Below are 72,089 nucleotides of genomic sequence, written 5' to 3' on the forward strand. Positions count from 1 at the left end.
AACTTATTTACATCACACATTTCTTATCCTTTCCTTTACTTTTATACATAATTGTTGTTCTTGTTACTTAACACTGGTCTGTCTGGCTGAGCAGACCCGTCGATCACAGATAAACAACTGCTTCTGTGGGATCGTCTTGTGGGTACTGCACAGTACACACTGGAGGGAACTGGCACTCTGTTGTGGAAGACAGCACATCGACAGAGTCAAACCAAGGCCTTCATAGCACCAGCTACTTTTCTTTCTTGTGTCACTTTGAATTCCACTTTTGCACATTTTCCTCTCTTTTCTATCAGTGTACCCATGTATTTGAACTCTCTCACCAAATCCAGTCTCTCTCCATTCTCTCTTAACATCACACTGGGAGTCAACTTCTCTAAGTAACCATCACTTGACTTTTTTCTAGAATTACCCTCAAAGCACGACTCTCACAGACATCTACAAAACTGCACTAGTCTACCAACCTCTTGTTCAGTATTTGCAAGTAACACTGCATCATCAGCATACAACAAATTTGAGATATTCCATCCATCACCATTCATTACCAACGCCATCCCTCTTTCCATTATTCGTGTTTTTACTTCTCTCATCAGTCATCACCCCATCCGTATTTATATATTGAACAACCATGGGGACATCACACAACCTTGTCGCACGCCCACATTGATTTTGAACCAATCACTTAGATGGCCATTTACCCGTACACAAACCTCACTACCATCATAAAAACTGACGGCACCTAGCAGCTTCCTATCTTCATCGAACATGCGCAAAACCTTCCACAGTCCCTCTCTGTCTACTTTGTCGTATGCTTTTTCCAGATCCATGAGTGCCATAAACACCCTATAGTCCTTCTCACACGCCTTCTCCACTATCTGTCTTACAGCAAAAATTTGATCCACACATCCTCTGCCACTCCTAAAGCCACCCTCCTCGTCATTCACTTGGACTTCTGATCCCTTTCTTACTTTATAATAATTCTTCCAATTACCTTCCCTACCATAGTCAATAGATTTATGCCACGATAATTTTTGCGCTTACTTTGCTATCTTTATTTTTGTGCAGGGGTACAGTCACCGCCTTTTTCTACTCTACTGGCGCAGTTTCACTCAGCCATGCCTTCTTACATGTCTCCAACAAGCACTTCATTCCGCTTTCTCCACTACACTTAATCATCTCTGCGTACACCTCATCAACCCGAGCTGCAGTCCCATTTTTCAACCGCATCTTAGCGTTCTTCACCTCTGCGAGTGTTACGTTTCCTGACACTGCATTTCTTCTCTACATCCCCAGAACCAATCGCATCAGATGCTCAAAATATTGGTCTTTACTGCAGGGGTGTAGACGCCAGCAGGGACCGATTTTCGACTGACAAAGGTATTTTGCGAAAGTTACCCCCAAAAGAGCTCCCTGTATCACTCGTTCTCTGTACAAATTTGGCAGCCGTACGACAATTTCCCCTAAATGATAAATAAATAAATAAATAATGTAATTTCAATTTTGAGGTCACTCCCGTGCAGAAAACTCCGTCTCCTATGCAGTGTATAATATGACCACTTTTTTCCGAATTTTTCCTTTTTTTCTGCAAAAATTGTCAGACGTCTGGCAATGGGAGTGTGTATGGGGGCGGGGGGAAGCGGGGCCTTCGAGCAGTGATGCCAAGTTAGCGGTTTTCCCGATAAATTTGGGGTTTTGTTACCCAGCTGGTAAAATATTGATTTAGCTTCTAGCGGGAAATCTAGCGGGATTGCGGACCCGTCTGACGGTTTGCTAGAGGGATGGAAACGGTATATTTGTCATGCAATTTCGCAAATTCAACCAGTAAAATTAATGAACTTGTAATCAGTCTGCCTCCCACTCGTAAATATGTCCGTATGTTTACTGCCTACGTTCAGTTCATGTTCCTTGGTTCATGTTCACGTATATTTCCTAAATTGAATTGAACTATTTATTGTTGTAAAAGATCGGCGAGTCGGTTACTGCCCTCGGTGTGTGAGTTTACATTTTTTATTGTGACGGATGTATTGTTGCTTTCAATATTCCTAGAACATATTTTCATTTATCAAGGTCTGGAAATCACATGTATTCTATTTTTAAATGCATTGATTAATAAGTACAGCACGAGATAATAAGTTCCCTTTTCCATACAAATGGAATACCGTAGCCAGATCTCGATACTAATGTGTTCATGGATCAATAAAGGCAGTAGTACTTATTTTTTCTAGCTGGTTTTGAAATTTGGAGTTGGCAATACTGCCGCCGAAGCGGGAAACGCCAGAGAGGCGATGACACAGGAAGGGGTGAGATGCGCCAGCTTTTGTTGCAACATGTTTTCGGTCTGTGCTAATCTTAGCAATTTCTCATCGTTTTTGGACAATTTGAAGATGGGGTGACCGTCTAAGAAGCTACTGCAACGTCGGAAAGCGACAGACAAGAATTTGACCCCATTTCGAGGGGAGAAAAACGTGTCGGAAACAGCAATTCTTTCTCCACCACCGCCGCCTCCCTCCTCAAGAAATTGAAAAATCCCAAAGTTGTCCTCCAAAAAATCCCAGGATATAGAAAAAAAAATCCCAAGATTTAATATACAATCATTAACTTACCCAAAAGAAACGGGAATTATTGTAGAAAAACGTGGAGTGGTTTGTCATCACTGGCATTTTCCACATGGCCTGGGTGCACTGTCGTCATGGCTCCCTTTTTCCTGGCAGCTTGTGTCCACGTGGCGTTGATGACACTTCCCACTCCGTGAATCTTTAATAAGTGATGTTGATGGTTCCCACTGATAACAAGTCACCTTTTCAAGAGCTATTGCTTTTGCAAGAAGGCGAGTAGCAATAGTGGATATGAGCAATCTGTTTAATCATGTTGAGCTGGGAAAATACCCGCTCAACACATTCAAAGGAATGGGGCAGAGCTAACACACTACACATAAACCGTGAGAGAAGTTTAAATTTGGGGTCATTGTCACCATCCTTAACCTTCCGTAGCTCTAGCCAGAATGATGTCACTGCGTCACTCATGTTTTTGAGTGATTCCCTTGATAGTCTCGTAGCTCGTCAAGTCGTCTTCCTTAATCACAGTGGGAAAATGGACGGCCACTTTTGTGATAGACTGTAAGGGTCTTTGTGGAGAGAGGGTTTCTTTTGGGTCCAGGATTCACATCATAGCTATGACACTGTCCTGCTCAAAAGTATAAACCTTTTTTTCATTCGTGAACACAGTTCAACCAAGCTTCACAGTCCCTGCGAAATCTCTTATTATCTTCCAGAGGCTCGTTAATTAACATAGCTTCACACATACGACCCAGACTGATCTCACTGATATTCTTGTAAACAGAAAATTATGAGGTTCAACTGCACCTAGTTCCTGAGACTGATTTGTTTTGCCATACACAAACATGCTCAAGATACTTCTACATTCATCCGAAATGGAAGAGTAAAGGGTTGAAAGCTTAAAATATTGGCACTGAAATTCGAGATTCATTTTGTCTACTTTTTCCAGGATGTTGTTAAGAAACAGTTGCATGTGCTTGGTTCCAGGCGTATTTGTTACTTTCAAAATCTGGGCAGCTCCATCAGCTTTATCTGTTTTGGCTTCACTTTGAAAAAATAGCCTCACTGCCTTCCACTGCACTATCATTCTGAATATTGCTGACCCACGAGACAGCCAGCGAGTATATGACAACTTCAGCATTTTGTGCTTGGGAGAATGAACAATATCTTGTATCATGTGGAATTGCTATTGTCGTTTACTACTGCGTGCAAAGTGGCAGCAAATAACCTTCAAGCATGATTCAAGCCAAGAAAGCAAGTGGTTGCTTGCTTGACTCGAGCACAGGGCAAAAGAATGGCACACACAGCCTAAAACAAATACAGTTGGAACATCCTTCTTCAAAAGTGCTTGAAGCCCATTACTTGACCCCAGCATTGTTGAACAATTGTCTCTGGTAAAACCTTTGATGTTTTCTATGGGAATCTCTTGTTCCAAGCAACCCCGTCAATGACTTACACAGTCCTTCTGCACTTGTTTCATCCACTTCTACCACATCAAAAAAATGCATCAGTAACCTTACACTTTCTTTCATCATAATAGCGTACCATTACTGCAAGTACCTGCGATACTGACACATCAGCGTATTCGTCAATTATCAGCGAAAAATGATTATTTTTTTGCACATTTTTGCTACCAACTGACTCTGTTATCTCACTACCTGCTTCCCTCTCCCACTTCCCTACGTTTTCTCCCAGTCCCCAGCCTCACTCTCCCACATCCCTATTTCCCTCTTCACTTCCCTAATCAATTACATTTCTTTTCCACTTTTGTTTCCTCTCTCACTTCCGTATATTTTTTTTTCTCTCACATGCCTGCTTTTCACTTCCATATCCCTCTCTCAGTCTCCTCTCCCATTTCCCTTCCCACTCTTGTATTCCATGCCACTCTTATATTCAACTTCCACTCTCCACCATCACTTCCCTCATCCATTCCTTTCTCCCATCTTCTTCTCTCACTGACATCTACATCCCCTCCCACTTTTCTATCTCACTTTCCCCTCCTTCTTCCCTCTCCTGCTTTCATTTCCCGCTTGCCTTTTCTGATTTGCTCCACCATTTAAACCCTGAATCACTCTTCTTGCTCAGTTCCTTTTCCTATTTTCCTCCCTCACTTCCCTGGACGACGCAGTCACACGGAACTATCAGAAGTGCTCAAAAACCACAGCGACTCCGCGCCCAACTTTGACCCTGACGTTTGATCGACATACACCAAAACTGAATCACCTCTTTCCAGATCGACACACAATATATTGCCTGTTTGATCTAAATTGGATCAGGTATTCATTAGATTTTGTCTTAACGTACATAAACACATATATACAGTAAAGACATGCACAGACCCGAACTCGATAACAAAATAGCTGCACCTTCACTGTCGCTTATATTCACTTTACTGTATGAAAATGCTAACTTTAACATAACCCACCCATTTTTCTCTCAACATGGTGTAAAATGGCGATGGAACAGATTTGGGCAGGCCAATAAAACTCTCTTGACGACAGAGTATCATATTTGGTACTGTATCGTGTTCATTTAATAAAACATTATAACGGTAGCAACACTAAAATGTAAAAGACGTCCTGATACTGCAAGGTGTTACTGGAGATTGCGTCTAACTCTACTGGAGATCCATTTTAAGATGAGTAAAATTGTTAGGCGGAAGTATGGATGACGTTTAAAAGGCGTTCCATTACTGGCGGGATAATATGATCTGTTCGTAAGGATTTGGGTATCATTAATATAGGGTTGGCTTTGAGAATGAGTGTGTGTGGGGTGGGGGGGAATAATTACTTAAAAAAAAAAAAAAGTGGATCATTAAGATTTTGTTTACCAGTCTTCATATTATTTTACTCAGCTGAGAGAAGCGACTTATCTTTCGAGGGTTCAAGTGCCCCTTTGTCCAACAGTAGCTAACAGCCAGATAACCATCTCATCTGCGCTGATAAACAAGCTCGAATTGCCAGAGGCAGCATTAGATAGTGAAGGTGTGTGGGGGGGGGACAAGATAATGTGTGCGTGGGGGCGTGTGAAGGACAGTCCCAGTGGATAATAATATAATTCTGCCTTTAAGTCGGGGAATTATGAAACTAACAGTATTATCAAAGAAGTGTTTTGAGCTCTGAAGGTCGCATCGCTGAGTTTCATAAGTCAGTGTTCAGTTCACTTATCGTTACTAAGGGATTATTACCCCAAGCTGCCATGCTAGGTGACGGGAGCGAGCTACCTCTCCCAGCAAGGGCAGCTACTTGGGCAGGGCGCGAACTCCCGACCTCGCAGTCTCGAGTGAAGCTCTACCACTGAGCCATCTTGCCCCCTTTCGTTATGAAGTAAATGAATATTTGTGTCCAAATCTGTACACACAAGCGTGGGTGTGGGAATATCTCTAATAATTTATAATCCTGTGTGTGTGTGTGTGTGTGTGTGTGTGTGTGTGTGTGTAATTCACCGGAAATTCACCGGATCGGTCAGGATCATTTGATGGTCGTGATCGTCAGCTTTTACCCTCCCGGAAGGGAGCTGAGAGCTCATATAGTCCGATCTAAGGGCAAGGCTGTGACCTTCACACATGCACACACCCGTCCCCTTGCTCGAGGGGGACAGTAACCACCCACTTCGTCAGTGAAACTTTTCGCAACCTGAGCGAGGCGCGAACTCCCGTCCACCAGTTGGCAAGCGAGAACGTTACCACTGCACCAGCGAGCGGTGTGTGTGTGTGTGTGTGTGTGTGTGTGTGTGTAAAACACAGCCAAAACAAGAAAAAGGATTTTGATGAAACTTGGCCCCTAATAATTGTCCCCACTGATTTTTCATATCGCGCATGTGGAAAAATACTGTGGGGCATTTCTATGGACTTTCATGCATCTCTGCAGAGAGAGAGGAAGGTTGCACATTTCCAGTCTGATGTCTGTAACATCATTATGAAATGACAACGATTTTATTCAGCCAAAAATGGCGGTAGCTGTGGTGGTGGTGGTGGTAACTGTATTGATGATGGTGCTGGTGGTAGAGCAGAGATGGTGGTGGTAGTGGTGGTGGCAGCTGTGATGATGATGTTTGTGGTCATGGTCCTGGCAGTGGTGGTGGTAGCTGTGATGAAGGTGGTGGTGGTGCCTGTGTTAATGATGGTGGTAGCTGTGGTGGGGGTGGTGGTGGTAGTGATTGCTGTGATGATGGTGGTGGTGGCAGCTGTGACGATGATGACGGTGGTGGTGGTGGTGGTGGTGACAGCTGTTCAGAAATGGTTCTCATCTGGACAAATGTTGAGTGCCCTGGTAAGACCACGAGGATCTTGTCATAACTCTAGGGATAGAGTTGTGTCCTAAAGGGAGAAAGGTGAGTTTTTCTTCTTATTAAGGATTGATAAATGACATGGACTAGGAGTGTGAGTCTTTCAGTATCTACGATGTGTGTGTGTGTGTGTGTGTGTGTGTGTTGCGGATTGGAAAAACTTCTATGCTGGGAAGAAATGAAAGGGTTAAGGTGAGACAGAATGAAGATAAGGTCGATATATATATTTGCTGATAGGAAAATGGAAAATTTTTAGTGATGATATTAATGACAGGGATGCTATGGTGCACCTCATATCCTTCACAACCCATGAGCACCGTTATTTCACTCAACTCTTAGGTCTCCATTCATGGCTCCTGAACCAAGCAGTCCAGCTTTTTTTTTTTTTTTTTTACCACCAATAATCTCCTGTACCGAATTAAAGGAAAAAACAGTTTAAACACCTGCCATGAAACTGGATATTCGGCTAACACTACCATTTTTTAAAGCAAAGAACAAGTAAATATTAAACACTGTGGGGGGGGGGGGTGCTATGCCACGGCATCTCTAATGTAACATAATGTTATTTATCATTCTTCCTCAGTTGTACCCGTCAGCTGATTTTATTAAACAAACCTTACTAACAGCAGTTTTGTATCTTGTAACTGTAATTTTTTTCACATGTTCACATTTGTCATTTAGCAGTTCTTTGCCATACGTAATATTACGAACGATTTTCGTATTAAGAAGTTCCATAATTATTATTTTCAAAACAAATAATTACCATCAGAATATGAATAAGGTGCCATTATCGATATCAGGCTATACAGCAGACACCATATATTCATCCATTATCAAGAACTTTATTCTTAAAATCTACATGTGTTCTACTATTCTAAATATTAATCACAATAAACATTTAATGTTTGCATACACTTTATGCAATATACAGTATATTACACCTCACACTTTATCATTATAGTTTGAACATGAATTTGTCTTTAGCAATAAACAGAAATTTATGAAAACTTCCTGAGCATGTACTCATTTTTTTTTTCTAGAAGCAAAACAAATCAGGAAATAAGTCGCCCATGAAGCCACCAGAGAATCATTAAACGGAAGCAGAGATAAAGCAGAGGCGATAAGCAAGGTGTCAGTCCCTAATTCCTCCATATAACAGAAGCTATCGAGTACTTAGACCAGCTGATTTGTAAAAAGTACAAAGGTTCAACAACTGAGTGTGAAATAGGACAAATGAATCTGTTACATCTACATCAGTATTCACAACAAAGCAAAGTAACTGAAGTTATTCAGCCAAAAGAGGATCCAAGTTTATAGTGCATCCACAGACGTATAAACTGAGTTATCTGTATTCCCAATAGCTTATTTTCAACCAACGAGTTGGGTAGGTAATCAGTGATATCTGTTCTTCATCTTCTCAGGAGACCTTTGAACTTCTTGTAGAAATTATGATTATTAGTGCTAACTTTTAAATGTTTACAGCTCCAGATGACTTTTTTTTTTCTTTAAAACTTTTAGGAAGTCAGTGGTATTCTACTACTGATGAGACTTTTAGTGACGAAATTTTCTCTTAAGACTTTTGAGAAATCATTGATAATAACTTTTGACAGCTTTGAGGCAATTCTACTTTTATGGAATGCATGGGCCTTACACCTCCCCACTGAGCAGCTTGAGGTCAAAGAAGTACTCTGCCATGGCCCGTCCTGCTGCATTGATGGGGGTTGCCTTCATCACCTGCAGGGTCCTGAGGGCACCCTGCAGCTTTCGAAGGCCATTGTGCTGCTCATCCAGAATTGGGTTAGTGAAGACATCAGCTGCATGGAAGTCGTTGCCACAGGTCTTTACTACTTCTTTGATCCTGTTGGTCACCTGGAAGTATATGTAAATGTGATGAAGCATTTTCTGCCAGGTGAATATCAATGATTATTCCACACTACAGGTCATGGCTATAGCACTGAATTGGTGATGGCTGTCAGTATATCCAGCTGTTGCCCTGTCATTAATTCCTTCAATCGTATGGCATATTTGGTATTTTATTCTTGCTACCTTCATTCGACTTTAGTCAGCTTGGACAGAGGAATAAGGTTGAGAATGGAGATTGTTTTTCACCCCAACACTACACATGGTCAGTGCAGAGCTTAAGTCGTCTGGAGACGGCAAGAGTGAAATAAAAAAAAATGCTTTGTCGGATTGAAGGGGTTAATACTGGAGGCACTTTGAGGGTTAATTTTGTTCCATAACTAATCCTCAAAGTGTTTACTGCCTGATACCAGAATTAACACTCTCGCGCTCCTGTAGTCACTCAGATAAATATTACTGTCAAGAATTAACTGAAATAGAATACTGCTGGAATAGAATACTACAGTGTTCTTAGAATGAAAGGGTTAACTTACATCAATTTCCATCTCAATGGCCTCTTTCAAAGCATTCTCAATAGTGACACCATCATTAGCTATCCTCCAGACCTGAAAAGTACAAATTTTCTGAGTTTATCAAATTATTCCAAAGAAAAAAACATAATATGTGAGAACCATACTATGCTGGGATAAGATAAGGATATTATGCTATGCAGTGGAGATGGTCTTCATACACATGAGTTATATAGGGTATTGTATTTAGCTTTATCTACACCATTTAGGATAGACTACAGTAGCAAAAGTTCATTCATGTCATATTAGTAAGAGTTTCTTTAATATAAATTGCCTCCATGACTTTATCTTAACCAACAGATATGCAAAATCTGAGCGTAACTCAGTGTCACATTGCAATAAGCTTTGGATTGTGGTTTGAGCACCACTAGCATTTGTAATCTGTACTATCATTAGTCACTTCATTATGGGACCTACCCAAATACAAACTTCATTGATACAGCTAGAAAGACAATAATCAGTATGTAGTTACCATCATGATGAGCTACTGAACTATACCCTATGATTATCATTGTTCTTTCAGATCATCATAGTAAACATCCTAACCAAAATTTCACTAATAAATAGAGCAGGTAGGATTTTGAAACAGCAATAAGAATAAAAGTATATGAACTATGAACAGAGTGCCCGGTGACAAGAAACGTAATTGTTCACTGAAGGATACTAATTTTCACATTAAAAGGAGTCACATTACCGTCATATACCACATAACAAAAGCAAGAACTAACCGAACGCTGGGAGAAGTTGTACGGCTTGGTGTAGGTGATGCCACGAGTATTAAGGTAGTCCAACATCTGTATAGCATGACTTCTCTCCTCAGATGCTGACTCCAGCAGGAACTTGGTGATGCCTGGGCGCGCTGTAGTGTACTGCCCAAACTTGGCACCCTGTGACAAGTAAGTACACCCACTTAGTCATTGCTAGCAAAGTAATAGTCTTTGTAATAACTTTAGTGAAGTATATAGTTGCTAGACATTAATTTTAAGGTGACCTTAATAAGGATTTCAATTAATAGTTTACACTGAATACAATGTTTAATGGGATGTGATACTGGGGAATGTAAAGAGGGTTAAGTGTGCGACCCATCACTGGTGCAAGTCTGTAAAACTAGCAAATCAGCTTAGTTTCATCATCATCATCGCCCTCAACCTGCGTCAGCCCACAGTAGGACAAAGGCCTCTCCCATCTTTCCCCAGCTTCACCTGTTGGCTGTCTGTTCCATTATGCCCCAGCAAATCTCCGAATTTTATCTTTCCATCTTATTTTCATTCTGCCTCGTCCTCTCATTCCATCCCTAGGTTACTACTCAATTACCTTGGCTGTCAGTCTACTACTTCTACCAGGGACATCCCACCGACATCCGTTTTTTGTTCTCCGAATGTTGATATTAAGTCCTTTGCTTTCGTCTGTACCCTTCTACAGGAATCTTCCTCTCTCTCTCTCTCCCTCTCTCTCTCTCTCTCTCTCTCTCTCTCTCTCTCTCTCTCTCTCTCTCTCTCTCTCTTTCACACACACACACACACACACACACACAGGATGGCTGTTTTGGTCAGTCATGCGGTTTCTACACCGTATCTAGCTCCGGACTCTTGTACTATATTTAATACATTTCATAATATCACTATACTGTATTAATTAACAGTTAATCGAATCAATATCAAGGAGACTTAGATCAAAAGTGTTCCTTACAATGCTGGCCCCCACATTTGTCCTGGATTCGTGACCTTGTCCTTCGATCGATCTCGCCAAAGTCGAGTTGCTACTTTCAGTGCTAGGTTGTGTGTTTACCAGGTCTGAGCCTTATCTGATCAGGCGTTCATGAGATAACGCCGCGCCCTCTGAATTTTGATCTTAACCTTTGACCTTCATCTTTGATCGACCTACACCAAAACAGAATCACTTCTTAGACCCACATACAATGCATAATGCTGTGGTCCAAATCGGATGGGCATTCTTGAGACACTGTGAGAACATACACCCACAGAGACACAGTTAAAGAAACGAAATGAATTACAGTAGCAAGGACTTTGGTGTTGCTGACAGTATACTGTACACTTACCATGTACATGTACTTGAAAGCTGCATCAAACTCATGTTGAATATGGCTCACGATGGCAGAAGTGCACACTGGATCATAGCAACTTGGTTTCGGGAAACCTATAAATATAATCTTGAATTAACTGAACTGATATTACAATATATAACTTTCCACTCGTAAGCCATACGGCGTAATAATAATAATTAAAAAAAAAAAAAAAAGCACCTTACAATAGTTATGGTTTATCTCACTGAAGTACTGAAGCTCAGCAACTTTAAAAGTCAAAGAACAACAGATTGTGATACAGTGTGTGTGTGTGTGTGTGTGTGTGTGTGTGTGTGTTTTATAATGTACTGCAATTTGCATGACATGTGGTACACGGTGCTAATAAGAGTGTCACTTGATGGTAAAGAAAGTGAGAAATAAAACTAAGGGACACGAGACAGTACAGACAGGAAGTGAAAAGAAAATGTATGAGTATGTAAGATGCTTGACGATTCAGTGCGGGAGTGATTACGAAGACTGGCATAAGTGGGACAAATAACTGAAGTGATAACATTTGAGTGTGATCTTAAGTGTCCGAGTGTGGGAGAGTGATGACTGATACACTACATTGAAGATGATAAGGCAGGAAAGTAGATGAGTAAGTCCGGCAGTATGATACAGCATATTACGTAGTCTAGCGAGTGATAACAGCGTAAGTGGCTTTGGGTGACGTGAAAATGAAAGAACATGAAAGCGAGTGACAACAAATGATGTGAAAATGAGTGATAGTAAAAGTTATATGACTCCGTTGATAAGGATGGATATGAATGTCGAGTGAATGTGAGAGTGAATGTGAAACAGTTGTGGCATGAGTAAAAATGAAAGATTAGGGATACTCATACTCACTTCCTTCACCTCCGGCGGTGCAGGTGAATGTGTCATCTGCCTGACTGTTCCCACCTGCAACAAAGAATACAATACACCATATTATTAGGATGTATTACATTTTTAAGACCATTACAGCTAATTGCAAAGACATATCACAGTACATTACATCACACACACACACACACACACACACACACACACACACACACACACACACACACACACACACACCATGTAAATCTCGTCAGACAAGAAACTGTGTTCTCTTACTATAGCTATTACCAATACCTTGAACTCGAAGATAAATAAATGTCTAGATGTGCTATATAGGCGCTGTACAGAGCATTCACTGGAAAGGTTCAAAGGTGATCTTAATTCTTAACGTACAGTGCTTTATCTATTCTATTAACGTAACCGCCTAAATATTGTGGTTAGCTTAGGAGAGAGCCCCAGTAATGAAGATAGAACAGGTCGCCTTTAATGTTTTCAATCAAGTTACGTGTTTTATATTTTATTTTACCTGCAGCCGAAGGATTTCATTCAAAATAAAACCTTTTCCATGACGGCTCTTCATTATCCACTTCGAAAAATCGCCTGGAAGTGTCAAGAACGAAACAATAAATTAAGTCACCGCATTACATGAGTTAATACCTTCAACGCAGTATCTTTCTTCTATCTCTCCACTTACGGACTGTTTTATTCAGCTTAGAGGAGAGTGAAAAGAAAAAAATGTAGCAGCTGGTTCGTTGGAAGAGGTAGACCGAAGAGGGTGATGAACTGGGTGGGGTGAGTGCCGTACCAAAAGATGGGTGGTGTGTCGTGCACGGAAGGGTTAGTTCTCATAGGCGGCTTTGGGGATTCCGTAACATCTCTTCCTCAGCGATTTATTCTACAAATTACTCTTCAACACCTCACTGCACTGTCATCCTTAACAAAATATAAATACATACAGGTACACGAGGAATTGAGAGGTGCTCTGCTTCCTACTCCACCTGGAATGGCTTGGACGGATTATTGCCTACATGGGGTTACACTACCCATGATGAGTTTTCTTTTGTAAACAAAGATACTTTATCAGACTTTACTTTGTTTTCTGTCTTAAATCTGTACTAGGACTAACGATTCCACAGACCTCAGATATATTTAAGATATAAATAAGAGGTCTATGAAACTTTGTTATATAGCAAAGTTGGATTTGTTTCTTTCATATATATATATTATAATTACATGAGAGAGAGAGAGAGAGAGAGAGAGAGAGAGAGAGAGAGAGAGAGAGAGAGAGAGAACAGATAAACTGTAAACTATGCAGGAGATATAGAAAAAAAATACTGGTACGGAAGACTGGGGATATACTATTATCTATATTCAGCGTAAAGACACTGCCTGTGTAAAACAGAAGAGTGGGTGTTGTGAAGGCAGGGTTTTAAAGAGGAATTCGTAGTTTAAATGTCAAAATCCAAACCGAGTCTGGGTGAAGTATGTAACTAAAATAATAATCAGCCAATTCAGATACGCCGTGGCGCTTTTGAGACAAATATAAACTCACCAAGTACCTGCAGAAGCATCCCAAATACCAAAAGCCGAATCATCATGGTGGAAGGGTAGGCTGGTTGATGGCGAGCGTGAGAGGGGGCAGCTCAGTCTCTTCTCTGGTGGTTTCACAGTGACAAATTTCTTCTTCTGCTGATTAGCTAATGGCCAGGTATCTCTCTCAGTCGGGTCAACGATTCTGAGTAGACAGGCGATGGGAGAAGATAAGAATGGTAAGATATGGCCGTCGGGATAGCCACGGCACTACACTGAATGCGCGATAGCCAGCCAGCGACGGTGTGCGAGGGAGACTGAGGGTGGGAGAGTCGGCTGGGTAAGGAAGCCTTGGCTTCACACAACCGCGCCCGCTGACAGAGAATTCACACTCTACGAAACATATCCTTCCCCTTTAACTCCTTACGTGTATTTTGTTGCTAGTCCATTCCTATTTGTAACTTCTCGTTTTACATTTTCACTGTGATTTTCGTGGGAAAGTAAATTGACCTTGAATGTGCGTGTGTAGTTGCATCCGTATTATCGAGTGTCACGAGAGCTTCCACTCCTCCCTACCTCCCACCTCTCCTTCCCCTGAGCCCTCTCCCGCCCTCCCTCCCCATTCCGGTGCTGCCCCACACCCCTCCCCTCTCATCCCCTCGCCCAGCAGGCCACCACGGTCGTGCTTCCTCGACCCGTCAGGACTGGGAAAATGATAAGAGCTGGAGGGGACAAGTGGCTGTCAAAAAGCAGTGTGATCACTTTGAGATGTGGTGGTACAACCTACCTTTGTTATCACCACAGTACTCTACTTTAAATAGTCTCCCAGATAAGCAATACCTTACCAATATATATATGATTTAAGTTTGTACCTTACTGCTGATTTTAATATATATATATAAATATATATATATATATATATATATATATATATCCAACCTGTAACAGTCCCCTGCAGGACTTATTCCTCTACCAAACGTTTCCTCATAGTTTTGTTTGGGAGGAAAACTGCCAGTATTACTTATTCTGGCTAGCTTATGACTCAGATGATGAAGTGCTTTTAGTCTTATTGCTGCTAGCAAGCTCCTGCAGCATGGTTACACCCATCTGACCCTACAAGGTCGATACAGTACTCATGCCTGCTCCCCACTGAATGGTAGCACTCCACGAGCAGGTTCGTCTCTACCTCAGTGGGGGGGTGAGGTATGAAATGGCCTGGCTGACCTCCTCATGTATATCTATATATATAAAGTTCATGATGTACCCCTCTACGACAGAAAATTGAAAACCAGTGTATTGTATGTCCCTGAAACTAATATTTACATGCGCATAATTGTTAACTATCAAGTCCATACAGGTCCTGTCGAGTCCACTCTCATGACAGTTCTAACTTGATGTTATTCCTTTAGCAGATACTGCTCAGCAAGTCCCGTGCATCATCATCATCATCATTACCACCACCATCATCATCATCATCATCACAGTGATCCGAGAGCAACTAGAATTACTTGCGCAAATTCGTCCACAAACTTCATCCTTTGTGTGACCCTACCACTAACTTCATATTGTTTCTTGCAGATGAATAATTCAACTGTGTCGTGACCCCTGCCACTTGCGCTGATAACCCTACTTGCTGTTTATGTTTGTGCTCTTCCTTTTTTTTTTTTTTTTTCTTGATGATCTAAAAAGTAACTAGAATTAATAGTTGCTAGTCTTTAACACTATTATAATGACTTGTACTTCGTGTTTGCTACCGTCATATGGTTTCAGTCAGAAGACTCCTAGTTGGACGTAAGTAAATCTCCGTTAATCTCGTCACTGCGAGGATATCTTTGTTTCATTCTATCACGGCGATTATTTTCAGCTTAGGAGAGACTATTCGAACCTGGTGGGCTACCTACAACCGTCTTTAAATCGAAATAGTTGCTTATGCCTCAGACCTTCAACCACTTCGATCACGCACTTTTCATTTCATTCTTGCTGCTTCCAGACGACATTTTTCAGACAGATAAACGTTTCTAACTGGCAGAGGTAGACCACCTTCATTAGCTTCTCCAGTATGAGACGTCATTCCTAAAACGAATAAATCCTTTGGAAGTAGCGAGAATGAAATGGAAAAATGCATCACCGGACTGAAGAGGTTAAGGGATTTTCCTTTCATTGCAAGAGGTCTCTCCTAGCTGAATGAAATCGTCTTGCAGAAGTAATGGCTGAACAAAATAGACGTCATTCATACTGCAAGGGTTAACACTCTCAGGCTCCTATGGTTCATTCTCAGCTGAAGATAATCATCCAGCGTTTGCTGGAAGATTACCAGAGCTGTCCCCATCATGAGAGAGCTAATTAGAAATATATAGCAATGACCTCCTCATGAGAACTGGCACTCTCTAACCACACGTAGCGAGGGAAGGGAAGTGCTTCACTGCGCCTGGTGGTGGAGGAGTGCCAGCCTAGAGTGCCAGTTGTCCAATGCGTAGTTGGCTCTCCCGCTAGCACTCCCTCCCTAACCTCGTCTCCCTCTCTCTCTCTCTCTCTCTCTCTCATAAAACCGAACTCTTTTGTTCACGCCATACGCACACTTTCAGTGAGGTGGTACAATACAACACAAACAACTACAGTGCATTGACAATAATATAATAAACACCTAAACTTGGCCCAAATTTTTTCTCCTTCTGTAACTTATGTCATGATGCACAGTGGCAAAAAAAGACAATGTTATTTTTCCACATCCGGTCCATAGCTAGTGCCCTATTCTGGTGCTATTCTCTTGCTGTAATTCTCCGTTCAAGATGGAAGTATTACAATTTTAGGCCTAGTTAGAGTAATAAGAATATAGTACGTCATCGGACTGAGGTGAGAAGGTTAGAAGAGATACGAGGAAACAAAGGGTGAAACAAAGGATAGTTGGTTTTTCCTGCCGCCCTCATACTGCCACCTGCACGTCATCTCATAAACAAACCGCCTTCGCTGTACTCGATAACATCCGAAACTTAATTCATTCGCGGACACCGACACTTGAGGGTATTTTATTCAAGCTGTGAACGGACAACTTTGGTCAAAATTAAGGGAATACTTGTGATGGCTAGGGTCAAAACTATGTCCACTGACCCTCATCATTGCTGGAGTTTCACCCAGCTGAACAAAATTGGTTTAGCCATAATAATAATAATAATAATATAATAATAATAATAATAATAACCAGGTGTATCCATAAGAAAGGGTTTACAAAGATTAACTGTGTGCGAATGACAGAAAAATTACAAGCAAAATCAGTGTCTTCAGATGCCGTATTCTCTGAAGATTAGCTGGTTTACCCCACGCCTGTCGTTCATACGGGTACGTGCCCTAAGTGATTATCTCTTATTTTACCATGTCCAACTTGAGCGTTGTCATTACATCCTACCTATGCAGTCGATAGGCATATATTATGTGACCCTGTTCCCTCTTGTTGCAGTGCTGGGAAGACTCCGTACCACAGTCCAGCCAAGGTAATGCCCATGGTTAAGGCAAACAAGGAAGTAGGTTAGTAATCTACCCTTAAGTGTACTGGACAACGGTAGCTTAGCATCGGTCCCCTGCATCTCTTAGCAGTTAATATTGGACTTCTCTTTTCAACTCGCCAAGGCAGACCGAAGAGAGGGAGTAAGTGAACCAAGACCACAATCTTTCAAATCAGTGTTCTGAATCCGGTGACTTTTTGTAGCTTGTTCGTTTTGATTCCAAGCGATTTCATCTAGCTTATGCCCGACATTATGTAGTTAAGGGATTAATTATGGTTATATCAAACAACTCCAACTCAATCTTCTCAACGATGAATTGCAAACCATCAGGAGTTAACAAGAATAAAGCTGAAATGACGTCAATGAGCTGGAGGAGTTAACATTCCCCCAAGGTTAGTTTGCTTTTCCTTACTCACACTCTGTCCCCTTTTCCTTCCTTCCTGACACCCTGTCTCCTTTCCCTTCCTTCCTGACACCCTGTCCCCTTTCCCTTCCTCCCTCACACCCTGTCCTCTTTCCCTTCCTCCCTCACACCCTGTTCCCTTTCCCTTCCTTCCTCACACCCTGTCACCTCTTCCTTCCTCCTTACACCCTCTCACCTCTCCCTTCCTGATGCCTTGTCCCCTCGCTACATCTTTTCTTGCTAGATAAATTAACTCCTTCACAGCGATGGCGCATTTTCGTTTTTGAACCTCCGTACGACTTTATTTAGTTTAGGGTAGACATTTTGTAATAATGGAGGCTATTTTTAACCTCTTGTTCAAAAAGTCTTCCCCAAGCTGAAAGCACTTCTCTAGAAACAGTATGGATAAACTAAAATATACATCACACTACTAACCATTTCGCTGCGATGACGACTGTTCACTGTTGTTCATGCTACTTCCACATAATTTTATTTTGGTTATGCGGGGAGTTTTCCAAATGCCGTTACTACAAAGAAAGGGGGTCGTCTGAGAATATTAACACTTCTGGAGGTAAAAAGAAATAGTGATATATAAGCAATAATTTGTCGTCAGAGTGCAGTGTTTAAATAAAGAAACATCATTATTTATTGGCTCCATATTACATTCAGGTTAGTCCTCTCGTCTCATGCAGCCTCTTTTGCCAGACAAAAGCAAGCAGGAGCATATTTCTTCGCCTCCACATTCTCCTTTAATTACATGGCTCTCCTTTCCTCTGTCATCGTACGTTTGGCTATCTCACCATCCCACAGTGTCAATCGTTTTATGGTCGGAACAACGCTAGCATTCCATTCCAGCTAAAACTTAATTCAGCAGACAGTCAGCCATGAGCCTTGGAGTGTTTAAAAGCCTTTATTGTGTTCGTAGGGAAATTCAGAGAAATATGAAATAAGGTAAATGCATAACTCGATCAATTCTTCAGTCTTCAACAGGATTATTTAGCTGGTTTTCCTTGCCTCATTGGTTCCATGCTTGACTCTCTCACCATACCAGCAACTCTGGAAAGACCGTAATATAATCAGACCAAACAGAAATTAATCAGGTAAATGTATATCTCATTCAGTTTCATGTTCTCTTAGCGTTATGTACTTGCCTGTCTTTCCCTCTGCCATACGATGCCTGATCTTCTCACCACTGCCGCATCACTGAAAATGCTTTAATATAACACCAGGAAAGTCAAGCAACAAGATTGAAAGGAAACTGAAGAGACAATGAAAAGACTGTAATGTAACCCAGGACAGATCACACACAGAAAGTGAACCAAGCTGATGCATAAATCATTCAATAACACAATCTTTTACTGAGTTACTTAATCAACGCTCCTCTCCTCTCCTCCCTCATCTGACGCCTCGTTACTTCCAAGGCATTGAAAAGATCGTAACGTAATGCAGAACAAATCTGACATAAAGATTAAGTAAAGAAAGGACATAAATCATTTCCATATTATCCTAGAGTTAATTAGTTGACCGTCCCCTTCTTCATGTGCGTTTGTAACTCATCTCACGCACTATCATCCCTTCAGTTACGATTACGTCCGTCCACCCATTCCATCCATTATCCAATTCTTGATTTACCCAATCAGGAGTGTAGGGGCCCGAGACTAGGCAACTCCAGTCTCGACATTCAGGACAGAGGTGACCGGTCTCACTCATTCCTGAATGGCATTATGTGAACAATAAACCTCAAACCATCTCTCATATGATGTAAACCTTCACCGGGTCTATCCGGTTGGAGCACCTAATCCACTACATCCTAGGTGGCATAGGAGGTTTCGTAGTATCTCTCCATTAGCGATTTAACTTGTTTGTTACACTTCAGTATCCGATTGTACCCTTTTCATAACGTTTTAATAGTTACATAATTTGTATCAGTAATATACAAGAGGATACTGAGGTGTAATATGCAGAATAAATTGCCAAAGAAGAGGTGTTATGTAATCTCCAAAGTGACTTGGAATGCACAGCTTCATAGTGGACATTCGATGCATTGGGAGGTCTCTCTTGCTCGGTCCAGGGTAAGTCAGTTTATTCAAGTTGGAGCAGAATTCAAATCACTACCCCTTTCTCTCCCTAACTCCGAGCTCAGTACCTTCATAGTGCAAGCCTTGAGTCAGGGTAACATCTTTCTATTTATTTTTTACTTCAGCAAAATGATTTTATACAATTTAGGAAAGGCATCTCTTCCTGAAGTGTTTTTTTTTTTAAAGCTGATTCTAACTCCTTCAGTTTGAAACGTCTTTCCTAACCTGAATAAAATCGTCCAGAGATGAAAGTGAACGTGACGTCTCAGGGATGAATGGGTTTCTCTGAGACGGAAAAGAATTCGTCTGACATTATATGGAATACAATACCAATCTCCTTACTCCTTGTCATAAAGTTAATCGCGATCATTTTAACACTGTTGATACCCTAGAATCTCTTAGCATCCTCAGTTCGGTAATACCATTTTATAGTATATTCTTGCTACCTCCCAGTTGAGCTCAGGGGAGGCTTATAGTGGTGAAAGGATTGACGAGTGCCGTATCTAAACGCTTCATTAAGGTCTCTTGTAAGTTGCACAGAATAGTCGGGCAGCACTGAGAATATAAACAATATTGTGACACCGGACTGAAGGCATTGCAAAATCATCACACACTCTCTTGAATTCAATGCAAGGGTTAAAGACCGTTGTAACGTTACCCTAGACATCTCACAATAAAAATAAAATAATAGAAAGAAGAGCTTGCGTAGAACAACACCCGCCTACACCAATGTGGGACGAATAATTGACTTTTGACATTCATTTTCTAAAGATTACTCTCAAAATCGAATTACTTCATTCTTGTCTAACCCTTAATCCTTCCACCAGATCAAAACCGTTTCAGTTGACTGTGCCGAGTGACCTTGACCTTTGACCTTTCTGTGACCTAGAAATTTATTTATTTATTATTTTTTTTTTGTATAATCGAATATCTGTATCTTTGTTGTTGTTGTTGTTGTTATGTAATCCCTGTCCATCTGGCCGAACAGACACATCAACCGCAGGCAAGCAGTCGCCCCTGTGGGTTGTTTACAATCCTATGAAAACTGTTTTGCTTACAGAATTCAAACACACACACACACACACACACACACAACTGATAATGGAAGGGCGGATTATTGTCATGACGATGTGCGTGACCCGAATAACGCAGGGAGAGAGAGAGGAGGGTAAGGCCAGGGTAGCGTTGTGTTTTCTTCCTCCTCTCTCTCTCTCTCTATCTCTCTCTCTCTCTCTCTCTCACCTGACTGACACGTGATCTCTGACGCACCTACGATCATATGGCATTCCTTTGTTTCTTTTTTTACACGCGCTAACTTCACGTCCTCTCTTTGTCTACATTGGTATACTTTGTCCTTCATGTAAGTTATCATCATCATCATCATCATCATCAGGTGTACTTACAGGACCGGACTTTCTTTTCAACAGGGGAGTAATAACAAGAATTACCCATCTCTCATGCACGCCAAGTACGGATAACGTTATTTCCTTAAAAAAAAATAATAATAATAAATAACTGAATAGATAAATAAATAAATAAATAACATCTGCGTAACAAGAAAATATTACTGTATCCACTTTCCTACAGTACTTCCTTATCAGTTGTGTCTCATCCCCTTCAGTACTGTATATGACATCAACATTATATTTTCTTGACACCGCTAGATAACTTTTTTCTGTTTAGGAGAGGCCTCGAAGTGACGATGTTTGGATCATTTCCCATTAAAAACAAACTTCCATGACTATTATGCTCAAGTCTTGCCACCACCAGATGCTATTGAGCTTAGGGGAGCCTTTTCTCACTGACGGTGTAAGCAGCGATATCCTGTAACTGTCTTTACTGCTTCGTTCTTGCCTACTTTTTTCTTCAGTCATTTTCTTGCCTTTGTACTCCACCTCCCTCCGTAGTGAATGAGCTAGAAACAGTTTCCTTTAAATGTCTTCTTTACTATTTTTAAACTAATTCCTATTTACTGTTTCTTCACCATTATGTTCTTGACTGGTTTTAGCCTATATTCTCCGCCTTTCGTAGTGAAGTAGATCGAAAATATCCCATTAATGATTTTCTTAACTATTTTTTTAACCACTCTTCTCTTACCCATAATTTTGTCTCATCTACTCTTTTCTTAGCTACTGTTTTCTCATCCATTATTATCGTACGTTCATTCACCTGCTCAGTGGAAGTCCCCAAAACTCCAAACTTCCTGCTATTGCTGACAACACCGAGTCGTATTCCTGTGAGCTTAGGAGGCTCCGTGGCACCTCATTTTTTTTTTTTTTTTTTTTTTTTTTTTTTTTTTTTTTTTACTACGCCTTCACCCTACCAGGACATGAGTGACTCTTCTTTGCTCTTATTCTCACAGTCACCAGACGATTTTATCCAACCAAGGAGTGGCTCTCCCTCCTCTCAGGATTAACCCTCAGATGCGAGGTTTCTTGGTGGCGAGTAATATCGTCTGGCATTCCAGCAGTAAATTAGATAATTCGTTCCCCGAGGCTTGTGAGTTAACCTTCTCTTGTATGTCATCAAGTTTATCTTCGTATTATGAACACAGTGTGAATACATACCCGTAATTCACAAAATCTTAACTTACAGACGACGAAAGGCCACTCCCATGTAAGTGAGCTCGTCTGGGGATAGCAAAAAAGAATAAACTTTCCTTGACCGGAAACAAGTTACCTTCCCAACTTATCCTTAAGTAACCTTGTCAGGAATAGATGCTAAGCCAGCCTCCCAAGCCCAAGAAAATACGTACCCCTAGGTATGGCCAGCAGGTGAGAAGAAAATAATAAGTAACTCATTTCCAAAGGCGCTTTACTAATATTTGCGACAAACAAGTGTTCATAGCAGTTAATTATCAGGTGACATGGTTGTGTGAAGTGAATGGTAGTCGTTTGAGTGAGGATAAACGTACAGACGAACACGAGTTACCTCCAACACAGTCTGTGAATATGATACCTGTATCAGGTTACTCATTAGCCACACCCACTTTTCCGCCTTGAGCACCTGTTGACCTTGATAGACCTTCATTATTATATCCGGTTTGAATCTCAAAGAGGTGGCTGGTTTTCCTATACGGTAAAGCTGACAAACAAGTTCTTCGATGTTATGAACTACGGTAGCCTGGGCTCGGGTCTTACACCTCCAGGGGTTAATATGGGACCTACATTATTACTATAATGAAGTCAGTCGGAGCACCCAACATCCATTTACTCGATATAGTGCCGTTACGTGTATCTACACTAAGTGACAAGCCAAATGCCTTCCTGTAACCCAGGGACATATGTATTACTCTGGTGGTCTAATGTGTTAAGGCGCTCAAACGGGACGGGCCCCAAAAGGGCTTAGGGTACATCCAGTGGATGATCTGAGTTTATATAGGTCACATAATCGTGAGCGAGCGAGGCTGTTTACCCTCGTTTCTAACGTTGGGATGGTTCAGCCTAGCCCCGAGCCACTACCCTTGCGATGAGGGAAAAATGGATGATAGATGAATATATTATTACCTCCGTCAACGAAGCTGGAGGAGGTTATGTATTTACCTATGTCTGTCTGTGTGTTTGTTGACACGATATCTCCAATAATGCTAAATGAATTGCAATAAAATTTTCTAGAAGTGTGGGCCATGGGCCAAAAAAAGAAATTATTAACAGATGGGGACGGATCCGGAGTATCCCGCACAATATCTCCAAAAGTTCTCAATGAATTTCACGGAAAGTTTTTGCAAGGGGGGGCCATGAGCCAAGAAAGAATTAATTAAATCTGTAGGCGGATTCGAATCTGGATCCTCTGTATCTCGCACAGTATCTCCAAAAGTTCTCAATGAATTTCAATAAAATTTCGTGGAAGAGTGGTCCATGGGTCAAGGAACAATTGATTAAATTTCGGGGCGGATCCGGATGCTATGTATTCCACACAGTATCTCCACGGATCCGGATCAGGATCCATTTTAATTTCATTGGCGAAGATATGCCCTCTGAGTGTTTTCTAGTTATTATTATTATTATTATTATTATTATTGTTGTTGTTGTTGTTGCTGTTGCTGCTGCTGCTGCTGATGATGATGATGATGATTCTTGAAATTTGTCATAGTAAAAAAGAAATCAGAATACGAACAAAACATTCAGAAATGAGTGTGTTTGTTGTGGCTGTGACATTAACCCAAGGCTGTGCAATGCCGCCCCAGTCACGATACCCAGAATCATGTGTTTGCAGCGGCTTCTCGCAACTTAATACCCTCGGTGTGAAGGAGGACGGCTGCTTTTATTATATTCTAGCCATCATCAGATTAATTTATTCAGCCTCGGAGGAACCTTTTGTAACGAGTTCTCTGTGAAAATGTACAGTACGAGGATGTATTATTAAATTATTTACTTACTACTGCCAGGCGACTTTATTCAATTTAAGGGAGGCCTCACGTAATAAGGTCTCAGTTGTACAGCGTCGTTACTGTTTTTTCTTTTTTTTTTTGTACGATCGTCAAGCGGATGTTTTCAGCTTATGGAAGACCTCTGGTGATAGCAGGGTTGGCAGCGTTCTTAGCCATCCTCTACAACAGAGGTTCATAAACAGCAGAGATTTATAAACAGCAGAGGTTCATAAACAGCAGAGGTTCATAAACAGCAGAGGTTCATAAACAGCAGAGGTTCATAAACAGCAGAGATTTATAAACAGCAGAGGTTCATAAACAGCAGAGGTTCATTACCTTCTCCTGGTTGTTAGAAAGTCTTTGATAGTTCCCCCTCCAAAATCTCAAAGGGGGAATCCTCCTCACACCGAGTTATTTTAAATAAATCCAATTATCGGTACTTTTTAACGTGGAGCGACAATAATCTGGCGGTATTATGAAACTTTTTACAAAGTTTGGAGAATTTTTTTATATTTTATAACAGCAAACGTTTCCAGTACCAAAGCACAATATATTTAAATAACTGAATTTATCAACATACAGAACTAATTCTGTAGAAATGCGGTGGACTACAATAGAGTTATAACATTTAAAAGTTTTTTGGATAAGTATCTGCCTGCGAAGCTCTAGTTAAATTTGTTCATGGCCGAATATTACAAAAATGTGACTAACAGAATTTTTCTCTGTTTCGGCTCGTGTAGAATGCAGCAGAAGTTTATTTGGTAATACATTTTCCTTTTAGATGAAGTAAATGTGGACTTTTTTTTTTTTCCTTTTCAGACTTTCCAGTGAAATTTCCATTATATTTTTCTCTAGTGCACGGTGGGTTTTCATACTTTTTCCTACCAGTCTCGGCTGGAGGGTTCGATGGGCATGGGGAGCCTTCTAGTTTCCCTATTCTTATTTTCAGCTCTAACAAAACCATCCCGAAAGGACCATTGGGCCTACTGTTGTTCGCTTCCCTTTGTACTAAAACTTATCCTTATAACTCTCTCTCTCTCTCTCTCTAAGAAAACAGGAGCAAACCAACAAACTCCATACAAGAGTGTAAGGAATGACTAAGAGACCTCTAGTTTACTTGGCTCGGGGACATGGCCTTTGTGTGGGACTCCCAACACCTCCCCCCCACCGCCTAACCACCCTTACGTACACCCGCAGCAGAGGTTAATGTCGCGCACACACACACACACACACACACACACACACACACACACACACACACACAAGTGACAACATCCTCCTGCGCATCGCGACGACCCTCAAGTACTGTAAACAAGTATAGAGGCTGGGTACTGAGGGTGCATTTATGAAGGAATCCTAACCAATCTACCGGATAAAGAAGCCTCTAGAACGGCCACCTGTTATGGCATGTGATTTTGTTTTTCGTATCTTCACGTTACAGCATATACTCTCACTTGACTATGATTTGTTTAGTAGGTGTAGCAATGTAGATAATCGTTTGCACGACCAGTTATAACCACAACATACCACCTAAGTTGATTCGTGTTGATGAATACAGGCCCTCGAGAGTATGCTGTGTGAATATATATATCCCTCAGTTTTCCTTTTACCTGGCCTTAACCTACATATCTAAGGTTTCAAGACCAAAATGACCGATGATTTGAGGGAGGGGGCAGAGTAGTAAAAGTCTGTCTATCTGTGTAGCTATCTGTCTGTCTGTCTCTCTGTCTATCTATATATCCATCCATCCATCTGTCACTGTCAATATCTGTCTGTCTCAATATTCCATCTCTACATCTGTCGATCCATCCATCCATCCATCCATCTGTCTGTCAGTCCACCCATCCATCCATCCATCTATCCATCCATCTATCTATCTATCTACCTATCTGTCTATCTATCTCTATCTATCTATCTATGTCTTTCCCTCTAGGCCTCTACAGTACGCCAAGACAAGATCACTCGAGAGGGAATGGTATTATCGGTATGAAACCTCGACTGTTGCCAAGGAGACTGTGTGTGTGTGTGTGTGTGTGTGTGTGTGTGTGTGTGTGTGTGTGTGTGTGTGTGTGTGTGTGTGTCCTTAGTGAGTCACCCTGGCTGGACTTATACACTTATACACTCTCTCAGACACTCTCTCTCTCTCTCTCTCTCTCTCTCTCTCTCTCTCTCTCTCTCTCTGACTTTCCAGCATATGCAAGTCAGTGTGATCACCTAAACAAACCATTGAAGAAGCAGTGAGAAGTTAGTGCTGTGTGTGTGTGTGTGTGTGTGTGTGTGTGTGATGTGAAAGGTGGGATGAGGAAATGAGAAAGGAATCAGGCGCCCACATGGCCTTAACACTCACATCTCCCCCCCTCCCATGCCACCCATACCATCCCTTCCTCCTCAATCAAGTCTACTCCATTCTTCCTCACTGTACCTACTTCCTCCTCCCTCCACCCCACCCCACCTCTTTCCTCCCCAACCTCTTCACTCTACCCAGCTCACTCTCCTTCCTTGTCACCCCCCATCCAACTCCCCTCCCTTTCCTCTTCACCCCACTCATTCCCACCCAAAACCCACCTTCTTCTTATCCCCTTTCCCACATCTTACCCACCCACCCCTCTGAGCCTACCCACCTCATCCCATGCCTACTCATCCCATCCCCCTTCCCCTTCTCCCTCCCTACCCCTCACGCACTTCGTTTCACTCCAGCCTCCCTGACTTCTTCCACATCCAACCCACCGCTTCTGCTTCGCTCTCATTCTTTTTTTCTTTTCTCCTGTGTACTTCAGAGCCGAAAGCATAGGGTGTACGTAGATGCTTGCTTACCCTCCTACCCTTACAAACATTTGCTCTTCCTTTTTATACAGTAAGATGCGTCCCTTTACAACTATTATACAAACAGTATCTTTTCAGCAGTTTATTCGCACATACGAAGGGTAGTTTTATTTAGCTCACTGAAAATTCAGATGGTGGTAGGTGGGGACGCTCACCATCCACTCACTCGATGTAGTGCTGCACTCGGGTGTCTGCCCTTTCCCCTCTTCCTTCCATCCTCTTCCGTCTTGCCTTCATTCTGTCCTCTTCCTTCTGCTTATGGGTGACTTTACACTCCATCTTCTGTATTTCTTTCATTCTTTCCTCTTCTTTCTGCGTATGGGTGACTCTACTCTGAGTGACAAGCCAAATGGTTTCCTGTACACCATGAAACCATTTACTATGCTGGGTGGTAACCATATAATCAAATTATGGTGCCTGATGGTTTAGTAATTTTAGTGGGTAATTAAGGGGCTCCAATCGGATTGAGCCTGTGTAGGTTAATTTATATCCAGGGGGTGGTTGGGGTTTATTGCTCATGTAATGCCTCTCAGGGATGAGTGAAGCTGGTCACTTTCATCTTAAATGTCAGGATCAATTTGCCTAGCCCCGGGGTCCTACGCTCCTCCTGGGGCAACGTAGGATTGGATGATGGATGGATGGATTAAAATTGAGAGGAATCAGAGTGCTGACTTTTGCATCTGGCATGGTCACTCAAGTTCCAGATATTCCCAGGACACTCTTACGTTTTCAAGCAGACGTACACAAAGCACGACTTAAATGATGCAATACCTAGCTCGTTCCATTCCACGATGTTTATATCCACTTTATTCTGGCTACTTAGAGACTAGTTTATTTAGCTTAGAGGAAACTTCTCGAACTGAAGAAGGTGCACTTAGTCTTCAAACCCAGCACAGCAAGAGGTCCTCCCATAAAAAGAATTTCAACGTTGATAGTAACTTGATTAATACAAAAGTTGCACTTCTGATTAAAGCGACTCGACGGGTGATAAGATGCACCACACGGATCCGGTGTGACGTCACGTAACCATGACAACCGCGTACTGGTTCTAAACAAACACAACAGACGATGCAGTTTCTCCTATAACATCAAGGCAAAAGGGGTTAATACGCAATAAAAATGGTTCACTGCTTGGTTCAACATTGTAATCACTAGCCTGAAGCTAAAGAGTATATATATATATATATATATATATATAATACCAGAGTGACGCAGTGAACATACTGTAATATGGGAAAATATTAATCAGATTAAAAAAGAGGTTGGTAATATAATTGGGACTATAGTTTCTGCTACATTTATAGTTATTGCTAAGATTGTGTTTTTCTTTCAAATTTATTGCGTACTGAATTCTAATGTGCTGTCTGTGTGACACAGAACCAAAGTACACTACTTGTCATCTCATGATACAGTACAGTATATTCACCAAACTTAGTTTCGCAAGTCATGAAAAAAAAAAAAAAAAAGATGGATTTATAAACTTACATCTTCCAGCAATGACATACTGAATATTATCATAAAACAACGAAATGGTATTAAGAAGAAGTTTGCATCCTAAACTGACAAATTCGAGCCTCCCTAATTTTGTTGACTTTGATGCTACCCATAACTTTCCCTAATATTACACACCTAGAGTAAGAGAAGGTTGATATATGAACACATTTGTCGTGGTTTTCGCATTTATATATTGATTTCCTTACTCCGAAAGGAAATAAACAAGAAACGATATTGTAAAAGTGTCTGTCGCATGTTTGTTTATAACCAGATCATTGCCATAGTGTCGTGACGTCATCACTTTGGCTCTATTCTGTGTTGCTTTGGAGATTTAGTAACACCTCTTCTTTAACAGTGTGCTCTCCACATTACACAACAGTATCCTCCTGCATGTATTTGATCCAAAGTACGGTATATCCACATTCAAATGAGAGACGTAACATACAAGAGCGTAATAAAGTGTAATATCCCCGTCCCAACCTTCCTGGCCTTGCTACCTGGTTATACATACAGTACATCCCTCAGCTCCTTCACTATTCACTTCATGGAGGATGGTCGACGACGATTGAATGCAACTTCATCCTGCAGTTCGACGGGTTCACATTTACAGTAGATAGGCCTGGAGTTGCAACAGTAACAACATAATCTACTTTTCCGTCATAGTTTTGAGGTATGCAATGCATGCGCGTGCAGGTGTGTGTGTGTGTGAGAGAGAGAGAGAGAGAGAATGTACAGGGACGAACTTGGTAGAAAAATGAGAAAAGGAAAGCAGAGACCAAGGTGGGAGTATCAAGGGAAGGGACACAGTCGAGAACAAAAGTTTGCCTAATATTAAACCTCTTCTGTTTCTCACATTTTTCTGAAGACAAATATCCTAATCTGAGAGAGGCTTGGGATGTTTCTCTGCTCGTAGATGATTCTCTTTGATTTCGTGTATAAGGGTGGGAAAGAAGGTCTGGATGGTAATGATAATGATGGATAAGTAGGTGAAGTTTTGACCTTCACCGTATGTAAGAGTGAGTGACTTGGAGTATCAGCATGAATGGTGATTAGTTGTGACCGAAAGGTATGGAACTACAATATTTCGCCGTTTCTGCCACTCCGGTTAAACTTAGGGATTGAATGTCTAACAGAAGGTAGACTGATACGATTCTTGCTAATCTTGGAAATCACGTTCTGGTATAAGTAGCTTCTCTCGGTCCGGATATACCACGAAATTCTTTTGGCCATGTCTCACTAGATGCAATATAAGAAAGCAGGTCGATATATAGTCAGATCGATCATTCAGTAGATAGACAGACGGATTGATAGACAGACGAGCAAAGTGATAGGCAGGTAGACTGACAGATTGATAGGCAGGGAGACCGAGAGACAAATAGGCAAGTAAACCGCAAGACAAAGAAATAATATAGTAACAGGAAACTATCTTTAAATGCCACTCCTTCCATACTGAGAATCCACTGATAGCGTCATATCCTTCAGTTGTTGTTCTAAATAATTGCGAAAAACTATGAAACATTATGACAAGAGAACGATACATGCCCAAACGTGTGGTCTATTTCGAGCAGCACTTGTCAACAGATATGACGTGTGTTCGCTTGGTGTCGCCAGATCAACGCTCAGTCACAGGAACAAAGGATAGTTGTGAAAACATTAGTAGCATTAAAAGTAGTAGAAGTAGTAGTATAGTAGTAGTAGTAGGGCAACAGAAATGACGTGTTTCATCATAGACTGAACTAGGATAAAAGTATAAACAAAGGATAGTAATAAAAATGATATAGTGCTGCAGGCTGATGTAACATTTGTACAGTGGGAACTAGGATGAGTAGTAGTAGTAGTAGTAGTAAACAGACGAAAACCTACCAGACAATAACGTTACGAAAGAGAGGACGTTGTGCCAACAGAACTGCGTCGTAGACTGGCAGAAAAGAGAGTTCCACATCAGAACGACAGCAGCTAGTAACAGTCGCAGTGAGAGTAGTGGTTCCATGACTGTAGTAAGCAAGGCGAAATCAAAGGGACATGTTAACTGAGGGAAACACAAAGCTGGAGCAGCAGAAATATGCGTCGCAGGAGTTGACAGGAAGAATAAATACAGCACCAAATACTAGTAGTAGTAGTAGAAGAAGAAATAGTAGCAGTAGAAGTAGTAAACAGACGAAAGCCTACAAGAATTAGTAACGTTATGAAACAGACAATGTTCCCGGGAAGAAACTGCGTCATAACCTTACAGACCACGCCAGCCCTTCGCCCCCACCTCTCTCTCTCTCTCTCTCTCTCTCTCTCCCGAAATCGATCCTGTTGGGTTGTACGTAGTAGGCTGTTACCAGAAGCTCTACTGTAAGGCAAACCACCAGCAGAACTGTATTGTTGGCCAATCCTTTTCAGAATTTTGTCTTTTTTCTATTTCCATCAGGTTACCACCAGACGATTCTTATTCAGCGGGAGGATAAACTTCTTAAGGTCTAACTCAGTATCTAACATTTCGAGTTCCACAATTTTCTTTTAAGCAGAAGAAAATCGCCTGGATATACAGTAGTAAGTATAAAATATGAAGTACTTCTTGGGCTGAGCTACGTAACTCTAGAAAAGTAGTGGATACCTAATGTAGCACTCTGACAACGATACGCCACGCCAGAGTAGAATAAAATGTCTGGCGATGGCAAACCCCGAACAAGTTATGGTAAGGTTTCTATTGTCAGAGAGAGAGAGAGACAGAGAGAGGGGAGATTAACAGGTTGAGATAGTTATTTTTTGGCATGAACTGTTCTACGAAGTGGCAAGATGTCATGTCACGAAGAACTGCTGAAGAAAGTGAAAGGAGAATGTGATAAAAGCGTGAGCAGGCGTAGTAAAAGACTAACAATAGATTAATCGAGAGTGGAAGATAATTCAGATTGTTATTATTATTATTATTATTATTATTTCACACTTAATGACGAGAAATGAGGGAAGGTGTTGGGAATACTGGTGAAGTCATAAGAAGCGAAAGAGTGACAACGAAAGGAGAGGGAGTAAAAGAATAATGAGAGGGTAGGGAAAGGGGAAAAATTTAAGAGAACATTATTATTATTTGGCACGAACTGTTCTCTGAAAGGCAACGTAGAATATTATGAGGAAATTGGTGAAGGGATAAAGAAGTGAAAGAAGAATGCGATCGATGAATGCCAACAGAGACGATGTAAAAAATGCAGCATACTACAGTTATATTTGGTAAGACATGTAAAGTATAATGGAAGATGTTATGGATAACAGTGAAGAAGGAAAGAAGCGAATAAGAATATGATAAATGTAGAGGGAGAGGGAGAGGAAGTATTGAATAACAAAAAGCTGAGGGAAATAACCTCATTTTTCATCAGGTGTTCTGTGTGAAGGAAACAAAGTGCTAGGAATACTGTTGCTGGTGAGGGGAGAAGTGGAAGAAGAATGGGATGAATGTAAGGAGGGGAGGAATAAAGAAAGGGAATATTGTTATCATTTAGCACAATACGTTTTTTGTGAGGAAAATAAAGTGCATTAGGAATACTGGTGAAGAATGAAAGAAATGAAGGGAAAAATGTGATGAAATATAGTGAGGGCGAACTAAATAAGAATGCAGGGGTATAGGGAAAGGTCCAGAAATACTATAATTATTTGGTACGATTTGTTTTCCGAGGAAGCAGGGTGCAAGTCAGGAACACCGACAAAGGAAATGTGACAGAGAACGTGATGAATATTGTATATGTAGAGATGCAGTACAGAATAATATGAGATGAGAGTTAAGAGGTTTGAGGGATTTTCATACTAGCTGATACAATCTTTTCTCTAAGGAAGCAGGACGTAAGTCAGATAGGATACTGAGAGGAGAGATGGCAAAAAATGTGATTCCTATGAGAATGCAGCGAGTGAGGGATGGGAGACAAGAGGTTAGGGGCAAGTTCTGTTACGAGACAAAAGTGAAGGTATAGTTAACAATACTGACATAAGGACAGAGTTGGAAAGAGGGGGATAAAAGAACAGTATGATGAGGGAGAGAGGGAGAACTTTGGAAGGTTGTGTTGTCCTACAAGTTATTTAGAAATATTGATGGAGGGGAACAATGTGTGTGTGTGTGTGTGTGTCTGTGTCTGTGTGTGTGTGTGAGAGAGAGAGAGAGAGAGAGAGAGAGAGAGAGTTTTTTAATACAAATATCGCTGTTTGCCAAAGTGGTGTATGCTTTCCTGGATAACTAAAAGCATCTGACTAAGCATTCCCTGTCTACATCGAAGGAGTTGATAATGGCCGCTCCTACCACAGTAAAAATAATAATAATGATGGTAGTAGTGGTGGTGGTGGTGGTGGTGATGGCAGTAGTAGTAGTAACAATAATAGTAGTCGTAGTAGTAGTAGTAGCAGTGGTATTATTATTAGTAGTAGTAATATTAGTATTATTATTATACTATTATTATTATTGTTATTATCACCATTACTACTACTACTACTACTACTACTACTATAAAAAGGAGGAGTACCCAAAGAAACAAACATGGCTCCCAACAATTGGACTAAGGGTCGAATATTTTTCTTTGTGTCCTAGACCGTCAGTAGATTAATCTCAGTATCGAGTGACTTCATTTTAGCCTGACCCTTAACCCCCCCAACATCTTTGGTATAAATCAGGTCAAAACTGGGAGCTGAACTTGCCTTTTGATCCTTCCCTGTGACCTTGACCTTGGTTTAATTGTTCTCAAAATCGTATCTCTATTCTTGTTTTAACCTTAACACTTCCAGAAAGTTTGGTTTACATAGCGTAAGATATGTTTACGTTGACCTTGCTATGTGGTCTTGATCTTTGACCTATTGTTAAAAAAAAAAAATAGATAAACCTCTTGGGTGATCTTCAACGCTTCCTCTAAGCTTGATCCGAGTCATATCTAAACCGTGTATCTGAGTTATTTATTACACACACAGACACACACGGGGCAAACTTTCACCTTCTCTGTGAAGCTGGCCTTTAAAAGAGCGTTCCAATAAGTCTGATTAAGATCGGATCAAAACAATTTGAGTTGTTCATGCCCTGTGTCCTAAGACTTTGACCTTTCCCTGTGATGTTGACCTCTGAATGTTCTCAAGACCTTTTCCTTTTATTCATGTCTTATACTAGGCCCTTCCACAAATTTTGGTCTAAATCGGATAAAAAGCTGTTTAAGTAACCTTGCCTGCCACCTATTGTTCTCAGAAACATTAGGCATACTCTGCGATAGACCCTTAACTCTCCACCAAATTTAGTTAAAAATGGATCAAAACTGAGTTATTTTATTAACACCACACACGCAGGTGGAACTTTGACATTGCTCTGTGACCTTTGACTATGCTCAAAACTGAATCACTTTATTATTGCCCTGAGTTCAAACCTTCCCCTAAGTATGGTCTAAATTGCTTAAGTTGATTTTGATAGCTCTGATTTTGATCTGACCCTGTGACCTTGACTTTTTGATCTGTTGCTCTAAAATGTGATATGTTTACAAACTGGTTGACCCTCAGTACTTCCATCAATTTTGACCAAAATTACATGAAAGCTGAGTCATACTGTTCACACACACACACACACGCACACACACACACACAAGGAAATTCAGTTTCCCAAATAGAGCTACTAAGCAGTGGTATGCACTGTCTACTGAAAAAGTGTCAAAAACATTCAAAAATTCAAAGATATGAATTGTTACGTCTACATCCCACACTGCCACAGGTTCCAACAGCAGTAGTTCAGTATAGGAAGGACGTCGCCCAATGAATCGTTCTTCGCAGGGTCTGCCTTTCAATGTACAGTACACAAGATCAGCTCAGGAGTCGTAAACACGGGCTTCTCACGTTCCTTGCCTTTATTTACAAAGTAATTACACCCCTTGTCTACAAAAGATATCCTCAGCCAGAGTCATCCAAGCTTTTTTTTTGGGGGGGGGGAGGGAGGAGGGCACAAGATTTCCTTTTCTGTCAGGGAAAGACGAATGACTTCTTGTGAAACTGATGAAATAAAGCGTGCTAGCTGCTGAAGGGTCATCGATTTTCTGGCACTACAAATAGCAACGTTGGGTAGTACACTAGCAGACAAATGATTAGGCCACACTGATCGACTAATAGAGCTTTCTGGTTAGGCGGGCCACATTTGGATCACGGGATAAACGTTACGATGCATATAGGCATTCACAACAAAATCGTCTGGCAATAGCAAGAACGAAAAACGTTAAACATACTGAAAGGTTTGATCGATGTATGTACTGCCGTACCTGACTTTTTCTTTTACAAAGTTCGCTATATAAAATGTAGTGCTAGCAAAGATTATATATGATTAAAAAAGTGCTTGAAGAAAGTAAAGTGGTGCGAGAAAGAGGTAAGTGATGGGCCCGTGAAGAGGAAAACGTGAGGAAGTGATGATATGAAAAACGACGGGGTGTGTGAAATACGATAATGTGGAAATATGAAAGAATTATGTATCGATTTAGGACGTGGTGTTTAAGACAAAAAGCTCCAGAGAGAGAGAGAAGGGGGGGGGGAGGGAGGAAGCTAGGGTATGAAAGTCGGCGGAGTGTGCGAGGTAGGATATTGCGGAAAAATGAGAGAATTTATGTAGCTATCTAGTTAGGACATGGGTTATGTGACATATGAAGCTCCAGAAAGAAAGAGACCACGGTAGGGAGCACAAATAAAATGAAGAGAGAACGGAGAAGGACAGAGGGAGATGGTAGAGGAGGAACGCATGAGAGAGAACGGGGGAACAGTGAGTGAAAGAGGAGGGATGTGGAAGGCCAGGGTGAAGGCAGGGAGGGACGAACGGGGTGTTGAGAGTAGGGGGGGCTTCAGTCTGGGTTGCCAGGGGCCTCGGCCCTCAGTACCACACCAACTCGGCCTGAGAATACTGTCGCGCACTCAGTGTAGTGTCGCAGGACTCTCGGCGATTCCTATCTGCCCCCAGCAACTTTTTATTATCACCCACCAGCTCGTTATCAGCCTGTGAACCTCTCGTGGACTCCAGGGTCGCCGAGTGAGTGGTCTGCGCCTGATAGTAATCATCTTGCGCACTATTACTCTGATACCAGGCCTTCCGTCACCAGCCCCTCCTATCCTCTCTCACGGTGGGTTTGTTTGGATGTATTTCCTTGTCACTCGATAAATTCTAACCTGTGTGTGTGTGGATATTGTGCTGCATTTAGTCAGTATGATTGAGCCTTGATATGACAGTGAACATGATTAGCTACATGATTTTTATCCTTTTTAAATCCCCCTTTTAGCTTGTTTTTCAGTAAGCGGCATTAAGCCTAGTAAAATAATTTACAGTGATTAGTTCAATTCACGAGGGAAAGCAGCAGTTAGGACTGCAAGACTCCAGTAAAGCCTTGGTTTGTAAGTTGTGGGTGATGATCAAGTCCATAATACGAGGGAAGAGAAATTACTTTATTCAAGGTGACAGGAGGCTTCATAACGTCTCTTAGTAAAGTAGTAAACGCATTGTATCTTCATTCTCTTGTGCGGTCTGAAACAAACTAGGCTGGTGCTAAAAATATATGAATGACATGAGAGAGAATGTCAAGGTGTAATAAGCAAATAAACAGCAATGAAGAGGACACGACGAACTCAGTATTGTCACCTTGAATACGGTCATCAGTGACGTGCAGTTGCTGTCTGTGGTTAACCCTCGAAACCTTATCAGAAGCTAATATGAGTTATTGCTGTAATAATCATTAGTAATTATGTGGGAGAATCTGTTGGGAATTAGGATGACGATAATGTTGGAATTTCGTTTAAGTTGGATAAGAAAAATACTGTGTGAAGATGATGATGGAAAATCGCTGTTAGTTTGGAAACAAACAATAAGGGAATTATTGTCTCGGGGGGGGGGGGAAGAGAGAGTGGGGTGGGGGGTCGTTTCATATTTTTTTTTTTTGTCACGGACCATGTGTATGATCAAGGGACAGAGTAGTATCATTGTTCTCACGGGGATTGCCCGATTGGACCCCACTTGACCTCACCCCAGCCACTGATAACAGCGACTATATAGGAATGTTGGGTTGGAGAAAGGGAGGATGTAATAGAAGTGCCTTTTCTTTATTCTTACATAATGGTTAAATACTTGGCTACCCTTCAGAGAAAATAGCTTTAAGACACCACTCATGGGAAGATGTGATTGATGTACGGTACCGCATTTTCATGTCTTACCGGCAGGTAGTTAAGTCATTCCATGCTCTTTAGTCATTAGGATAATGTTATTCTTATTTCCAAGTGGATATCTAAGTTACAGCCAGGAAAATCTGGTTGGGGAAATGAAGGATGTGGAAGAAGTCTCGCAGTTGTACTTCCCAGGTAATGGTTCTGTCTAGCCAGACGCCGTAATCCCGTTCTTGTTTTATGGGGAGGGGCACTAGCCCTCCGCGAACCCACTTGTTGACGCGTAGGGAACATGTATGTGTTGTTATATGGTTACCACCCAGCGTTGTAAGTGGTTTCCTGGTTTACAGGAAACCACCATTTGGCATGTCACAATGTAAAGCCACCTGTAAAGGAAAGTAATAAAAAGTGACAGGAATGATGGAAGAAATAGGAAGTGTAGGGGGCACTGCATCAAATGAGTGGATGATGGTCGCCACCAGCTACCGTGAAAACTTCCAATCATGTATTTATTATCTGTTCTCAAGTATCACTGTGGTAGTAGCGTGGGATAGGGGTAAGTAGGCCTGATCATGGAATTGACCCCATCATTACGATGTAGCAGCGAAACTGTCTTTGCCGACTTATATGATACGGTATCCCAATCAAAATACCCGGTATATACATAAACATATGTATAATATACCTGTATATATTTTAATGTAAACTTATGACTTGTACCGTAATGTGTGTGTGTGTGTGTGTTTACCAAAAGATGTATTTACCAATTTTACCTGGTGATATACAGGAAATGAGCGTCTCCGTGTCTCAACCATTCAGACTTTGCTTTAAACTCATTTAAGTTGCTTTAAATCCATCACAAACGTTGCCATTTAATAATGTTTTGGAAAAGACAAGAGTGCAGTGTAGGTTCTATTGAATATCGGTAACATTGCAGCGGAGGAATACAGTTGAGAGTAAGAGAACATCCACCTTCTTGCTGCCAGGCAATGAAAACTCGCATTAGAATTCTCACTCCCCAGCCATAGCTAATCAGAGTTCTTCTACTTCCAACCACTGCTTCTACCCTCCCTACCCACCACCAAACAACTCATGAGCTGCTAAGCCCACCAACCGTCAATCCGCCCTCCTCCTCTCCATCCCTTCCCCAGCACCACCCTTTTCATATTACAGAACATGGACTGTACAGTATAACCTCAATTTTTTTTTTTCCCCCTTTCTTTTGTGATTGTGGCCGGAGGTTTGATGACAACAACTGTCTCATGCAGGATAATAATATACATTCAGCCAGAAGAAAGGGTTCTTCATGTCAGGTAGTGTCGAAGATTTTATGCTTTCTACTGGATACTGTTTCAATTCAGCCATTAGCTGCACCAAATAATGTTGTAAGCCACATAGTGCAGAGACGGATAATCAGGAGTTTACTGTACAGTATGCATGGGCTTGCAGGTTCCTTATCATCTCTCTCAAAATTACTTTCTTCCGTAAAAATTGAATGGAAATTTTTGTTGAGAACTTCGCAAAATATCTTTTTCTTGGATATAGGTTATCCACCCATCCAACTTTGGTTTTGCTTTGGATGTAGCTGTAAGACAGCTTTGGTTGATCACTACTCATATTTATAATGTTTTCTGCAAACTGTCTTTGAGCTTCTCTCCTTATCTCCTTATCCTTGTTTAATAATTTCTTGCTTCTTTATGGTTGTTATATGCCCTCTCACTGTTGTGTCTTCTGTATCTATTCCACTGCAAGTCTTTTTTCTTTTTTAATTTTTTATATTCTGTGTTAAACCACTTCTTTACCTTTATTTCTGTTTCTTTGTGCTGAGGTATGTACTTTTGGACTCCTGTTTCATAAAATTCACAGAATTTTCAATATACAATATATACCGGTATCTTGTCCTCTAAGCTCCTTTTCCCAATTTATTTTTTATTAAGTATTTCTTAGGTCATGGTAGTTGCCCTTTTTGTAGTTTAGGTTCTTTTTGTAATTTACATTACTGCTAACTATACCATATGCCATCCTGAAGCTGCAATTAAATACTGCATGGTCGATTTTGCCAAATGGAGGGTGATACATTATGTAGTCAATATCGTTAACTTGCCTGGTAAATATAAAATCTAATAATGATGGATCATCTAGTCCTCCTTTTCTGGTATTTTCCATTACATGTTGTGTTAGGAGAAACTCCTGTACAAGATCCAGGAGCTTTTGATCCCAACAGTTTTCATAGCTTCTTACCTCTTGAGTATTCCAATATATATTTGTATTGAAGTCTCCAGTTAATATAATTCTTTCAGATTTCTATTCTGTGTAGTAGGGCTCTTAAACTCTGAATTATACTTTCTTCTAGGTCTTCATATTTGCTTTTCTCCCATGTTTGAGTGGCAAATTTGCCATAATTATTTTCTTTTCAGATGTGTTAATCTCTGATGCAGTTAGTTCTACTTGTGAGGGTATATCTAGTTCTATCTCTTGTAGATTTTTCATTGTTAATACCAGAACTTCACCCTCTTTTTTACAAATTTCTATCTCTTCATATATTGTAATCCTTAAAACTTTGAGTATCATGTGATATCCTTGTGATTAATTTTATTTTAGTTTGGCAAATAATATGAGGTTCCATTTCTTTGATGTAGTCTTTTATTTCTAATAATTTGAATACCATTCCATCTACATTTGAGTGCATAAGCTTAATTATGATGTTTCCATATTTGTTGTAGTTTGAGTCTAACACCTTCCATTGTCTTGGTCCCTCTTGTTTATGTAGCCATCACTTTCTTACTTGTAATCTTAATACTTTGTAAAAAAAATTTGCTCTTCTCTTCCTCAGATCTTTCCTCAATCTTTTGGTTTTACATCCTCCCTCTTCTTATGTAATCCCCATTCCTCCTGAGTTAGGCATCTTTTTATTCTTACTTTTTTAAATTCCTCTTTGCCCATTAGATTGTTAGCATTTTTAATTTTCCTCTACAGTGTTCATGCTTTAGAAGGTTGCTTACATCTGTCATATTTCCCTAGCCTTTTGTGTTACCCTGTGTGTGAGAGAGAGAGAGAGAGAGAGAGAGAGAGAGAGAGAGAGAAGTAATTCAAAGTAAATATATATAGCTGTAGTGGTAGTTATGTGAACAGAGTTGTGTCATATGGGCTGCTACAAGTGCAGTTGTTACTGGTGTGAATGTAGCCTATGCAACATTAAGGTACACTCAGAGAGAGAGAGAGAGAGAGGGAAGGGGGGGGTAGGGAAGGGGGGACTAGTCATGTGATATGACATACTGTGCAGGTAAACTAAATTAAACTACTCCTGGGTTCTGTAGCATTAGTCACAGCTTTATCAGAGAAAGAGAGAGAGACTCTCATCCACACCTATCTCAGTCCCAAAGTTAACGTCGTCTTGGTTGATTGTTGTCTTGTTCTCTGCCCTCTGTCAAGGTAAAAGCTGGCTATGGATTGTAAGATAAATTTCAAGCAGCAGAATTATATTTAAACATGATGAGTCTAGTCTAGGACTGTAATGTCTTTTAGTTATGATTTGCTTAGGATTATCATAATTTGATTTAATGCCGATGGTGACTGATGTGGTAAAATGGATGTGATGGAAAGCTCAGAAAAGAGCTTAGAGTCCTATATTCCTCTAACTTAGTGTTGTAGACCAATATTTATTATTCATTCAGTATTATGATCCAGACCTCTTTTTCCCCATCAGGATTGTTGGGAGTCCAGGGCTAGGCTAATCAGTCCTGACAGATAAAACAAGGGTGATCAGCATCACTAGCCACTGAGTGGCATTATGTGATGTACTGTGCTCCGTATATATATATATATATATATATATATATATATATATATATATATATATATATATATATATATATATATATATACTGTATATATATAGATAGATAGGTAGAGAGATAGGTAAATAGGTTAATACAGTACAGTATATAGGCTATATACCGGTATATATATATATATATATGTGTGTGTGTGTGAGAGTATATATATATATATATATATATAATATATATATATATATATATATATATATAATATATGTGTGTGTGTGTGTGAGTGTATATGTATATATATATATATATATATATATATATATATATATATATAATCATCATCATCATGATTATCATTGTGTACAGTACAAAGAATGTAAATGCATATGTTTGCTATATATTTATGTACATATTCACTGTATATGGTTAATATAAATGTAATTTGAAGGTATTTTCTCTTCAGATGCATAGAATAGCAGCTGGGTCTCTTTTGATGTTACTGGTGGTGATTGGAGTGCAGGATGTTGCAGCTCAAGTGGCCAACAACCTGCGTAAGTACTGTTTGAAGGAGTAGTATGTTTATATATATAACTGAACATAGGCACAACTAAGGGGGAGGGAGACTGAAGGGCCTGCCCCTCCTTTCCTTCAGAATAAGCTGAACAGGAAGCCATTTATTCATTACTTTACATTTCATTTACTCATTCAGGTACTGATTTTTGTTTTCCAGCAGTGCTTTTTATACTGTTTAACACTTCATAGTTTATGTATTAGTCACGATACTGTACTGTTCTCTTATATGGGGATTGTTCAGAAAGTATCTGACCATAAGCTCTAGAAAAATATTTAGCTAACCTGTTGAGCTAGGAAACTAATCCCCCTCAAAGTAGGTCCTTTCTGACTTGACACATAGAGCCCGGCATTCTTTCCACTGCCTGAAACATTTTTCATGGTCTGTTTTTGGTGTCTCCTGCATGTTGTTCTTCACATGCATCATGAGCTCTTCTCTCGTCTCAAATTGGAAACCCTCCAGCAGAGTTTTAAGTTTGGGTAATAACCAGAATTTGCACAGAGCCATGTCTGGTGAATAGGGAGCCTGCTGGACCTGTGGGATGTTGTGCTTGGCCAAAAATTCCTGAATCAGTTGAGAAGAACAGGCAGGGGTATTGTCATGGTGCAGCTTCCAACTTGCTGCATTCCAAATGTCCGGTCACTTCTGATGCACTGCGTCACGAAGATGACGGAACCTCGAGGCAATACTGTTTGTTTACAGTCTGACTTTCTGGTGCGTATTTGTGATGCACAACACCACGATAGTTGAAAAAAACTGTCAATATGCATTTCACCTTGCCATGCACCTGTCTTGCTTTTTTGGCCGAGGCGGCCGTGTATGCTTCCACTGGGCTGACTGTGGTTTGGTTTCTGGGTTATACCCATACATCCAAGTCTTATCTCCAATGATAACAGTCTTCATAAAGTCTGGATGATGATTTGCACACTCCAACATGTCTTGAGCAACGTTCATCCACAGAGCTTGTTGTTCACGTGAAAGGAGCTTTGGAATGAACTTGGCGGCAACGCTTTGCATGCCCAAATCATCCATTAAAATTTTATGTGCTGATCCTTGGCTGATTCCAGTTTCATTAGCAATATCACTGACAGTCAGCTGATGATTTCTCTTCACCAAATTTCAGACTTTCATTACATTTTCAGCACTCCTGCTTGTTGATGGACTCCCAGGACATGGCTCATTCTCAATTGACATTCAGCCATTTTTAAGCAATTGTAGTACTCCATTGTTTGCATTACCCCCATGGCTTCATTCCCCCAGATTTTCTGGATCTTCCTGATAGTTTCAACTTGGGTATCACTTAGTTTTTTGGCAAAATTTGGTGTAGTAACATTGTTCGACTTTTTCGGTCATCATGATGGCCACGGGAACGCGACAAGCACAAGGTGCACGACCATGAACACAGACTGACTGACAGCCACTGAGTTATTTACAGTGGCTGGCATTAACACACATGTGCACAGAAGTCTTGCACTGTGGTACGCAAAACTCCTCCGCTATCCTTCAAGTGGTTGGTGAGAAAAAAAATGAGGGTGGATACTTTCTGAATAGACCTTGTAATACTTTATAAGCAACTTCATCTCAAAATTAAGGTCCTACCATAACAGAAGCCTGTTGCACCGTAGTAAACACAATATATACTGAAAGAATTTTTTTCTCTCTCTCTCTCTGTGTCTCTCTCTCTGATAGTTGTATTGACCCTTTGAATCCATCCAAGTGCCTACTTCTTGCTTTGTTCTTGTTGTCACCAGACAATTTCATTCATCTTAGAAGAGGCTTCTCGTACTGATGGAATTTAATGAGGCCATATCAAAGTGTCAAACCACTTCTGTATGAAAAGTCAATTCTTAGCTGAAGAAACTTGTCAGGAGGTGGCAAAGAATTGCAAAAAAACATTCCCTGGCCAAAAGAGCTGAGAGATTAAAATACTAAAGAGTGCTTCTGATGTGCTACCATTAATTTTTCATAAGGAACAATTGAATGACAGTGCCAACAGTTAATATATGTTGATTTCTACACTGATATATTTGTTGTATTATCCTATGTAAGTAGTACAAATTATTGCATCCATAGTTTGGTTTGTAAATGTGCTTTATGCATTGTAAGTGGTAAATATTAATGAATGCTTCATGTGTGTGTATACTGTGGTATATGCCCAGTTAGCCTAAGTGAGAAATGCATCTGTTAACACAGTTCCATTATTTTTCCATTCTCCTGTCAGTATGTATTGATGTTGAATGACAGATATTAACCAGTTGTAATTTTCCACAGCTGGATTTCCATCAGCATTCCTGCAGCATGACTCTCTCCTGGAACTCATGAAGACACACTTTGATGTCTCCATCAACCAGCTCCTTACCGTAAGGCTTTCTGCGCTATTAAGATCTACTAATAACCTGTTCATTGTAGGTCTTCTATGAGACTGGAGGACATCTTTTGCATACTGCTCAATATTATCTTGTTAGTGAGCAAGTTACATTGATATTAAACAGATACATTGATATACAAGAAACTGTGAGGGTTTATTATGCAAAATATTTGTGGTAGGTGGGGGTGTTCACCATCCACTCACTCGATGTAGAGCTGCTGTCGGGTGTCTGCCCTTTCCACTCCTCCATCCTTCTTTCCTTCCATCCTCTTCTGTCTTCCTTTCCTTCATTCCTTTCTTGTCCTTCTGCCTACAGGTAACTTTACACTCCCACTTCTGTCTTTCTTTCCCTCAATCTTTCTTCTCCCTTCTGCCTGTGGGTGACTCTACACTGAGTGACAAGCCAAATGGTTTCCTGTACACCAGGAAACCATTTACTACGCCGGGTGGTAACCATATAACCAGATTTTGGGACCTGATGGTTTAGTGGGAAATTACTGCACTTCAGTCAGATTGAGCAAGTGAAGATTTATATCCAAGGGGTGGTTGGGGTTGATTGCTCATGTAAAGCCACACAGGGATGTGTGCGGCTAGTCACTCTCATATTAAATGTCGGGATCAGCTGTCTAGCCCCGGGCTCCAATGCTCCTCACGGGGCAATTTAGGAATGGATGATGGATGGATGGATATGGTGCCTAGGAAAAGATGCTAGGAAGTCTTAGCTCACAAGATTACCGCTGTAAGGTACTGTATACGATGGTACTGATCCTTTTATCTTGCCACTGGGTGTTACACAATATGTTTGATATCACCTATGTTCATAGCACCTTTACTATGAAAGCTTTCCCCTATGGTGCATGAAACTATCTGCTGGTAACAACAGTACATTGAAAAAGGACATTAACATATTAAAGTAGTTAATGCTGGCAACCTGGGCTGGGAACCTGCTTAGGATGCTATGGGTGTTGTCTGTTATTAAAGAAAATTTTAACCTCTTTGGTACAATAGATCACCCTTTGTTCAGTGCAATATTGTCTAGCATCATCAGTAAAAGAGAGAGAGAGAGAGACTACTGAAGAAGTGAATATGCAGCTGCTTGTGTTAAACTTTTATGATTCAATGAGAGAGAGAGAGAAACTACTGAAGAAGTCAGTATGCTGCTGCTTGTGTTAAACTTATATGATTCAGTGAGTGAGAGAAAGAGAAAGGCTACTGAAGAAGTGAATATGCTGCTGCTTGTGTTAAACTTTTATGATTCAGTGAGAGAGAGAGGAGGGGGGGGATCTTTTTTTTTTTTTTTTTTTTTTTTTTTTTTTAAGAGCACCAAACTTGTCCAAGGAACTTGAAAGCAGTGTGGGTGCTGTTAAATTAAGAGGGGGGGGGAATCAAGGAAATAAGAATATCACCAAAACATATTCCTTTTTTTACTTTTTACACATTCCTCTCAGTTTGCAGAGCAACAAACTTTTGTCCGAAGAACTAGAAGGCAGCATGGGTACTAGCAAAGAGAGAGAGAGAGAAAGTTGCCCCTGTTGTATAGCAGTATAGAAATCAGTAGCTGTGTGATTATGTATGTACTGTATTCCTAATTTTCATATAACTCAAGATTTACAACATTGTTCTGAGAAGCAGGAGTGCTAGCTACATAGTAGTGGAAAATTCCACATGATTCACACATTTTCAATCGCTTCTCAGAGTTGCCAGGTAGCCTGCTGTTATGGGCAGAGTTATTCTGTAAAGCTATGTGTTAATTGTTTTTTTTTCTGTTTTACATAGATGAATGTTTGTAAAATTATGTAATATTCATATTTAGTTTGAGTTTGTATGCTAAAGCATTTTGAGTGCCACTAACGGAAGAATACTCTGGAATATATTGAAAGTCTCTGACTTGGAACTTTTGCCGCTAGGAGTACCTAGAATGTTAGAGCAACAAAGAAGGTTATAAAAGGATGGGGGAGAGAACAGAGGAGTCAGTTTACTTGTGGCCTTGTGAAGTTAGTGTAGCTCTGGCACATGTGAAATTAGTTAAGCAGACAGTGTAATTACTTGAAAAATTAAGACCACGAATGTGAGGAGCCTGTGTTATTATGACGCTTGAGTTGATCTTGTGTACCTTGAAAGGCTGACTCTTTGAGGAACGATTCACTGGGCGACGTCCTTCCCATACTGAACTGCTGCTTTTGGAGCTTATAGCAGTGTGGCACAAAGACATAACAGTTCCAAAACCTCTCTCCTTGGTTAACGTTATGTGAACCAAATGAGAGAGAACGAGGGAAAGGGAGGGGAGGGGGAGGGGAATTGATACACTACCTATAGATCAAAGCATTGCCAAAATACTTTTTTTTTTCTCTCTCTCTCACATTCTTTTCAATCTACACTGACCTATCTCTTCAACAGAGCAAACAGTATGGGAGCCAGTATCTAGAGCGACCTGGTCTGGCCAAATTACTGAAGGAGGAGAGTGACAGGCACTGGGAGGAGGGCATGGAGACCCTGAAGGAGTACCTGCAGATTGGAGGCATAGTGGACACAACCTTCCTGAATAAATATAACTTTGGAGGCAAGGTTGGTCTTGGGGTGATTGGCACATGTTTGGAGGGGAATTTGACCACAGTGTTTTTTTGGTGCGATCTTGGTCAGTTTGAGAGTAGCACATTTTCTCAAGTTATTTCATAGCTTCTGTGTGTTTGTGTGTGTGTGCATATCATAGTAAGGCCTTTTCGGTATGTTATATTGCCATTTTTTAAAACAGTTCAAAGTAAATAACAAACAGATTGACAACCAAAGATCCATCGTTGACTTGAAGGGTGATGTACCTTTTTGCTCTTCCTGTGGTGCTGCTGTTGCTGAGGGGGATGATTCAGAGAAGCAGATGTAGCTTCTGCCTGGGAATAAAACCTCCTCATCCTTTCCTGCATCTTGCAAGGAGGACCCAGGGCAGTCGCTCCTTATGCAGTTTTGAAACACAAAGGGAAGAGACTTTCCAGAAGTCATTTCTTTATTTCTCACAGTAGCCCGAGACATTGAACGCAGTTCCAGGCTGCAGACACAATACATTTGCCTGGTTTGTTCCCTGCACATCACAAGCACCAGACGAACCCGTGGATCTGTTCAGTGGAACTTTTGCAGAGAATGGATCCACACCTCGTACACTATACTGTACTACACTAGAGCACATGGTTATGTGGCAGATGCAACATCCTCACAAAGACTCCTCTCGTCACACCGAACATAATTCCCCTAACCCTTTCCAACAACTCAAAACTCACACAAATACTGCCATCCATATCTCAGCCCATGGGCACAAACACTACACCTACAACACAAGTCCACACTAGTCATGCACTGTATTTGACACACAACATACTCGTAAACATACTACAACTCAATGTTGACAGCCTCTGCTTCAAAGCACCACTTCATCACTAACACAAATTATACATTGCACTCCGACAAGAAACAAGGCTCACATGCACAAGACTCCTCATGTCAGTCACTATTCACACATCTAAACAAACAGAATTGATGGCCATTGAGGAGACATCATCAGTCACATTCATACATCCATCCTCTATGCAGATGCAACACAGACCACACGATCACTCTTCGAGAATGACATCACATTGGAAATACAGTCGCTAGTCAACTTTGGTCACAAACAAGAAATCAGTTTTATTTATGTATTCATTTATTTTATTTTTTTACATCTCCCATGATGACCAAGCACAATATAACCCACAGCTCGTTCCAGTGACACACTCATCTAACTCTATCTCTGCTGGGAACTTTAGTGCTAAAAATACTGCCAAGTACAAACACAGCCAAGACAGCTGCCAGGGCTTTGAAACTGCAGCTCAGTTCAACAACGTGTATACACACATTAAAAAATAATTCGGTATCCCTGGGTGCAGTGAGCTTTGAAATGGTTCATAAAATTAAAACTGTGTTCATTTAGTAGTGATTTATAATACAGAATTATTATTCCATGTGTTTTATTGTATCACACCACAAGTGTGCCAAATCATTGTAGGTTTACAGTCTCATTGACACCTCAGAATTCACCAACATTCCATACCAAAGCTCTCTGCTCTCCTCCTCCCCAGACATCACATTCTATTTGTGCAAACTTTCACACACCACCAACTGGCAGACGGAACCCAGACTCCCATCAAATCACCTATCTGTCATCATTACCACAAGAATACAATCCAAACCAGAATGATCACACATCACTTACACAGACTGCAAGAAAGCAGACTGGACCTAATTCACTGAAGAAATAAAACATCACTTCAGCATACTAAGCAGCACACCTATCACCAACACTGATAGGCACATTATGAAATTCAGTATAACATCATGCTTAATGCAGAAAAGTACCATATTCCATGAGGCAACAAAAGACACTGCAGCCCAAACCTTCCACCAAAGATTACTTGCTTTATAAAGCAGCATAATTCAAACAACTCCCACCTCCCTCATACACAAGTCGCATCACAAGGCACTAACAATTAATGAAATTGACAACAAAATTAACACAAAGAAAAAAGAAAACTGGAAAGCCATAGTAACGACACTCATCCACTCCAGCAATCCTTCTCAGCTCAACAAAACATATAACAGTTTCACCAAATCGTAAACAGGCACCACCAGAACGCATGCCACCATCATTACCAACATCCAGCATATCTCTTCTTGTAAGAACAAGCAGACATAATGCAAACCACTATGCAAACATATGTCACCTTACACCAGCATGCTATCCGTCTATTGCTAAACACCTTAATCTTGTAAAGGGTAGCCACGAACAAATCTCCTCCATGTCACCTTTTCCCCTGACATTTCACTGCCCTGCCCCTGCTCCCAGCCCACACCCCCCTCTCTCATATACCTCTCCACTCCATCCCTTCATCTCATCCTTGGCCTCCCCCTTCCTGTCCTCCCCTCCACCTCACTCACATACTGTCTCCTTGTCAGTCTCTTGCTTTCCATCCTCTTCATATGGCCAAACCACCTCAGTATGTTTCTCCTAATGCTTTCTATAACATCCACATCCACACCACAATGCTCCTTCACTTCCTCATTTGTCAGTCTCTCTCTCTACATGACCACATGCTCCTCTCAAATAACTCATTTTCACGGCTCTCACTCTTGACTTCTGTTCCTCCAACAAGGTCCATGCTTCACTTCCATACATTAGAGGTGGTATCACAATACTGTACTGTCATGCAGCGACTTTTTTACTTCCATGCTCACTTCCCTGTTTCTTATCACTGCTTTGAAAGAACCAGCAACCTTTCTTCTCTGTTGTACCCTTTCAAGCACTTCACCCTCTAAACTTCCATCCTTACTGATCACACTACCTAAGTACTTAAACGCACTCACATTTTCCATTTCCTCCTCTTCCAACCTCACTATATATTCAGTGACTTTATTTCTCTCGAAGACCATAACTTAATTCATCCCTACATTCTTCTTTAGATTCCTTTCTTACACACTCACGAACTCATTCACCAAGCCTTGCAGCTCCCCTTCGTCTTTGTTTAACAACATAGTATCATCTGCAAACAACAGTACTGATATTGTCAGCCGGAGATAGTCTGTTACTGATAATCACTCCTAGGTCCTTCTCTCTGGTATGTGGCGGGTTGAACTTCCTGACTTATAATCCCAGTCTGGTCTTTATCCACTTTTACCAAACATAAGTACATGACACTTGTCCACATTGAATTCTAACTATCTGTCAATCTGTTGATTACTTTTCAATTTATATTTGTATTGAAATCTCCAGTTGCTATAATTCTTTCAGATTTTCCTTCCATTCTATGTAGTAGGACTCTTAAACTCAGTATTTTACTTTCTGCCAAGTCTTCACATTCACTTATATCAAATGTCTTTGTCATTGGTGGCATATATAAATTTGCTACAACCATTTTCCCTTCATGTGTGTTGATCTATACTGCAATTAATTCTACTTTTGAGCATATACATTATCTAGTTCTATCCCTTTGACCTGGGGATTATTCTGTTAATATCATTTGTTTTTTTTCTCAGTAAATCTACCTCAGCAGACAACTCATCTGTTGTAGAGGATATTTCCTCTACTAATTCTTCATTTCTTTCCTTTAGCAAATGCATTTCCTTTTTGATTGCATCTATTTCCAGGTGAAAAGTTTTCTCCAGTTTATTCACTTTCTCCACTAAGTTATTATGTTTCCATTTTTTTTATTTTTTTTAATGCAAGGAAGAAGGAGCCAAAGGTCAGGAGCCTAGAAATTGTTCCCTCCAAGAAAAAAACAAAACAAAACAAAACAAATTCAAGAACTGATCATTTCGAGATGCCTGGACACACTGTGTTTGAAAGACGGAGATCATAGCCAGTAGGAAATACAGACAGAGGGAGACAGTTCCAGAGTTGACCTGTTGCATACATGAAGGACTGGGAGTAACAGTTAACTCTTGCATTAGAGAGTTGGACAGAAAAGGGGTGAGAGTTTGTTGCTAGACGGGTGCTATGCACCCATCATAGTAGATGAGGGGATGCAAGCAGACAGTTCTCCATATTCATCATTCTGTTTTCTACTTTAATCCCTTCTCTGACCACCTTCTGGAGACACATTTCCAAAGTAATCCATCTTCCAGAAATGTAATTTCTACTTACAATCTGGCATCTCCCTGTCACCTGCCTTGTTGTGGTATATGATGTTTACTTCAACGAATTCATGGGATCACAGATTTTTTATGCTTACTTTCTTTGAACTACATCTTTTTTTTTTTATTATACTTACACTACTGTGTTGAATTATCACAATTTAGCCAAGTACTGTACTGAGCTTGACTCATTGTCTGTACATGCAGATTGAGGGCATATATACTGTATTTCCCACCATGTAATGTGCACTGGTGTATAATACACACCCATGGTTTGGCAAGGGATATTTTGGAAAATGAATTTATTCCATTTAGTATATTAAAATGTACAAAGTTATTCTTTTTACACAGTTACTTTTACTACATATCCAGGGGCGTACCTAGAGGTTTGGGGGCCCTCATTCTCAAAACTTTTATAATATCTCAGTCGGGATTGTCGGGATGATAAATATGTATATTTTTAAATGTTAATAAAAAAGCTTATACATTTTTAAGGCTTTTGGGGGCTCGGGGGGCAGTTTCAAATAGCCCCCCCTCCATCCCCCCCCCCTCAGGTATGCCACTGTATATATCTTACTGTGGAATATATTATGCAGCACATGCTTACAGTAGGTGAGCCAAAATATGTTTATCACTATAATCCATAAAAATATAGCATAAAACAGTATGAAAGGGGAGGGGGGAATTAAAAGTAAATTTTGTTCATCATTAAATCCTTCAGATTCATCTCCTATATCATCATATTCAAAACCAGAAAATTTGCCAGTGTCTGATAATGAGCATTCCTAAGATTTTGGTGATGCCACCCTTGTTAAATGACGTCACAGCTGTCTTCATCTTCCCATTATCCATTGCAGTTTTTACCCACTCATTTGATATAGTGCTGCTTGAGTGACTGCCCTTTCCTCTCTTCTTTCCTTCTTTCTTTCCTTCCTCTTCTGTCTTTCCTTCATTCTTTCCTCTTCCTTATGTCTGGGGGTGACTCTACACCAAGTGACAAGCCAAATGGATTCCTGTACACCAGGAAGCCATTTACAATGCTTGGTGGCAGCCATATCATCAAATTGTGGCACCTGATGGTTTAGTGGGTACTTAAGGTGCTCCAGTCAGATTGAGCCTGGGTAGGTTTATATCGAAGGAGTGGTAGTGGCAGCCCTAGTTTCGTTTGAAATAAACTCAGGTGAAGCTGTCCGCCTTCAGCAGCACACCATCCCCCTTTAACGGGATAGGGACAGTGGTGAAGGACTTTGTATAACTGGGCAGCAAATCTGCATGACTATATCAACCCCACTACAGAAGGTATTCTCTAGTACCTGAAGGTGATAACTGGTGCTATTCATTCACTCTTGTACTATAGCCAGTTGGATCATTCTATCATGTACCATTATGTAACTTGTCTTTTAACTTGGTGGTAGGTGGTGGCAACTATCATCCACTCATTTGATGTAGTGCTGCTTACTTCCTTCGCCCTTATTACTTTTTTTGTGTCTGTTCTCTCTCTTCCTATTTCTTCCATTTTTCCTGTTACATTATATTATTTCTCTTTCCTTTTCAGGTGGTTTTACATTGAGTGATAAGCCAAATGGCTTCCTGTAATTCTGGAAACCATTTACAGTGCTGGGTGGTAACCATATAACCAACTCAAACCTGTTCTCTGCATGTCAGCAAGTGGGTTGGTGGAGGTTTAGTACCCCTTCCTGTAAAACAACTAACTCAAAGACAAACGACCACTCATGGGATTACGGTGTATGGCTGTAGATGGATAGATAGATAGACTTTTAAGTAATAGAACTGATTAGCCCTGTTGTTTTTTATAATTACTGTATTTAATTGACCCTTGTATTTCAATTATGTAGTCAGTTTGACATTATAAACTGTAATTTTGATTAGCATGCAGCTGTAGGCAAAAAGTTGATGTAATTGCTCGCCATTTAATAGTCCTTAGTTCACGTGGCTGTTCCACAGGGAGAGCTGAAGCTGGATGGGACAGAGCAGTATAAGATGAAATACCTGGAGACACTGATGGAGTTGATGAGTACCTCCCGTGGCCTCGTCACCCAGCTGACCAATGATTACCATCTGGCCATTCAGAGGGAACATCCCTCCACCAGTGCTTTTGGGGATGCTGAGGTGAGCAATTGGCCTGTACCTCAGACATGCCTTGCTTTTACTTTACATCACCTGAGAGGAATATATTTCACCACTTCAGCACTGGATTCATGCCGCTCTTGTAATCTTATGTTGCATCTCCCTCCACTACTATACAGAGAGGCAGCAGATGAACTGAACTTCCAAAAACTACACAAAATTCCCTAATGACATTCCTCCTTCTCCACCCATCACTACATCTCACAAACTTGTGCACATGTCACCACAGCCATTCAAAATCCACAGCTAAACAGCATCTTTCATGGATCCCCACCAGACATTCAGCCCAAAGAAGTTGTCCTTCCCAGAAAGACACACCTAGCCAGGCATTATGACCATCACTTTCTGTGCTTCAGTACAGACACAGAATACAAATCACAAACAATCCACTATGTCCTCGCAGTAATGCACTCCCTCACACCAAGACACACATAATCACCTCATGCACCTCATTCAGCACAAAAATCTGTCACAAAAGTCCTTCAACACATAGAAGAACCTCAACAAAAGATCTTTGGGAACAGCCAGCTGAAGTGGCCAGTTTTCTGCAGTCCACTAGGTTCACATCCAGATGATCCTTAGGCCATTACAGTAACAACTACAGCAAATCCACTCAACCCACATCTTATTTTTACCTTACTCATACCAGTATCACACTTATACCATGTTTAACTCACTGTATTTCACTACAACCCCGAGTTATATTTCACTAGTACCTTATTTGTTCTCATTAGTACTTCACTTATGCCTTACATAGACCTCATTGCCACTGCACTCATGCCTCACTCTGCCTCATTCACCTCATTAGTACTTCCTTTTGTGTCTAACATATCATTCACTCTTCACAACTACATCACCCACAGATTGTTCATATCTTACCAACACCTTATGACTAACTCACATCTAACTACCTCACTGAAACTCCACTCACACCTCACCATTACCTCATGCATCAGCATTGCCTCATTCACACTCTGCCATTACCTCTGCCTCATTCACACTTCACCATTACCTCACACCTCAACACTGCTTTGCTCACCACACCCTCACTCACAGGTTATGCATATCTTTCCAACCTCATTCGTACAGTACTTTCACGGTAGCTTACTTACACATTAACCAAATCTCAACCAGTTGCCTCTGTTAGTAACTCAAACCAGCTCATTCCAGAATTATTCACTGTTCCATTCCCAGGTCACATTTACTACTTTCTCTTCCCTCATGTCTTTCTTTCATTAATCCATCCATCATCTCCTCCCTTACTGACCTGTCAGGAGTGAAGGGGGCCTGGTGAGTGACCAGTAGCCATCCTCTGTGTGGCATTATGAGAGTGGTAAAAGATTCTGAATGTACTGTATAAGCTTGTAAAATAATAAAAAATTTTAATTACAGAGTAAGTACGTACTGTGAAGGTGCGTAGATAATATTCTCTGATAAAGGAATATGAGTCTATGACCATGCATTATAGGTACCGTACAAATGCTGAGATCTGTATTGCCCATTTTGTCTCACTTCTGTTAATTTCAGATTCAGTTACTTAACTGAGTTTGAGGTACCCTTTTTAGGCAGAAAAGGGACACATATTCTGTATATTGTAGACTGTGAGCTCCAAAGATATTTAATTTGGCACTTAGTCCTCCAAACTGTCTAACCTCTTTTCTTTCTCCCAAGGTGGCACGGTTCTTACTTGACCAGGTGGAGGAGGAGTCTAAAATGGCACACAAGATGGCTGCCCACAGTGTCACCTACAACTCAATCAAGAACATTGGAGTGGCCCAGGAGATGTTTGATGAACACCTCTAAACAAGTTCATTACAGTACACATAAAAAATCCCTACAACACACAATGTGAGTTAGTTCAGAGTTCTTCACAGGGCTGTACCTTCATATTTCATCAATTTACAGTACTTTACCCATTTTCTCAAATGGTTACTGACAAGATATATGTTGTCGTTTTGAATAATCAGTATTTCACTCTCTGCTTCAAAATGGCAGCCCTTAAATGTAGGTAAATTCACTGGTAAGCTTTGAAAAACCAAGCTGAGCTTCAGGCTAAAGACAAATGAGTGTTGTGACATTCTTTTTGTAGATGCAGATGCAGTATACTTTTCTTAAACTACAATAGTCTTCATTTGTAAATAGATTGAGTGATGAGGGTGCATGAATGATTGAGTTAAATGAGATGTAATTCCGCAATATTTACATATTTAAGAGTAATAACCAATGTTTTAACAATATAACCGAAAGTTCACACCTTTGATTCCCTTGAAGAGCTTTGATTGTTTAGTGCTCCATGTAAAAGCATTGTTTATGCCGGAATTTCACATTTGTAGGAAGTTTTGTTTAATGAATATTGCTGTATTAAACACTTTTTCTTTACTCCTGTGTGTGCGATTATGATTCAAGATGTGATATCCACAATAAATTATAGATGTACCTATAAACTGACCTGGCAGCTCATTATTAATGGTAATTTATAAGTTAAAATTGTGAGTGTTTCTGGAAAAAAAATTTGTGGAGCAGTATGTTAAAACCTTACTGACATTTCTGTCACCACTTAGTATTCCAGTTTACACTTGTAATAGCCGCATTGACAAAAGTTTCTGTCATTCAGAAACTGTAATGATTTCTACTTGCATTATATTCCTGTGCTAATCTCCTGCTGCTGTTTAAATAGATATGTTTCCTGTACACCAGGAAGCCATTTACTATGCTGGGTGGTAACCATGTAACCAAATTATGGAGCCTGGTGGTTTAGTGGGTAATTAAGGCGCCCCAAGCAGATTGAGCTTGTGGAGGTTTATATCCAAGGGAAGGTTGGGGTTTATTGGTCACATAATGCCACTCGGGGATGAATGAGGCTGGTCACTCTCATCTTAAATGTCAGTACCACCTTGCCTAGCCCCAGGCTTCTATGGGACAACACAGGATTAGATGATGATGATGATGATGTCATAAGTCAGAGGACCATGTGTTACACACTCAAACAGAGACACTGTGTTTGATTAAAGGTCTTGTACCTGCGTGGATTATTTTCTGGTTTTCTTTAGTATGTAACTGGTAGACATTAAAGTATATACATATCAACGTTATGGATTAAATATCCAGACTGAATCTGTCAGATACGTTTATATGAAGCTACAAAACATGGTGAATGTTTTTGGCGTATCTGATAGACCCAGGATTTTAGGGGCTTGAATGATGAGTGAATGGAAGCGTGGCCCATTGGATTGGGCAGATTTGGGCTGTCTGGACATTGCTACTCGTCACCCTGCCTTAGGGTGGAAAAGGAGGTGCGGATGATGATGATGATGGTCTAATTTAATCAGATCTTCCCTTGATTGACAGGATTTTGTTGCAGAAGTTTTGCCAACAGTACAACTTCTCTGGAAGCTCCACAGTACATAAAATGATGATTGGAAATAATATTTGTAGGTAGTTGCAACACCCGCATGCATCTTGTAGAAATTTTTGTAAATACAGTACTATGTCACCATGCGAGTTAGCTTTATTCTGCACTGCATTGGTTCCTAGACTCCCAGTCATGAGAGACAGCAGGAAACTGGAGAAAATGGAGAAAAGAATATGAAAATAATGAAATGAATATGGCGAATTGGACAGAAGTGTTAAAAAAAGAAGACAGGCTAATTTCATCTTGTGATACTGCCGCAGGTTGGTGTTGATCAACCCCAATCTTTCTGACTAAGCAGACCCGGCAACCTCGGGCAAGCAGCTGCACCTGCAGGGCCATCCCATGCAGTGAACTGATGTTCCCTTTTAAGTACAGGTAACAGCCTTCTTGTGACATCGACATGTAGGGTAAAGTGTGGAGGTTTGGTCCCTGGATGAATGCTACATTTGCATCTCCATCCACTTAACTGGAGCACCATAGTAGGTTCACATCACTCTTTTATCTGGTCATATTGTTTCCATCCAGCATTGTAAATGTTTTCCTCGGTTACAGGAAACCATCAGGCATGTCACTCAGTGTAGTCATCTGAAGTGGAAAAAAAAGAGTACAGTACCGTAATAAAAAGTGACGAGGACTAAGGAGAAGTAGGAAGACAGGAGGGCAGACACAGAATGATGAAGGTGAAGGAAGAAACAGGGAGTAGGACATGAAGTGAGTCGATGATGGTCACCACCACCTACCACTCCTGGTGCAGGAAAGATTGTTAATATGGGAAGTTGGACTGAGTTTAAAAAGAAGGCATATGAAATTCGTCTAGTGATACTGCTGCAGGCAAAGCTGGTGGGTAAAGCTGAAGACTATTGTAACAACAAAATTTTATATTTAATATCATTGCTTCTTAGGCCGGCTATACACGCTCAGTTTTTTTGCTCCGGTTTAACTGTGCAGGCCGAAATTGCACAGTTAAAATGGAGTGTGTGGATGAAGAATTATCTGCGCAGTTTTAACTGCAAATCAAAATCCTGGCCTGAACGATATCCGTCGATGAGAGAAAACTTTAACTGCACAGTTAAACCGAAGCGTGTGGAGGCAAATTCGAAAGTTTGCTCAGTCCGCACGCAGCTTCAGTTGTGGCAGTCTGACAAGTGCAATTTTTCAAGGGCATTTATAGAGGAATTTATTGAAGTATATAGAGCACATGAGTGGATAATTAAGAGTAAAAACTACTGTGACAGAGACCAAAAACGATTATCTTATGAGAAACTCATTGAAAAGAAGAGAGAAGTTGATCCAGAGGCTGACACAGATGCAGTTGTGAAAAAAATAAACTTAAGAAGTGCCTACAGAAAGGAACTAAAGAAATTGTCAGATTCTAAAAAGTCTGGGGCAGGTGCTGACAATATATATACTCCCAGTTTGTGGTACTTTAACATGCTAAGTTTTTTGATGGACCAAGAGACCCCAAGTGCATCAACGTCAAATTTGGACAGATATGAGGATCAAGAGGCTCAAGTAAGTTAAACGTCTCATCAATTGCTAATGTTTGCTTTATTCAATGATAATTAGGAGTAACATCAGATAACACTGTGTAAATTTGCAGATAGCTTTAGCCATTTTTATTCCAGCTGGCGTAAATCTCGGCGATCCTTGAACTTACATTCCAAACATTTTCACCCTCTTATGAAGATCATGTATAAATATAGAAGCAATGTAGAGCCCAGAAATGTGCATCAAGCCTACATGTAAAGAAAACAAACTATGTGAAGTCAAAATCAGTTTAAACTTGTTTTCTCTTGTTTTTAATAGCGCAGGCTACAGCACCAGTGGCCAGAAGCAGGTCTCCATCACGTTCTACCATCTCGTCTCTCGAAAATACAGACCAAAAACTGCTGTGTGGATACACAGACGGGATTCAGTTTTAACTGTGCAGTTTTGGCCTGCACGGTTAAACCAGAGCAAAAAACTGAGCGTGTGTAGCCGGCCTTAGTTTCACTTAAACTTTGAGACATCTAAGCAACTGGTATGTTAGTGGAAGGGTACTTTCGGTAAGTCTGAGTGATGGGGGGTCGGGGGGCAGATGCCTAGAAGCATATAGTCACAGTGCTTATCTCTGTAACTTAGGTCATTGAACCTGTTGTGGGTTATTTACCCAAGGCCACTGCATCGTCCGGGTTACTTCGGATATCTCCCCCAGGTGTTGACCTAGGTATTCATTTTACCTGCCAACTCACAAAGGGTGGATGGGCACCTGCATTGAGTGACAGCAGCTGCCCAACCAGAATTCAAACCCTAGCAAAATGGGGCCGGCAGTTTCGCAGTCAGCAATACTAACCACTCAGCCACTGCGGTGCCTGAGTTCTAATTATGCCCAAAGGTTCAAATCTGCCGGAGGCAATTACAGGTTTTCTCATCAAATATGCTTCCATATTAATCGTGGAAAAATGGAGTGATTATAAAAATACCAAAAAAGGGAGATTTAAGTGTGTGTGGCAATTGGAGGGGGATAACTTTGACACCTGTAGTTGCAAAAGTCTTTTCCAAAATCTTGTTGAACAGAATAGAGCCAGTAATTGATAAAATTTTAAGAGAAGAACAAGCGGGATTTAGAAAGGGTCGAGGTTGTAATGATCAGATTTTTATTGTAAGGCATCTAATGCAACAAGCTAATGAGATGAAAATGCCACTTAACATGTGTTTTGTGGATTTTGAAAAGGCGTTTGATAGTGTTTCACGTGGAGCTATGTTGAAAATTATGAGATTCTATGGTATACCAGAAAAGTTTGTAAATATTATTAGAAGCCTGCATGAAGGTACTTTTTGTAAGGTAATGGTGGGTGTTTCTTTGAGTGATCCATTTCAAGTTAGGTCAGGAGTGATTCAAGGAGGAGTTCTTTCGCCATTGTTGTTTGTTTTGGTTATGGATTATGTTATGAAAAAGGTTGTAAGGAGAACAGGTGCAGGAATTAACTGGACAGAAAATAAGAAGCTGATGGATTTGGACTATGCTAATGATATTGTACTGATTTGCGGAAGTATTTACGAGATGCAGAGGGTGCTCGATTGTCTGGTGGAGGAAGGAGAAAAAGTGGGATTGGTAATAAATTGTGGAAAGACTGAAATTATTAATATGAACGTGGAGAACCAAATCGATTGTGTAATTGGGAATAATGTGGTGAAGAATGTAGAAAACTTTAAATATCTGGGAACGATTGTATCATCTAATGGATCATTAAACAATGAAATTGAGGAGAGGATTAGACAGGCTTGGCGAGCTGTTGGAATGTTGAAATCTGTTTGGAATAATAATATGCTTTCGGTACATACTAAAGTGAAAATTTACAAGTCCATGGTTAGACCAATTTTAATTTACGGGCATGAGTCATGGTACAGTACAATTGCAACAGATCAGAAAGTATTAGGATTTGAGAATAAAATACTGAGAAGGATTCTTGGGGTAAAGTGGCAAGACAGAGTTACAAATGAAAGAGTAAGGGATATTACGAGAGTGGAACCAGTTAATGAATATGTGAGACTGTCTTGCTGGAAGTGGCTGGGGCACATATACAGAAAAGAAGGTTGTTTAATACAGGATGTGCCAGAGTGGATTGCTAGAGGAAGAAGAGGTAGAGGTAGGCCGAGGGAAACCTGGTTGAGGACAATGAAAAAAGAAGCAGGAGAGGAGTGTTGGTGGGACCTGAAGGAGATGGCAAGAGACAAATATTGGTGGAGAGAGTTCATTGAGGCCCTATGCAACCCGTGGGGTGCCACAGGAAATGATTGATTGATTGATTAATCGTACTTTGCAGTATTCTGGACTGTGGTTGCTCTAGTATTTTTCTACTGTCAGCTGCAAATGACAACCAAGGACAGGAAGAAATGTTTGAGGATGAAAATTATAATGTGAGGGGTATAAATGTGAAATTTAATACCCAATGGTGTATTTTCGCTCAGTAAGGTTTAATGCTTCACCTGGACAAGTCATCACATGTGTTTGAAACTGGCTCCTGTGACGTTATACAAAGATGAACTACGGAAAAAAAAAAATACCGCATTTTACTTCGGACGATGACAGAAAATGCTAAGCATTATTTGATCCCCTGAGCTCTATAGTACGAAGAGGCTCTTTCATGGGTAACACCGAGTGATTTATGTAGCCGCCGTCAGGGCGGCGCTGGTGTAGCGGCAGGCATGTTACACCACGCCTGATACCCGCGTTTTTTGTACTGAACTGCTTTGTGGGTTTTTGAAAGCAGCTGATGATTCCGTAAAATATAGTGCCATGGTCCACTGTGCAGCTTACGGATGCAAAAATGGGCACAGGAATGTATTGAAGAGAGATGGCGTTATATTTCACAAATAAGAAATATGTTACTGCCCCCTGAGGTGGGGCGGGAAGATTCTTCCCCGGTATCCTTGCATGAATGAGGCCATTAAAAGGGGCCCATTTATCTCCAGACTTTCTCTCCATGTCCTCCTCTCTTCAGTTCACACTCTCTTGTAGATGTTTCCATGTTTCTTCCGGCCTTTATCAATCCGGACATTCGGTTTCATGACATGGACAGTCTAAGGACTTCCCACACCATTTAAACACCATTACTTCTATGTAAAAGAGCTTCAACATCACTATCATTTCAACGTTAATATCACACTATCTCTTCCCTTTCTGTCATTACCTTTCTCTGCCTTAGTGCCGTAAAGGTAAATTCTGCACTGCAGCAACCTATGGCGTTGTTTTATTCTCATTGGCTAAATGTACCCCATATAATTCGTTGAACTAGGCCGAAAAAAAGTCACAATCCATACATGTTTTTGTAAGCGACGAGTATATATACTGTAGGTGTTTCAATATGGAGGCTACCATCACACGCTCGCGGCGGAGATAGCCTCTCCATACTACAGTATAGAGGTCAGTGGTCATATTATGTAATTTTTTTGCAATATAAAGGCCATTATTCACACTAATAAAAAAGTAAAAACTAATGAATGTATGAAAAATACTTTTAATCAATGCCAAAAAATAATAATATTGTTACGATTACCTAATCATTTCATTCTCATGTCCAGCAACTTCCGTCTCTCGCCGTTGACTTTTAATCCTTGCTCTCATTACTTATCATACAAGCTGTCAGCTCAGTCCTACAATTGGTTCATCATCATCACATTACTCAAAAACTAATGTGATAAACGGATTGCACGCACTTTAACAGTGACAAAACCTATGTTTTCATAAAGTAGGAGAAAAATATTCTCCAAAACTTTAATAGCTTAAAGATTTCCAGTATCAAAGTACAGCAAACAACAAATTTAATCTCTTCAGTCCGAAGACTTGTTTACAGATCTTGCTACTTCCAGAATATTGTATAACAATTAAGAAAGATGCCTTGAGCTGACGCGGCCAGTGAAGGCACAAAGTAACCGTTCCCGCTCAGAAAGTCTCTCCAGAGTATATTTTAAAAATCTTCTGAAGGTAGCAAGTATAAAATTCAAATATGTCATCGACTGAACGGGTCAAGAAAATAACTACCGGTACGACAAAGTTAATGAGAATTACCACGTCAACGTCTCCCAAGAACACAGCACTTCGCCGCTATTGAGTGAAAAGTCACCAGGCAAAAAAAATAATAATAATAAAATAAAAAAAATAAAATAAATGAATAATATAAAAATAAATACAGTAAATTACGTTGCAAATAATGTACTTTCATACATAAAGCTTTTTCTTTTTCGGCAGTAAAAATCTAATGCATTAGGCCTATTATATTTATTCTGGGATAAATTTAAGAACTATAATATATTATTTGGAAGATACTGCCTCATCACTATCGTCACCAACAGCAATATCATGACCTCTTTTTAGAATAAGAAAGGGGCGAGGTAGGGTCAGGAAATAACGAAATAGGAAGCATGAAAGAAGGAGAACAGTCAGCTGTATATCCAGTGAAAAACGCCAGACACTCATTTGCACATCGTTCAAGCCTTGGAAACTCTGCTTCCACCTCACAGTTCTAAACATCTGCATATATTTTATGGTATACTATATGTAGATTCACTTCAAAATTCCTGTCAGGTAGTCAACACACACACACACACACACACACACATATATATATATATATATATATATATATATATATATATATATATATATATATATATATATATATATATATATATATATAATACACGTGTGTGTGTTTGTGTGTGTGTGTGTATGATATACAGATAGATAGACAGATAGATATTGATATAGATACATCATGTCATGTACTCCTTCGTACATTCAACTAGGATCACTTTCTTCTACCTCATTGTCAACAAGTTTCCTGATTCCACGTCCTTCATTAATCGCAGGTTATCGTGTCTGATGTACTTTACACACTGCACATACTCTTATTCCTTAATTATCCCATTCCCGTTGCTCTCACTCTCGGATCTTGCTTCTCTTGCACCCATACGTTAATGAGGACACTAACTTCATACAGACCTCTTGCAGCCTCCACATTCACACATCTGTTTAGTATCCAGCCTTCATAACATTAGTCACTTTCTTTCCCATTGCCACGCCTTCTTCTTTCTTTGCACATGTCCAACTCGCCCGTTACATGTGTAGAGGTACTTAAAGTCAGTAATTCCAGTTTTCGTTCACCGCATCGCACTGAGATTTACCTCTCTCAACAGTGGTCATTTTAGTTTTAGCTGTGTTTACTTTTAAAGCTCAGTGCTCATAAATGATCCTAAACTTATCTTCAGTCTACAAAGCTCTTGTTCACTAACAGCAAGCAACATAATCCTGGCGCTTACATCAGATGTGATATAATCCACCCGTTTTTTTTTTTTTTTTTTTTTTTTTTTTTTTTTTTGCCATTCCCACCCATCTCTCAATTGGAGTTTTAGCATCCCTCATAACTTCGACCAAATAGATACTCAATAGTGATGGGGACATCACACACCTTTGTCTCTTGACAGTGTGTCCCTTAGATATCCACCTTCGCTTACATAAGCTTAACTGTAGTAAACGTCACTGTAGTAATCTTTCATCTACACCTCACATAAGGAAAGCCTTATGCAGTCGTTTTCTTCATCATGTGCATAAAACTTAAATAATAACCACAGAAAACCATAATTATTTGGATAATTTATCACTTGACCCTTACCTTACCATATGTTGTTAAAGATTTACATGCAATGAAAGTATAACATCCAAATAACACACAAATTATACTAATTCACTGGTGGCACTCACGATCTGGGGGGGGGGCTTGAAGGATGGGACCATCGGTATATAACAGCTTATATTCACGAATACATTTGAGCCGCCACTGGGCACACACTCACGCACACTCACCTCTACAACTTCTTTCAGGTCGTAGTTTGTGGCAGTCATCATCTTCTCAGTGCATGCAGTGCTGCCTACTTCTCCCTTCCTCTTTCTCATTCTGTCTCTGTGTCTGCCCTTCGCTCTTCCTACTTTTCTCTTTCCTGCTTGTCGTTTTTTACTACTCTCTTTTCCACTTCAGGTGACTACATTGAGTGACAAACCTAATGGTTACCTGTAACCCACGAAACCATGTATAGCACTAGGAGGCAATCTTATAACCAAATTTTGGAGGTGAAGTAGTGCCTGCTGTGATGCCCTGTCAACTGGGTGGAGAGACGCAAATTAAGCGTCCGTCCAGGAACCAAGCATCTACTCCTTCCCCCGCCCAGCGCTGTAGAAAGGCGCTGTCAGCTGCAAGGGAACACTGATTCACTGCACGAGACTGCCCTACAGGGGTGGTTGCTTGCCTGCAAATGATAGGTCTACTAAACCAGGCAATCCATGTCGCTTTCGCAGGCATTTTTCATCATAATTTCCCTTACTCTAGATTTGTACAGAGGTTATACCAGTTATATAATTTTGTCTACCGTCTGAGTAATGGATTTCTCTGATTTATATGAATTTATAATCTATTCACTTTAACTAAGCGTAAAATTGCCAACTGTCCGTCATGAATGCTGAACTGTAACAAGAGATTAATACTAGTCAGGAAGAAGTTTTGTGGAAAGGATCTTTAGGTGTGGTGCTATCTTTTTCTCCCACTGAGCTAAGTTAACTGTAAAAGGACGAAAATTTCCACGTAATTAATACCAGTGTACTATATTTTGCCATTATCTTGTCCTTACTCGTTTTTTTATTTTATTTATTTTTTTAATTATACCACATGCAACTAAAATAGTTAAGCATTGTAAACTCGTGACTACCCTGTAATTTAATACAGAAATTTTAAACATCCAATCGCTAAAGTTACCATTGTATATCTGTTTATTGAACGTGTACGTCCTTTTTAACCGTTTCCTCCCCGGAGGGACACGGGGACGGGTATTGTTTTTACTCGGTTTGTCTGTCTATTTGTCTCTCTGTCTGTCTTTTAACAAGTTCACACAAAAACTACAGATGCGATTTTGACTAAAATTACAGGGATGATGGGCTATGACCCTCCGATCACCTGATTAAATTTTGGGCCAAATTGGGCCAAGGCCCAGGCTGTACACCCTCAAAAATGTTAAAAAGATTATATGTATATACCGGTATATATATATACATATATATATTTCTCCGCCAAAACTCCATTCACATTCGTCATATGGATATGAATCCAAAACCTAAAGGTGCATCTTTCAAATCTGTATCCTATAGCATGCCTCATTACATCAGAGGGGTCACCCCCCGGTTACCGGTAGGGGAATCGGGCCAAAAATTTCAAATGGGCGTAAATTCGTCAGTTTTCACCTGATTTACTCTAAATTTGATATGCGACATCTTTGACTAGATATCTTGTTGTGTTTATACGTCAGCACTAACATGACTGCCAGGGACAGGTCTGCTGTGCCCTCGGCACCGTTTCTTATTTATATAGTGAAATAAATTAAGCATACTACTGGCTCAAATTTCAACAGTTAGGCGGTAAAGCGTTAGTGGGAGACACCCGATGGCCTCACCAGTTATTGGCAACTGGTGCTTCCTAAGAAATGAGGTCTGAGATTTTAGAAGAGTTTCAAAACCAGATCACTAGTGGGCATCTGGGAGTGAAGAAATTGCTAAGTCGGCTGCGACAAAGGTTCTACTGGACTGGCATGTGTCAGGATGTTGAAGAGTGGTGTTGGGCTTGTGATATATACTGTGCCAAGAAGGGACCCAAGAAACGTGGTTGTGCCCCTCTCCAGCTGCACCTAGTGGGTGCACTGATGGAAAGAGTCGTGATGAACATTGCTGAACCTCTGCCACTCACTGAAAGAGGAAACCAGTGTACATGTGTTGCCGTGGACTACATCACAAAAGTGGCCAGAAGCTTATGCCATGCCCGATCAAGAGGCTGCGACTGTTGCTCAATGATCGTGTCAGTGAAGTTAATACCATCACTCATTAAAGTGCTACGGCAAAACTATATGAATCCCTACACAGAAGCGTTGCATGCCTTCCCATCTAGAGGTAGTCATGCAACAAAACGGACTGTGAAAACTGCAACTGAACTCCAGATGCATAATATTCATGATCTGTGGCAAGAACAGCAACGAACCTCCCTGCTCCATGGCCGATATCCCCATCCATCGCTACTGTACTCACCGTTCATCTAAAAGGTTAGTACAGACTCTTCCTGAACTCCCTCAGGAAGCGAAATCTTAAGCTCTGCATCAGACAGATAAATTAGCCACCAATCACGCATTGCCCCCAGATAATGTAGAGTATATAGATGATTCGGTCAATCAGTTCACCGGCGCATCTGTGACTGGTGTAATTGTTTTCCAGAGTGATGGCCTTTGGTATGAGGAAATGATCCTTATCAACAACTGGGCCTCCACGCTACAAAATGAATTGTGTGCAGTGCTTATTATACTGAAGCAAACGTACTCATAAGCAGAAATAACACTTACATTATAATTGACCGTTTGTCATCTTTTCCTATTCTTGATTCCCTACTAAGAAAACTAAGCACACGTACTTGGGTCTGAAGTCAGGCTCAGATGCACCTAAATAAGGGTATCACAGTTTACCATATATGGATTTCAGTTCAAGCTGACCTCTCCCTGAATGATCAAGCAAATGAACTAGCTAAAGCCGCTACCCAGAAAGAGGCATTGAACTATGTCACTTAACAGTTTGAAGACAGTTGTTCGAAGTGGGCAACCGCTGACCTTCTTAGAAAGCGAAAATAGTGAAGTAGACAACAGTTTGTCTGCTCAACACCATTCTGTGATGCAGGAGGAGACCTCTTATTTATAGATCATCAAACAGTCAGTAGACCCATTGACGTCACTACTACTAGGCGTAGATTAGGCTATAAATGCCTTTGGCAAGCTAGAGATAGTGTTAGTGTAGATACAAAATGTAAACTATGCTGGAGGAATCTTTCTCACATTCTGTTGCATTATGTAATACAATAAATTAAAATCACGAATGCAAGTGATCCCTCTGTTACAAATTGTATAGATGTGAAAATATTTTGTTCATAACAATGATCTTTGTGAGATTTCAAATAAGTATCCATACTTGGTTTACTGCACGTGAAGTGCTGTCGCGAAGGAGATTCTAAAAATCCAGGGGATTTCATGAATAGTTCTGTGTTAACAGTTACCTTTGTTTTTTAAATATCCCATTTAATGAGACAAGCTAATTACATCTTTGGGCCAGAAAAATGCTCTCTCTCTCTCTCTTTCTCTCTACACGATGGATTTTCATAGGTTGTTTCTGTTACCACCAGACGATTTTATACCTTTTTGGAGAGGTATTAGATACATTATTAACCCCTCCACTACTCAGGTGCTCTGTTAAGCTCGACAAAATAACCTGGTTGTATCTGGAGTGTAATATAAATGACGTCATTGGGCTTAATGGTTAACGAGCCTTAAGACCATGAAAATCGTCTGGATGAAGTAACAATGATATAGGAGTATTAGTCTGTACTGAAATTGCCTCATATCATTTACAATATCATGCCACAGACACACTAGCATCAGGCTGGTGCGGGCGGGTGCGGGTGAAAGTTTTTACCTCCACACTGGCAGACGGCAGAAATAGTCATGAACACAATCTCCATTGGGTCCAGGCAAAAAAGTTGATAAGGAATTTTTCTGGCATCAAACCAGGAGGGCAGTGGCATATAATGGGTACTGAGCAGTCTATTTCACCCACACCCTCTATTTAGGATGCATCCCATACCAAACGCAGTGAGAGACTTCACTGCATTTCACTGGAATAGGACTGGACAACAATTACAAACGTGCTAGACAGATGTAGGGTTATGATGGCCGTAATATGTGTTTACATGAGTGAAGCACCTTGCGTCCGAAAAATCTTTGGGTTTGGCAAACTGAACGGGCCGCTCTAAGAGATGTTCCTACATCTAAAATTTGGATTTCTGATGAGGACATTTTGACGTGCCAGCCAATCCTCGTTCCATTCCTCTAAGGTCCACAGACCACCCTCGTTGGCCCGCGGCTACTTCTTGCTGTGTGGACGTGAGTAGTGGCAATAAAAGACGTATCAGCATAGAAATAAATTCCTTCAGTATGATTATGTTTGTTATATAAATTTTTGGTACGTCTGGACGGCGTAGGAAGGACCCCTCGTGGTTAAGGTATTTGAAACATTATCAATTAACCCATTATTGGAAAGGACTGCTGTGTGGTGGTTTGCTAGAAGGGTCCTCAATGCACTGCCCTCGCCTACCGGCTTTTAGTCGTTAAGATCATAGGTTCAGACTTTGGAGTCGTCCTCTTGATTAACGTTGGGAAATGCCCAATTCCTTCTTTTTTGCCGGCCCCTGCTAGGGACCCGCCTAGAAAAGTCACGGTTCACTCTTTGCTGAGGTACCTCTTACATTACTGTGGAGCTAATTTGAAATAAGGCTGCTGCAGCCCTCCTAGAACTTAAAGGCCTCCAGGACCGTTACAGGTGCCTTCGTAGGACCTCACAAATGATTCCCACGGATTTTGTCCAGATTCACAACGATTCCTGAGTTAAGGATTTTTTTTAATAAATACCATTGAGTTAAGGATTTTTTAATAAAAATACCATTCAGTTAAGGATTTTTTTTTTTTTACAAGTGCCATGATATTCTTTATGAATATGAAGTCGGAGTCATAAAATAGCCTCTGTAGTATCTTTTAAAAGACATTTTTGGCCCCATTTGGGCCAAGACTTTAAACGAATAATGGATTCCTAGCGATGGGTCCTTATGGCACTAATTCAGAGCGAAGTCGTGTGACCAGCAGTGAACAGAAATGGGAAAGTAGACCCAAAAATTGTCTTGTTGTAGAAGTGGTTATGACATTGAAAAATGGTCTTGGCATTGAAGTGGTCTATGCACAGACGTGACCAATGCATAGAAGTGGCCTGAGTGTTGAAATGGTCCTGGCATAGAAGTGGCCTTGGCATTAACATGATCCTGGCACAGAAGTGGCCACAGTGTATAAATGGTCTTGGCATATAATTGGCCTGGGCACTGAACTGGTCTTGGCGCAGAAGTGGTCTTGACGTTGAAATGGTCTTGGCGTAGAAGTGGCCTTAGTGTTTAAGTGGTCTTGAGGTTGAGATGACCTTGGCATTAAAATGGTCTTGGCATTGAGATGGTTTTGGCATGGAGGTGGCCTTGGCACTGAAATGGTCTTGGTGTTCATTTGGCCTTGGTATTCAAACTGTCTTGGCGTAGAAGTGGTCTTGGTGCTGAAATGGTCCTGGCGTTGAAATGGCCAAGGCGTTGAGGTGGTCTTGACACTGAAATAGTCTTGGCGTAGAAGTGGTCTTGGTTTAGAAGTGGCTTGGTGATGAAGAGTTTTTGATCCGGGAAATGAGGAAAAGTCGGTGTCAGTGGGAGGGTTTTAAACCATCCACGTCATGAAAACATGTGTCTAACCTAATAGGAGTAGAGAGAAAACAAAGACCGGAAGAAACATGGAAATATCAAGACGAGAGGTAGGGTAGAAATGAAAAGAAGGACAGGAAGAAGAGAAAGACTGGAGACAAAAAGGACCATTTTACTTGCCTCTTATTCTTCCCCTTCCCCCTTCCCACGGTTTTTTTTTGAGACAAGAGCCCCAAGTGTCAGGCAGTAACCAGCTTGGCTGTTCTAGTTAAAGGACTGTGGGCGCAAAAGGGTTAACCTTGAAGAGGCAGGTCTCCCAATTAGGTATTTTATGTTGACTACCACCAGACGATTTTATTCAAGTGGGGGAAATTCATACCTTCTGAAAGGCTGGATCCTGTGATTATCTCTATCTTTCAGTTCGATTACTTTTTTCACTTTTTTTTTTCAGTACTGTCAGACGATTATATTCAACTTAGGACAGCCCTTTATTGTTCAGATAGTTAATGAAGGCTAAATCGAACTCCTCCAGTTCCAGAAGTCTTCTCTAAGATTAAAATAAAAAATGGTTTTGTAACAAGAACAAACTACAAATGACGTCCACGGGTTGAAAGAATTAAGAAAGCAGGGCCACGCTTCGGTATTACATGTTGACTTGCCAGACGATTGTGTTCAGCTGAGGGAAACCCCTGCCTTGTAATGGGTTAAAGCCTTCTTCACGATGACGTCTAATATCTAAACCAATGGACGATTCTAATCAGGTAAGTAATGACCCCTCATCGCGAAGAGGTTACCAGAGAGAGAGAGAGAGAGAGAGAGAGAGAGAGAGAGAGAGAGGAGGGGAGGGAAAGCTGAGCCGTATCTGAACTGGTTTGCTCACTTCTGAGGGCTCTTTGTGTAAACGAATATACAGAGGATGTCAGCTAAACCCAGGGACCCAGTTGGCAACGTCATCGGCATCATAATCATGGGGTTAGACCGTTAGGAGGTTCTCTTACACCTCATTCTTAGCGAAATGTTTTGCTTATTCCTCCTTAATAACCTTTTGTAAATTTCTTATTGTGCATATCGACGGATTTTGCTGAAAGAGCACTCGAGACCATGCTTAACGACTTGTTATTGCATGTCACACCTTAACTCCTTCAGCTCCAGGAAACGTTTTATATTTCATACTTCCTGTCTCTAGACGATTTTTCTCAGGTCGGGAGAGATTTTTCTAACTGTAGGCCGTAGATAAAGCTTTCATTAATTCCGTCAATACGGGAAGTCTTTCCAAGTTGAAAAAAATTGTATGAAGGTTGCACGAATAAAATGTGAGGGACGTCATCGTATTCAGAAAAGTTAATCCCTTCAGCTCGAGGACATCTTTTTTCACTCTGTACTAGCTAATGTCAGACTATTTTATTCAGCTTAGAATTTCCCCCCTCCCCCCCTACCCCTCCACCCGCAAGGAAGCCTCTTTCTAACCCGAGGTCGAAAAGTTTCTTTAAAGCCGAAAAAAAAGTGTCTGGAGACAAAGAATAAAAATAAAAAGTAGTTACTGTGCAGTCTATAAGTAATCAAGGAGCCCGCAACCCCTACAGGGTGATTACCCTCACTTATTCTAGCCACTTTCAGACGATTTTATTTGGCTGTAGTGTAGGGGCTGTAAACAATCTCGTGTTAATTATCCTCGGTGCAATTATGCCTTTTTACATTTATTCCTGTTATCGATAGTCGATTTTACCCACCTTAAGCGATATCCCTCTTACTGATACGGTTAGAAAGTCTTCAGAATCCATTGAGTCTGGGGAAGTATTTTGTTGTTGTTGTTGTTGTTGTTCTTGCCGTCTCCTGACTTTATTAAACGTAAGGATAGACTTTTCGACCGGAAATGGTCATTATATATATATATATATATATATATATATATATATATATATATATATATATATATATATATATATATATTTATATATATATATATATATATATATATATATATATATATATATATATATATATATATATATATATATATATATATATATATATATATATATATATATATATTAGCGATACTTTCTTGCTGTGGGAAGCGGAATCTAATGATGGCCAGCAAAACCAGAGTGATGATGTACATGATTTATTATTGGTGACGTTTCGGTTTTATAACACAAACCATCTTCAGACCTAAAACAAAAATAAAAACACAAAATAGAAAATAAACCAATATATAATTTTCTCATCTTCCACAGAATAAAATAACAGGGAACAGAGAAGGTCATATGAAATAAAATTACAATACAACAATTTACCAGCTAAAAACAGAGCAACTGTGTAGAGGAGTCGTGTGAGCCAAGGGATGGTCGTAGCTTTGCCGTTAGTAGAGACTCCGCTATAAGTCTAGTCAAGTCATCTCGTGCAGTGAACAAAATTCGAAAGTTCTGGTTATTTATAGGGTGACTTTCCGAATCTGAATGATTTCGAATTGCAGAAAATGATGGTTTCGAGATTGGGAGTCCTGTCCTATGAGACCTTCCCTGATGCTCGGCAATCCTGGTAGCTAGATGGCACTTAGTTTGACCAATATAGGATGCATTACAGCAACCACACTGAAATCGATACACCACCGAGGACTGCAGGGCATCCGGGACACGGTCTTTAAACATGAAACATTGAGACATGATTTGGGGAGATTTAAACACCACCCTCAACGATATCTGCGGATAAAAGTCGTGAATTAGGTTGATTATCCTGTTATGTAAAAAATTTGATTTAGGACCTAAATACTGTACTGAAAAATGAACTTTAGCTTTCTCAACCGTGTGAATTTTTTTCAAAGTATTGGTTCTTAATTTAGTTAGCTGTATTCAAATATACTTATCTACAAATTTAGTTGGGAATCCATTGTGGTACAGGGTTTTCCTCAGAAACTGCAGCTCATTATGTAGAGAAAAATATGAGGAGCATAAATTATAGGCCCTAGTCACCAGAGTTAGAATTAAATTACGTTTATATTGGAGGGGAACATTTGAGTTAAATTTAGTAGTTAATCCTGTATATGTAGGTTTCCTGTATACTGACGTTGTAAAAGTTCCTTCTGTTCTCTCTATGCAAATATCTAAAAAGGGGAGTTTATTATTCTGCTCCGTTTCACAGGTAAACTGTATATTTTTATGTTTAGAATTTAAATAATCCAAAAACAAGGGCACATGAGATGGGGACCTAAAAATGGCAAACGTGTCATCCACGTAGCGTTTGAAATAAAGTGGCTTAAAATGGGTGGGACAATCCTTTAACCATATAGATTCGTGATAAGCTAAAAAAGCATTAGCAAGGCTGGGTCCAAGAGGATTTCCCATAGCCTCTCCGTCGACTTGTTTAAAGTAAGAACCATTAAAAGTAAAGTAACAGTCTTGCACTGACAATGAGAGCAGTTTATGAAAATGGTCTTTATTTACCCCTCCAATGTTGTTAGTTTCATTAAACAAATTATCACGGCAGATATCCACAGTTTCATCAAGGGGGATATTTGTGAATAGGGATTTTACGTCAAATGAAGCCATGAAACAATCGTTAAATTTAAGTTCACAAATTCCTTTAGCAAAAGAAAAAGAATCTTTCACAGTGTAATCATTAAAAGTTATCGGAGACAGCAATGGAACAAGATACTTAGCAAGATTATAATTAACAGTGTTTAGGGCAGATAGTATAAGACGAAGTGGGCAGTCCTCCTTATGAACCTTAGGCAAACCATACAAGACACCTGGTTTCGAACCTGATACAAATAATTCCGAATAAGTAGTTTCCTCAATTGCATGTTTAGATTT

The 72,089-nt window shown here is 40.4% G+C and overlaps 2 protein-coding genes across 2 annotated transcripts; one reads left to right on the forward strand and one right to left on the reverse strand.

Annotated features, from left to right (window-relative positions):
* Positions 1–7,662: 7,662 nt before the first annotated feature.
* LOC145404466 (ferritin heavy chain-like) lies at positions 7,663–14,058 on the reverse strand. The gene is made up of 6 exons (XM_080275995.1): positions 13,729–14,058; positions 12,201–12,254; positions 11,331–11,428; positions 10,000–10,158; positions 9,236–9,307; positions 7,663–8,711 (listed from the first exon to the last, which is right to left on the reverse strand). The coding sequence occupies exons 1-6, from the start codon at positions 13,772–13,774 to the stop codon at positions 8,490–8,492; spliced, it is 651 nt and encodes a 216-aa protein (XP_080132121.1). The 5' UTR covers positions 13,775–14,058; the 3' UTR covers positions 7,663–8,489.
* Positions 14,059–35,210: 21,152 nt separating this feature from the next.
* On the forward strand, positions 35,211–55,110 carry LOC145404309 (ferritin light chain-like). The gene is made up of 6 exons (XM_080275832.1): positions 35,211–35,467; positions 40,749–40,836; positions 43,128–43,216; positions 45,622–45,789; positions 51,841–52,005; positions 53,695–55,110. Exons 2-6 carry the CDS (start codon positions 40,749–40,751, stop codon positions 53,824–53,826), a joined length of 642 nt encoding a protein of 213 aa, XP_080131958.1. The 5' UTR covers positions 35,211–35,467; the 3' UTR covers positions 53,827–55,110.
* The last annotated feature ends 16,979 nt before the right edge of the window (positions 55,111–72,089 follow it).

The sequence above is a fragment of the Coenobita brevimanus genome, chromosome 63 (genome assembly GCF_032717465.1).
Source record: "Coenobita brevimanus isolate Jiangsu-jjx chromosome 63, ASM3271746v2, whole genome shotgun sequence".
NCBI classification, from domain to species: Eukaryota; Metazoa; Arthropoda; class Malacostraca; order Decapoda; family Coenobitidae; genus Coenobita; species Coenobita brevimanus.

Bases quoted from the DNA above. Each gene is read 5' to 3' on its own strand.
- LOC145404466 (XM_080275995.1), bottom strand. From the start codon at position 13,774: ATGATGATTCGGCTTTTGGTATTTGGGATGCTTCTGCAGGTACTTG. The intron at 11,429-12,200 runs GTGAGTATGAGT...TTATATTTATAG, and splicing joins CACCGCCGGAGGTGAAGGAA to GTTTCCCGAAACCAAGTTGC. The intron at 8,712-9,235 runs GTAAGTTAACCC...ATATACTTCCAG, and splicing joins CCATTGAGATGGAAATTGAT to GTGACCAACAGGATCAAAGA.
- LOC145404309 (XM_080275832.1), top strand. From the start codon at position 40,749: ATGCATAGAATAGCAGCTGGGTCTCTTTTGATGTTACTGGTGGTGATT. The intron at 40,837-43,127 runs GTAAGTACTGTT...AATTTTCCACAG, and splicing joins TCAAGTGGCCAACAACCTGC to CTGGATTTCCATCAGCATTC. The intron at 45,790-51,840 runs GTTGGTCTTGGG...GCTGTTCCACAG, and splicing joins AATATAACTTTGGAGGCAAG to GGAGAGCTGAAGCTGGATGG.